The sequence below is a fragment of the Xenopus tropicalis genome, chromosome 5 (genome assembly GCF_000004195.4).
Source record: "Xenopus tropicalis strain Nigerian chromosome 5, UCB_Xtro_10.0, whole genome shotgun sequence".
NCBI classification, from domain to species: domain Eukaryota; kingdom Metazoa; phylum Chordata; class Amphibia; order Anura; family Pipidae; genus Xenopus; species Xenopus tropicalis.
The window spans coordinates 55171615-55243703 of record NC_030681.2 but is presented as its reverse complement, the minus strand read 5'-3'; the positions used below and the strand labels follow the sequence as shown (position 1 = coordinate 55243703).

Here is a 72089-nt window from a genome sequence, read left to right as displayed (position 1 = left end):
ATGCTGGTTTGTATATCCTGTACTCTCCCCCCATTCAAAGTTTTGCATAAGCCTTAGATCCTTATCTGTTGGAATGACCCCCACCCCCTGTCTTGCCATACATGTGCTGAATGTTGTACAGTATGGGCAAAATGTGCCAAACATATATATATATAAATATGAGCATGCATGGCTTTCCATGTAGAGCACACTTTGAATTGACCCTTCTCTACTGGCCACAAGGTTAAAGGACTTGAAGGAATAGCAGAAATGTTGCTGTATCTACATACTAAACTAAACTACAATTAAGTAATCCACAAAGGGGTACCTTTTTTCGCCATTTAAAGCACCCTAGTGCTGGGCAGCTCAAGGCTTGAGGTTTAGCGTGCTTCAAATACACATTTAAGAAGCTGGGGTCATTTTATTATAATTAAAGAAAGATTTGGGGTTTACTGTTATTGTAAATAGAACAATTATGCATCTGTCCTCCATAGCAAGTTTGCTTTTCAAAGCTAATGCTGGCGTAAGCCACCACTACTGACTGCATCATCAGCACATGACTAGGAAGGTAAGCATAAGGAATAATTGTAGCCAGCTGCGATTCCACATAGCTACTACCACATAGCATCACCAATATTGCTAAGGAACTGCTTCCAGCAGTAAATTAATGTCACTTGGTCTTATAAGGCAGGCAAGTTCAGTGTACAAAAAAAAATGGCGGCCTGTGCCTGATTTTTGCACATTGTCTGACTGTTTGCTCATAAATGGCTGCTTATATGTCTCTTTTAACATTAATGTTTGTCAGCTGTCTAAACTGTTTTAAATTATAATTTGGTTTTCCCTTACAGCTTTGTCTTATCTGTACATTGTGTGCTGTATTTTGGGTGAGTAAAACATTTTTTAATGATTCAAAATGTGTAGCTCTAATAACAGTCTCTGGCCCATTGGAACAAAATGATTCTTTGGAGTAATCTCTCCATGTAATTGTTATGCTTCATATTCACATTGATAATAAAATTTGTATGTGGCTTTCTCTCCCCTTAATAGCATTTTATCAATATACATGCATTACCGAAAATAAATAGCTTGGGAACTCACAAATTCCACAAAAACTTTATTTAGACAACTTTCAGATGCAGGGAATCACCTTCTCAGTCCTCCTAAGCATGTCATCACACATAGTTTGGGCGCTGCCTACTTCAAGTGCTGTCTCTATGCCTCTTCAGTCATATATATTTCTTTTCATTGGACCGCATCAGTGCTTGAAGCAGGCAGTGCCAAAACTGTGTGACAAGGGACGTGCCTAGGATAACTCAGAGAGGGTGTTAGCAATCCCCTGCATCGGAAAGATCATTGAAAAAGATTATTGCAATTCATTGGATATTTGTCAATATTTCCTAAGCCATTTATTTTTGGTAATGCATGTATATTGGAAAAACACTTGTTTAGTAGAGAGAAAGCCACATACAAATGTTATTATCTAGGTAAACCACCCCTTTAATATGAGACAGTGGGGAAGAAGTGTTTGCTTTTATACAGCACCCATTCTGCTCATTGGGTTACTATAAAGAGTGTCATTTTTAAACTTATTCTTTTATCCCCATAGTTAAGATTGTTTGATTACAAGCCAGATTTAGGGGCACATTTACTAACCCACGAACGGGCCGAATGCGTCCGATTGCGTTTTTTTCGTAATGATCGGTAATTTTGCGATTTTTTCGGCGTCTTTACGATTTTTGCGTAAAAACGCGAGTTTTTCGGCGTCTTTACGTTTTTTGCGTAAAAACGCGAGTTTTTCGGCGTCTTTACGATTTTTGCGTAAAAACGCGAGTTTTTCGGCGTCTTTACGATTTTTGCGTAAAAACGCGAGTTTTTCGGCGTCTTTACGTTTTTGCGTAAAAACGCGAGTTTTTCATAGCCATTACGAAAGTTGCGCAAAGTCGCGATGTTTTCGTAGCGTTAGAACTTGCGCGAAACGTCGCGCCTTTTAAGTTTTACCGCTACGAAAAAGGAGCGACTTTGCGCGCAAGTGTTAACGCTACGAAAAAATCGCGGCTTTGCGCAACTTTCGTAATGGCTACGAAAAACTTGCGTTTTTACGCAAAAATCATAAAGACGCCGAAAAAAACGCAAAAAATACGAAAAAGTCGCAAAATGTTCGTTTCCAATCGGAATTTTTCCAATTCGGATTCGAAATCGTGTCTTAGTAAATCAGCCCCTTAGTGAGGTCACATAGCTTTCTCCCTCCCCTTGAGCTGTTTCTTCTGTGGCAGACTACACGATATAAAAAATGCAAGTGAGTTAAGAAGTGCTACTGCATTTGCCCCTACCATTCTGTTCCATTTGCATATCATTAATACAGTTGGCTGCTGCGAGTCAGCCAATTGGAACAACGATATACAAAGGGAGCTGAAAAAGGATGCTAGAAGAGAACAACTTTCTGTATGCTTAATATACACAGATGAGGAGAGCACCAATAGCAGAATTCCTGCTTATAAAAGGCTTTATTTTTGACTACAAACAGGACATGTTTCGGGCTCCTTCGAACCCCTTTTTACACTTTAAAAAGGGGTTCGAAGGAGCCCGAAACATGTCCTGTTTGTAGTTGAAAATAAAGCCTTTTATAAGCAGGAATTCTGTGCTTGGCGCTCTCTTCATCTGTAATATTGTGCTATTTGGCTTGCTGTTAGCCTTTTGGAAGATTGATGCATCTGGTCTGGCTGAGCGCTCAAACCGATTCTGAACTTTCTGTGTGTGTGATGTCTGCTTTACCGGTATGTATCTTGTAACGGATTATTTTAAGGAATGCTTTTAGTGACCCAAGCTATTTTTATTCCAACACTTGTCCAAAGGTGAACTTCCCCTTTAAATCCAAAGTTAGGTAAACCTAAACTGATTATGCTTTTTTGTTTTTCTTTTAGTGGCAGAAGAATGGCCTGGCAATCATATTTTGTATTTTACAGTTCATTGCAATGACATGGTAAGTCCTTAAAGGGGAACTATGTGCTTTCAAAAAATATGTTTTTGCCTATTTGCTAAGACTCTTTGACTTGTCAATTTTTAGGATATAAATTATATTATTAAATATTTCCGCTTTACATCTTTTACCTTGAGCCAACACATTGTAATGTTCCACAAACATTGATAGCAATGAGCAAGACAAGAAAGGAGAGGTATCCTACAAAAAGACATGCTTCTGTCCATTCACTGGCTGATGTAACCAGCCCTTGGTTTGTGTGTAAGCAGATCTTACAAGTTGGGAGAAGGATTTACAAGTAAAATACTTAAATTTCTAGTGGCTCATTTGGATATAATTCATTGTCACATTTTAGAAAATATATTTTTCACAAGTCTTTATCTGAAAAAGTGATTTAAATGTGGGAAGTTATACAGCATACATGTTTATGAAGATCTGCAATGTTACAGGGTATAGATTTGCTATTAAGCAAAAAGTGGAGGTTTAGATTTCATGCTCATTGTCATTATTTAACCGTTCTTGCAACCAAAGGCTCTCTATGCAGTAATATTAGTAGTATATTATAATGATTGTTTCACGGAAAGGATAGTTAATCTTGTGGGGCTGGGTATATATTAAAGCTGGACATAACACTGGCTGATCCTGTACAACAGTGCTGTCCAACTTCTGCAGTGCCGAGGGCTGGAATTTCTCATACATGGTGGAGGGCTGCTAATGGAAGGCAGTTTTGACCACTCCCCTTTTTAAACCACACCTATTTTATCACAATGGTGGTGGTGCAGTAAAAACCCAAATGCTTGGTCCTCACCGAGGGGATATCAACCATAATTTATATGTGAAAGAATTATATTATGTCATATTAAGACATACCCTTAAATCCATATGCCTCCCCCTCCCCTGTGGATAGTGCAACAACCCCAGCACATAATTACACACCTTAGGGACTTAATGGCTATTTCCAACTGCTAACAAACTCCCAGAATAAACCCCTGCCAGGTTCACCTCCCACAGGAAGCATAGGGCAGGCAGAGTATGGCACACACAGGCAGCACTCTGCCTGCCCTATGCTGCCTGTGTGTGTATTTTTAAACAATACAGGGGGATTACAGCCTGAATCTGAGGTGAGAACCATGCAGGGGGCCAGTTAATCTCAGTACTGATACCATTTAAAGGAGAAGGAAAAGCTAAGTCACTTGGGGGTGCCAGGATGTTAGGCACCCCCAGGTGACTTAAATCTCTTACCTTTTACCCCGGGCTGGTGCCCCTGTTAGGAGAGAACAGCACCAGCCCGGGGTAGCTGCGAGCGCTTCCTTCTTCCTGTTAACAAGAAAGTCGGCTTTTCACTCTACTGCGTGTGCGCCGGCCCAGGGACTTTGCCTGCAGAAGAAAGAGGAAGGAGGAAGCACTCGCTCAAGGTACCCAGAGCTGGTGCAGTTTTCTTCGAACAGGGGCACCAGCCCGGGGTACAAGGTAAGCGATTAAAGTCACTTGGGGGTGCCAAACATTTTGGCACCCCCAAGTAACTTAGCCTTTCCTTCTCCTTTAAAGCTTACTCAAAAGTAAGCCATCAAAGCAGCCAGACAGGTGGGGGGTCGCGGGCCGCAGTTGGACAGCACTGCTGTTCAATGATCGGCTTGCAGCTGGACAGATTCCGTAAAAGTGACCATCAAATGTGACCATCAACATGATCAAATCTGGCTAGCTTCACAAACCTTGTGAGTTAAACTGGCCAAATATCCTTGCATTTGGCAATCACACCAAAAAATCTAATCTTTCTATGGCAGTCTCAACAAACATGGACTCTTGATGGAGAATAAAATTAGTAGTTGTTATGAATTATAGGATTAATTGTAGCAAGCTTAGTTAATCTGCAACATCAGATGTGGAATTGACTTTAGCCATACACAGACCAACAATGCACAGTATCTATTCAGTCTAACCTGTGGATCACATGAATACTTTATGAAGGGTCATATATAGCATTAATGCATTTTTGTTGATCCGCTAGTTTAGGCCAACAGTCTGAACTGATGGAAGATTTAAACTATGAGGTTAGACTGTCGAGGTTGAGGTTGTTTTCTCTGGAAAAGAGGCGCTTGCGAGGGGACATGATTACTCTGTACAAGTACATTAGAGCGGATTATAGGCAGATGGGGGATGTTCTTTTTTCCCATAAAAACAATCAACGCACCAGAGGTCACCCCTTTAGATTAGAGGAACGGAGCTTCCATTTGAAGCAGCGTAGGTAGTTTTTCACGGTGAGGGTAGTGAGGTTGTGGAATGCCCTTCCTAGAGATGTGGTAATGGCAGATTCTGTTTATGCCTTTAAGAGGGGCCTAGATGAGTTCTTGAACAATCAGAATATCCAAGGCTATTGTGATACTAATATCTACAGTTAGTACTAGTGGTTGTATTTATAGTTTATGTATGTGAGTGTATAGATTAGTAGGTGTGGGTTAGGTGTGCTGGGTTTACTTGGATGGGTTGAACTTGATGGACACTGGTCTTTTTTTAACCCTATGTAACTATGTAATACTAACTATGTAATGCTGAGCCAGGGACTTATCTAGTTGGCAAATTTGAGTTTTTCAAACTATGATCCGGACTAGACCGTTCCATATAACTTTTATCATTGTAATCTATAAACTAGTTAACATGTTTTTGAACTTGATTAACATATGGTTACCTCATCTTTTATATAAATGTATATAATGCCACTGGGACCTTTCCTTCCCTGTATGAGATGCATATTTTAAAAACACTACCGCTCCTTGTACAGGTATGGGACCTGTTATCCAGAATGCTCGGGACTTGGGGGTTTCCGGATAAGGGATCTTTCTGTAATTTGGATCTCCATAACTTCTGCTAAAAATCATTTTAATACTGAATAAACCCAGTAGGCTTGTTTTTCCTCCAATAAGGTTTAATTATACCTTAGTTGGGATCAGGTAAAATGTTCTGTTTTAATATTACAGAGAAAAAGGAAATCATTTTTAAAAATTAGAATTATTTGCTTATAATGGAATCTATGGGAGATGGCCTTTCCGTAATTCAGAACTTTCTGGATAAGGGGTTTCCGGATAAGGGATCCCATACCTTTATTTCTTTCACCTGTATTCAGTATCACTGATTTAATTAATTTGAAGGGGGTAATAAATGTACAGCCATAATTTTGGTCACTTTAATTTTTATTCTACAGCATTAGCTTGAAATGTATTCTTTTGTTCATTAAGACCAGCTTAACTTGCACAAAGCTACATTGCCAGACTCTTGAAGCGATTTTCCTTTGTATCACAATTTAATTTTTTTTTTCTCCCCCAGGTATAGCCTTTCATATATACCCTTTGCAAGGTAAGTTATATGTAAATGTAACAATTCAAAAACGTTATTAATCAAGTTTGTCCTAGTTATGTAATCTAGTGCTGCCAGTTATACATTTGTTGTCATTATTCATATTACCCAAGCTCCAGTGTCAGATTGGCCTGGTCCCAGAAAAGTAATTGTTAAATTAACCATTTCTTATTAAACGAAAAAGAAAAAAGTATAAATCCCAAGAACTTAAGTCGATATAGGCATGCACTACACTATTATAAACTCATATACCACTCTAGGTTTGTAAAAAAATATATAAATTTATATAAATTATTTTTTTGCTAATCTAGAGTGGTATGAGTTTATAATTGTGTTTAGTTTAACTATATTTTATTGCCAACGTAAACCTGTACAACCTATATTTATATGTAAGCGCTCCCTTTCACAGTGGGCCCTAGGAAGCACTGACTAGATCAGTTAAAACACTCTTGTTTACGTTCTGTAGGCTACTTTACTGGGTAATGCTGCCTAAGTCCCTTTAAACCAGTTTTTTTATTGTCTCTTTATTATTGTTTGTATTAATTTGTTTTTTCCCATTGTTCCTTACAGGGACGCTGTTATAAAATGTTTTACGGGCTGCCTGAATTAGGTAGAGACCAAGATCATTTCTGCAAAAATTCAGGGACTGATCATTCTGTTGTTGATATCTGGTGAATTTACTTTTTTTTTTTTTTTTGCGCATTAAATGACAAAAATGTTACTAAATATTTGTATTGTACATAAGCTTAACAGTTTTGTACCTGCACCATTGTATTTTCCTAATCAGAGCTTCTTAAAGGTCAACAAGAATGATTTTTATTATTTTTTATAAGAAATGAGTACATATTTAATATGTGCAGTAATTAAGGTATTTGCACTGTAACACAGGAATTTTTTTTTTTTTAACAAACGCCATCACTCCGCGAATATAAATCTTATATTTGTTCTTCTTTGCCATGTAAATATATATATAATCTAAAATATATATAGATGTGTGTGCTTTTTGTGGTATATTAAAATATACTATAAAGAATGAAAAGTCCCGATTATTCTAATAAAAGAAAAATGGAGAAAGAGCACAAAGATCAGAAAAGGGAGGCTAATAGTGCTTAGAGTCAAGAGAGCGGTTTGAGAAGGCATGAATATCAGGTGAGGAGCAAGTACAAGGAAGAAATTGTACAGAGCTGGGTGTAGGAGTAATATGATCTGACATCCGGGATGATGGTGGGGGAGTTGCAAGACAGGAGCAGGAGAGAGCAAATCCCTTTTAGAATGTAAGCTCTTGCGAGCAGGGCCCTTCCTCTAGTGTCTCCGATCCTCATCCAATGTAACTGCAAACCATTTTTGTGTATTGTTTATATGTACATGTTAACTGTTCTGTCTTTTGTACCCCTCTATTCTGTAAAGCGCTGCATAAATTGATGGTGCTATATAAATAATAATTTATCAGTCAGTAGGAGTGGGGAGAGGAATCACACCTTAGGAAAAAGTGTATAAAAGAAGACTAATCATGGATGTTTAAGGAAACTTGTGAGGACAAGGACACTGGAAGACGTGAGATAAGGGGAAGGGCACAGGGATTGGGAAATGAGTGAGTGGGGGGGGGGGGGTAGAGGCCATATTATGTAGAGCTGCCCGTTTTTCACAAAAGTTTTGCCTCTTACCAGGATTGTGTTGATTAAATAATACCATTTTTTCCACAAAAGTATTGTCTCCATCCAAGCTGTCAATCAAAAATTGTGCTTAACATAATGTAGGTGGCTTTACTTTAGTTATTGCTGTACAATAGATAATACTCCTTTAATTCAGATGTGGTAATTATGTACTAATCTATTTAAAAGTCTGGCACAACGATGAGATGGCACAACGATGAGACAGGTCAACAAAAGTGAACATTAATAAATATGTTCATACAAACATTTATTTAAACATGCTCAAGTAAATGATCATAAAATTCTCTATTTAGTAACTGTTATAAAATAGCTATAAATAAAACATACTCATACACTATTCACTAGATTAGTATCCCAATACATGCAGGGGCAGTAACAGCACAAAACAGAAACATATGAACTTATTGTTACAATGAAAATTCAATTAAGAAATTAAACAAACTTGCAAATTGATTTGGCCTAAATATTTATCTAAAGGGGATCTCCACCCAAATTTCAGAAAAGCAATCTTTAGCACCTGCAAATCATTTCAGCATGTGGGTTAGGACAAAGGTTTTCAGCTAGATACAAAGAACAGAAATTATTGTTGTTTAAAATAATATTAAACCATTACTGTTCAAAACGTATTTCCTTAGAAAACAAAAATAAGTGCATGAAGGACCACCCTATGTGACTTCACTGAGATGTAAAGAATTTAATAGGAATGAAAAGAAAAGCATTAAAAGGTCTTAAAGAAGTATCGCTCCCCTCAGACTTGTAATTTTAAGTGTTGCAAAACAGCAAACAGCACAAAATACTAAGTGAGGAAGATATGCATGGCTTATCTCAAACAAGTTGTCAGTGGCTGACACAGGATATGGTACTTGTAAAATAGTAAATGAGGAACTGTTTGCTTCTTGTGCAAATTATAATTCCTCAATTTTTTGAATGTAAATTTTTATATAGTGCTAACTATGTGTTCAGCAATGTATGCAGAATAAACAATAGAACAAACAGGGTGTCAATACAATATTAAAATAAAAAAATAGTAGCGTCTCATTAAAGATTAAGATCCAAGTGTCAAAGAGAAAAGAGGTCCCTACCCTATAGAGCTTGCAATCAAAGCGGGAGGGTAACTTACAGACACAAATAGGAGGATATTAAGTGCTGCAGGTTACAGTGGTTGGCACTAGTGCCAGTTCCCTATGTGAGTGTTCCAAGAAGTGGTCTTTAAAGAAACAATAATACCAAAATATGAAAATTATATAAATGACATTATTATGAACTCTCTACACTAAATTAAAAACATGGTGCCTGGTTTCCACTACGCAGCTTTACGTCCAAACTGGCTGCTGCACTAATTTTTTGTAGTCATCGGTGGGTTTCTTTAGCTTCTTGAAATAGTCATCCATTTTCTTCTGGAGTTTGCCCAGAATCTGCAGGGAAAATAGAAGAGAGAATATTTTAGTTGCTGCTGTCAAATTCATGTGTGGAATAAATAGCTAGAAGTTCTATATTAGAGGGAAACCAATGTTTACAGGGTACATCACCTTTTCCTGCATAGGGAAACCAATGGGATTCTGGGAGCAGTCACAGCCCATTCAGCATCTAGTCTATAGCATCTTATCTCCTACAGCTTATAAGGTAACCAGATAAAACACCCTGAATATGAATGACAGGGGTCCACTAAATAGTCTGATGCCCAATATGCATAGGTTTACCTACCGTAATTATGTGGCATGTAGGGGCCCCAAAATGAAAATAACCCTATATGCTCTGTCATTTCAGCCCCTACAAAATCAACTCATCTATACAATTTTTGGGGTAAAGCTACAAAAAATTAAGTTCACCCCAGCAAACCATATATTTTTGTAAAGTACACATTCCTCTTAATCCAGAATGGGAATCTACACACGTCTTTCTGCTCCAAAGTACCAACCTGCAATTAGCGGTTTCTATTACTTTTCTTTAAAAACCCTAAAAATCACCATAAATATGAACGCCAGAGGTCTACTGAATGGTTTGATGCCCAATATACATAGATATAAGTATGCAGCATGTATGGACCCCAAATGAAAAATAGTGCATATGAATTTTGTTGCCTGTCAACTTACCCTGACCACATATTGCGTGTCGTAAGAAACTGCAGATGCTGGGGTGACATGACAACCCTTTTAGCTCGTTGCCCAGAGGGCTGCCATCGCTCCTGACTATCTACTTCTATCTGCCCAAGAATGCACAGGGAACAGGGCAGTTAAAAAGGTTCATGAAACAAAACAGTTGACTGTAAATAAGCATTGACTGCTTGTAGCCTGAGCACAAGTGTCCAATATGAGAATAATATGAGATCAATATAAGATTAATACGAAACAGGGAGGGAAGCAGGGAACTCACGACCTGATTGTGTTGGTTATTTTCATTCTTGCCCAGAGCCAGCTGGAGAAGGTCAACAGCTGAATAAGGGAACCAGATCGACTGAGTCATTGCAGAGAGAGGAGCCTGGGAAAAATAGAAATGTTGCATGATATTTCCTAATATTATCCTTTGTACACTGCCAGCCTGCTCCAGTGGGACTTCCAGTCCAATCTGGATGAAACCCATGGAAACAAAGAAAGCATAATCTCCATACAGATAGTGCCCAGGGTGGAAATGTACTCAGCCCCCCAGAGTTACATGGCAGCCATGCTAACCCAGCAATGTCCCATAGCTTAGCTGAATGAGGAATGTCTCTGGGGCTCAAGCATGAATCCATATTTGGTGGCACAGAACACAAACGCACCATGCAAATATTCAGTGATGGCTTCTGTCTCAGGGTCTTCATGTAACAGGGAGGCACTTACCTGTATTCCAAAATACTGGTGGCCTTTGCCTAGAAGTGTGTCTACATATTCTAACACCAGCTCTGCAGCCTCTTCCAATAGGTCAAAGCCAGAGCAGTTCTGCTGCATCCATAGCCTGTAATGGGACACGCATTTGGAGAACATTACTGCCGGAGAAACAACCTCTAGAGTTATAGTATGGAGGAAGTGATTGACAGGGACTGGGAGGCCTGGGCCAGTGCCAGAGGCTGCTACCCCGCAGTATAAAGCAATAGGATACATACCTTGTAACGGTTTATTAACCAGTTTGGCAGTGGGACTCAGCAGTTTGAGACAGCAGTTTATTTATGATACAGTGATGATACAGTGTGTTCTTTGACTCGTATTTATGCATAATAGGAGATCATTAACCGCCATACTTCATCTGTAGCACTAATAAGTCATTAGTTTTGAGTAGCCAGACAGTTTTACCTATCCTAGATTCACCAGAATCTGTTCTTTCCAAGAATTTATAATTTTCTAAGGTAAACATATTGTAAGTGGAATATTTGGCCTTGGAATTTATAGTTAGTACTGCTGGGAGTATTTGACCTATACAAGTAAAAAATCTCCCTAAAACTATAAATGTAAGAACACAATATTATAAATAAATATGCATATGTTACAACAGCGCTATCTGCTGGTCACTTTCCGAACATGAAGTAGTCGAGGGAGTTGTCAGGAGAGAGAAAGAGGGCTGATCATCTGATGTTCTTCTGGTTAGGAAAACGTGAGAAAAGTTATCTGAGGTTTCTAATGTTTTTCCTAAACAGAAGAGCATCAGATCATCCCTCTTTCTTTCTCCTGACAACTTCCTCGACTAGTTAAGTGACCAGCAGGTGGTGCTGTTGTAACAAAATGCATTCCTATTAACAGTACTTTAACCCTTAATATCTTGGAATTAAAAATACAGAATGTAATAGCACTCTCATCAATTTTACATCAAATTATTTTCAAGGTTTACTTATCCTTTAAGCATTATGTCAGTAGCTGGAAGGCTCAGCCTGCAGGCAAGTTATGGGAAGGTTTGAGAGGAATGTCGGTGCAGTCCAAACCATGCATCAGTATTCAGGATGGACTTCCCCATGTCTCCTAAATGCACCAGTACCAAATATTTATAGTTTTAGGGAGATTTTTTACTTGTATAAGTCAAATACTCCCAACAATACTAACTTTCCAAAGCCCTTCTCCAGAAAATGGCATACTATAAATTCCAAGGCCAAATATTCCACTTACATTATGTTTATCCTAGAAAATTATAAATTCTTGTAAAGAACAGATTATTGTGAATCTAGAATAGGTAGAACTATCTGTCTACTCCAAACTACCAAGTTGCAATGCTTTCCTAAAGTTATTGGTTTTTATAAAAATGCGTGACATTTTTGAAAAATCACTTTAAAGAATCGAGTCTATAGCATCTTATGTCCCACAGTTTAAAAGGTAACCAGATAAAACTTCCTAAATATGAATGGCAGGGGTCCACTAAACAGTTTGATGTCAAATATGCATAGGTTTACCTAAGTATGTGTCATGTAGGGGCCCCAAAATGAAAATACCCCTAAATGTTCTACAGCAGTGCTGTCCAACTGGCGGCCCATGACCCCCCCCCCCCCCTCTGTGTGGCCCCCAACCTGTCTGGCTGCTTTGATGTCTTACCTTTGTGTAAGATTTAAATGGTATCAGTATTGAGATTAACTGGCCCCCTGCATGGTTCACACCTCAGATTCAGGCTGTAATTCCCCTGTATTGTTTAAACATATAATTCTCTGTACTGTTCACACCTTTTAATCCCTGTGTTGTTCCCCCATTGTATTGTTCACACCTCAGGCTGTAATCACCCACATTGTTCACTTCTTCACACCTCAGACTGTAGGAGCAGTGCCAGCATTGTGTCACTGTATGTACTGTGTATGGCACACACAGGCATCTTAGGGCAGACAAAGTATGGCACACACAGGCAGCTAAGGGCAGGTAGAGTATGCCACATACAGGCAGCATAGGGCAGGCAGAGTATGGCACACACAGGCAGCATACTTTGCCTGCCCTTAGCTGCCCGTGTGTGCCATGCTCTGTCTGTTGTATGCAGCCTGTAGGAGGTGAACCTGGCAGAGGTTTGTTCTGGGAGTTTGTTAGTAGTTGGAAATAGCCATTAAATGGTCCCTAAGGTGTGCTGTGCTATCCACAGAGGAGGAGGCGGCGTATGCATTCAAGGGTGTGTCTTAATATGACATAATATAATTCTTTCACATAAGAATGATGGTTGATATCCCAGCAGTGTGCATTAACCATTTGGGTTTTTGCTGCGCTACCACCATTAATGTGGGGATGGTCTTTTGATAACATGGGTGTGGTTTGAAGTGGAATGGTCAAAACTGGCTTTCATTAGCGACCCTCCACTATATATGCTAGAGAATTTCCGGCCCTCTGCACCACAGAAGTTGGACAGCACTGCTCTACAGTATTGGGAGGGGCTGGGCATGACCCAGCTGTCTTGGTACATATTGGTACTAATGACAAAATGAATGGTAGGACCATAACCCTTTCACTGCCAGCCGTTTTGGACAAAGCAGAACTTCTACTGCCAGACAGTTTTTGAACATTTTGCATTGTTTCACTTTAGGGGCCTTTCCTTGGGGGGACTTTTAGTTTACCCAGGAAAACAATATATTGTTTTTTTCAGGACAACCTAAGCTTTTAAAATATGGTGGAATGTTTGTGTAATTCCAATTCTGTAACAAGATATAGGCTTCTAAATGTCTAAAAAATGAAAAAAAAAAAAAATATTTTCCATAATATAAACACATACACCAGAAACAAAAATTATTTTATGCACGAAAATAAAACTGATTTGGAAAGTCCCGTGTCTCCTGAATGTCCAATACCAAATATATATAGTTTTATGGAGATTTCTCACTTGTATAGGTTAAAAACTCCCTGCAGTACATTACCAAATTTCCAAAGCACTGCTCCAGAAAGCTGAATACTTTAGATTTCAAGACCAAAAATTCCACTGACAGAAGGTTTATCCCAGAAAATTATAAATTTTTAGAAAGAACAGGTTATGGGGAATCCAGAATAGGTAGAACTGCCTGTCTACTCCAAACTACCAAGTTGCAATGCTTTCCTAAAGTTATTGGTTTTTATCAAAATTTGTGAAATGTTTTAAAAATCGCTTCAAAGCTTCCAGTTTATAGTATCTTATCTCCTACAGGTCATAAAGTAACCAGATAAATATGAATGCCAGGGGTCCACTGAACAGTTTGATGCCCAATATGTGTAGGTTTACCTAAGTATGTGGCATGTAAGGGCACCAATGTGAACAAACCCCATATGATCTATCATTTCTGTAATTTCAGCTTCTGCAAAATCAACACATTTACATCATTATATGTGGGATAACGCTAGTAAAAAGTACCTTTTCCCCAGAAAGTCATATATTTTTGGAAAGTACACATCCCCCCGAATCTAAAATGGGTACCCATGTCTTTCTACTCCGCAAGCCGCAAAGCTTTCCTAAAGTTGGCAATTTTGATGACATTTCCAAAAATCCCCTCTAAGCTTCCACTTTGCAGCATCCTATCTCCCATATAGCATTAGGTACCAAGATAAAACACCCTAAATATGAACCCCAGAGGTCTACTAAACAGTTTTATGCCCACTGTACACAGGTTTATCAAAGCACGTGGCACTTAGAGACCCCCCAAATATACCTTGTGCACTAATTTTATGGCTTACCTTTACCTAATTCATAAATACATGGCAGTTTTATGAGGGGTAGCAGCTGCAGAAATGTAGCATGACCCCTAAAAACCATATATTTTTGGAAAAGTACACATTCTGACAAATCCAACATGGGTAAAGAAGACTTTCTACACCAAAGTACCAATCTGGAAAGCTTTCCACTCAAGCCAAATTCCATAGCCAGGGCCAATGGCTACTCAAGCCAAAGGCAATAACCGTGCCCAGTGGCCATGCGAGCCAGAGGCCATAAGCGGGGTCAATGGCCACTCAAGCCAAAGGCCATAAGAGGGGTCAATGGTCACTCAAGCCAAAGGCCATAAGAGGGGTCAATGGGCACTCAAGCCAAAGGCCAAAACCGAGGCTATTGGCCACACAAGCCAAAGGCCATAATCGAAGCCAACAGCCACACAAGCAAAAGGCCATAACCGAGGCCAACGGCCATGCAAGCAAAAGGCTATAACCGAGGCCCACGGCCATACAAACCAAAGGCCATAACCAGGGCCAATGGTCACACAAGCTAAAGGCCAAAACCAAGACCCGTGGCCAAGAAAGCCAAAGGCGGCAACAACAAGGACCAGTGGACAAGAAAGCAAAATGCCATATCAAGGACAAAGGCCATAACAAGGACCAGCAGCCATACAAGCCAAGGACCATAGCAAAAAAGTTAGCTGCCAAGCGAGCCAAAGGGTTAGCTTGTACTATAATACACACTATGAGTGTCCGTTAACCATTGGGTAGTTAGTAGAGGAAATGAATACCCCTAGTATGCCCCGATGGCATAAACATTAGAAAGTGGATAGGCTTAGGGGCACATTTACTAACCCACGAACGGGCCGAATGCGTCCGATTGCGTTTTTTTCGTAATGATCGGTATTTTGCGATTTTTTCAGAAAATTGTCGCGACTTTTTCGTTACTAATACGATTTGTGCGAAAAAACGCGAGTTTTTCGTAGCCATTCCGAAAGTTGCGCAAAATCTGGCGATTTTTTCGTAGCGTTAAAACTTGCGCGAAAAGTTGCGCCTTAAAAGGTGCGATGTTTCGCGCAAGTTTTAACGCTACGAAAAAATCTCAACTTTTTGCGCAAGTTTTAACACTACGAAAAATCGCCAGATTTTGCGCAACTTTCGGAATGGCTACGAAAAACTCGCGTTTTTCGCGCAAATCGTATTGGTAACGAAAAAGTCTCGACAATTTCCGAAAAGTCGTAAAGACGCCGAAAAAAATCGCAAAAAATACGAAAAAGTCGCAAAATGTTCGTTTTCAAATCGGAATTTTTCCAATTCGGTTCAGATTCGTGTCTTAGTAAATGTGCCCCTTAGTGTAGAGAGAATTCCTTTCTGAGAAATGTTTACTTGAGACTGATTGTATCTACTACCTTGCCATTGTCTGTAATCTGAGAAACTATTTATTGTATACATATGTGGCCTGTTATCAGATGAAGTTTCAGCAATTAAGCAGTTAACTGTTGTTTTTAAGAACCACCATTGTTATTGGGAACTGTGAAAATGAGAGTGTGAAACTTTTAGAACCCTCTTTTCCTGGCCATCTCCTATCAACATGAAAAATTGATGGGTTATTCTCCTGCTGCTTACCAGCTTAGACAGAAGAAATGGTTAATTGTCAAACCTATATATACAATAATCCCACCCCTTCTTTGCTTGCATCAGTCTTTTTTTTCTATCCCAGCCCAGATAGCAGGAGGAGATTGTGCCCTCAAAAGTATTCTTAATTTTTGTGCACGAGGAATTCTTTTTGGGCTCACATAATATAACTGGGCTCACATAATATACACAGTTCTTCTTGGGATTCTCTCTGCCTGTAGCCCCTGTCTGTTGTGGCAATGGTGTTGCCTATAAGGGGACCCTGTGCAGCCAGGCTTTTCTTTACCACACATGCAGATCCTGTAGCGCTATGTGCTTTCTGGTTCAGCACGGTGACATCATTCTCCACCGATTTCCACTGATTCTTTTAAAAGCTTTACCTCAATCCATTTTCTGCCACTGATACTGCTTGAGCAAACTATGAATCTGGCTGCCTCTAAAAGAGTCACTCCCAAGACTGGTATGTAAGTATCTTTTGCCTTTTGTGCACTATGAAGGAATCTCCAGTAGTTAGGTAGCTTATACATACCCTTGCCCTTTCAGTGCTTCTGTTCTACTAAAGAGCCCAGCTGAAAGAGGGATAAGCAAAATATAGAGAGATGCTGCAAAGCATGTCACAAGGCTGCTATGAAGGATAAAATAATTTGTTTTACTGAATATCGTTCTAAAGAAGTTGATCCTTCATCTTTAAGGGAAGTTTCTCATGACGCAGCTGTTCCCTCTACTTTTGCAGATTTTCCTGATCAGCAGTCCTTACTGTCTTGGATTAAGAGCGCAGTCCCAAATTCTTAATTAAACAGTACTCTCAGATCTTTCTATGCTGAATAAAGATTCTTATGAACAGGAAGTTTCTGAGGAGGAGGTGGCTAATGATGAGATCTCAGTATTTTACCAGAAGCATTTAAATCCACTTATTAAAGCTATTAGACACACTCCCAGTCTGTAGGGGTTCCTCCTTTTTCTTTGTTAAAAAGAAGGCTTTCTATCCACTTCATTAGGAACAAGATTTAATCCATGCAGAGTGGCCTTAGGTTTCTAAGAGAAATTCAGTTGAAAGAAGGATTGAAAAATTATATCCATATTCGGATGAGATGCGTGACATTTGGGATACACCCTATTCAGTAGATGATCTGGTGGCAAGGTTGTCAAGAAAGACAGTATTACCGATGACATCTCTGCCTTAAAGCACTCGATGGACCACAGCATGGAGACTGAAGTTGAAGAAAAGTTATATGTCTGCTGGTGCAGCTTATAAACCTGCTGTGGCACTTATGTCAGTCATCTCTCTAGAGCAAGCTGTGGGGTATAAAGTTCTCAGAGTCAACATTTTGGAGGGCCAGGAAGATTTTAGATTACTATCTGACTTCTGTCTTCAGGCCTCTGGATCTGGGTCATTTATCAACTCATTTACAGTTTTTGAGTTGCAGCTCAGAGAGCCCTTTGGGTGAGATTGTGGTTTGCTGACACTGCCTCTAAGAATTCTCTTTGTAAGATGCCTTCTAAAGGAAAGACATTGTTTGGGAAGTCTTTGGACGATATTATTTACAAATCTTTGGGGGGAAAGAGCACCCTTCTGCCTCGGAATAGGCAGTTTTGTGACTGAGTCTAGAAACATCCGATCTGGAAGAGATTTCAGATACTCAACTTTGTGTTCAGGACAGAGCTCTTTCAAGTCCAGACCCCAAGATCGCCCCAACCCCTCTCCTATGGCTCAATCCTCCCATAGGGGCAAGATTGTTGAATTTTCGGGAGGTTTGGGACAAACGAAAATTCAACAATCTTGCCCCTATGGGAGGATTGAGCCATAGGAGAGGGGTTGGGGCAATCTCGGAGCTTTTTGGCGCCGTGCGTGCCGAGTACCTTTACAGGACCCTGCTCAGAGAGACTACTCCAATTATGGAATGGGCTCAAGTCCACCTTCAGGATCTCACTACTCAGCAGATTCCAGGATACCAGAATGTGGGGGCCAATTATCTAAGTTGCCATCAAATGGCCAAGGGAGAATGGGAGCTAGATCAGAGAAAATTTGCATGGATAACATCTATCTGGGGCTACCCAGAGGTGGATCTGATGGCCACAGACCAGAATTTGAAGCTTCCAATATTTTTCTCCAGAGCTCCATGTCCAAAAGCTGCAGCAGTGGATGCCTTCTCCCACAACTGGGAGGCACTGTTTTCCTCTGCTAAAACACACATAAAGACAATTATCAGTAAATGATCAGCATTGTCTATTTTAGTAACCGTGACAAATAGCTGCTACTAGTAGCTCTGTGAGTCTTCAGAACAATGGGAAGGTATCATACTAGCATTCAATAGTAAGAAATCCAAGTCCGGCTTGGGACTCCAGTTACACTGGAGTAGGAGAAACAATAGGTCACCTGAAAGCTGTTCTAATGTGTATCAGGCACAATTCACTGAGATGGCTGCCTACACACCAATACTACAGTGAAAGAAAAATACATTTGTTAGTTCAAGAATAAAATTTTGAATGGTAGAGTGAATTATTTGCTATGTAAACAGTGTAATTTAGAAATAAAAAGTACACCATAAAAATCATGATAGTTTCTCTGTATCTTGCCTAAAATTGTCACTAATTTTTACATTATTGAACTTATTGTGTTACCATCTTTTGAGTTTCCCAAACCTTCTCAGAAGAAAGATTTGATGCCAGATATCAAGAGATGTTTGTAGATTTATGTCAAAGGGACAGAGAGTTTTATGAAGTCTAGCATGCTATTTGTAATTCCAACTGGAAAGAAAAAAGGAGAGCAAGCTTCCAAATCTACTCTTCTAGAATCTAGTTCTTGGATAGTCAATACTATATCAAAAGCTTATCAGAAGCAGGGCAATTTTCGACTTAGAGAGTTAAGGCATATTCTGCTTGTGGCATAATGGCCTCTTAAGCAGCAGAGACAGGAGTGCTGTCTGGGGCAGTCTGAAAAGCAGCAAATTGGGTTATCCCTAATACATTTATTAAACATTATAGATTACATATTATGTTGATTCACTAAAGTGCGATAAGCGTTATTGCATGCTTTTTTGTGTTAAAATTGACACAAAAAAACACGCGATTCGCTAAAAAATAATAACAGCATGCATTAAGTCACATATCACGTGCGTTAAATAGCGCGCAACCGAATGCGAAATAATACTAACGCATGATTCACAAACACTTAGACGCGCTAAATATTGCATTAGCCTATGCGAAAATTAAAACCTACTTAGGGCAGGCGGTAATTATAGAAAAGTACAGTTTATGAGCTTTTGGCAACACAGTATGGACTTTGCAGTGTGATTTATTCAAGTATGTGTTGGCCCTAGAGTGATGTAGCCTCCAGTTTGCAGGAAAATGGTCATTTTCAGAAATATGATGAAAATTATAAACATAATGGTGTGTATGGCGTGCGCGCGATAAGTACCGCACGTGCGTTAATTATCGCGCGCGACAAGTAGCGCGCTGCGTTAATTAGCGTGCGGTGCGTCTAATACCGCACAAATAGTCTTTGCGACTTAACGCAAACAGCAACGCGTCTAAATTAACGCAAGTATCCTTTTAGTGAATTCGTGCATTAAGATGCGAAAAACAAGACGTGCTAAAAATTTTAACGCATGCTATGCGCGCGTTTAAAGCACCTTGGTAAATCAACCCTTATGTCTTTATCTCAGGTCCAGTTTGGGCAGTCGGTTCTTTTTTCTGCTTGTTCTGTAAATAAACATTAGGCATGACTTTTTTTCCCTCCCCTTCTTTTGTTTGCTTGGGTATGACCCATCAATTTTTCATATTGACAGGGGATGGCCAGGAAAAGAGAAAATTAATATCATACTTGCTGGAATATTCTTTTCCTGGCCATCTTTCCCATCAATATGCCAGTTAAAAAATGAACCATTTTTTTCTGTCCATGCTGGGAAGCAGCATGGACAGTAACTCATCAGTTTTACATGAATATGGCAGGAAAAAAAAAATTCTGTTAAGTATAGTATATTTTCTTTTTCCACCACTACAGCAAGCCCCTTACAAGAGAGAATAATATATTTTCCTAAAAGTAAGTGCCATTGAATATACCCACATTAAAACGCTGAAATATTTAAAGGAAATCTAAACCTAAATGAATTGATTTAAACCCAAATGAAATGATTTAAACTTACTTTAGAATAAGTGCTTCTCAGAGTACGGTACTTTAGATTAATTTTACATTTACATTAATTTTCAATTTGTAGCAGTTTGTGAGATATAAGTAGTTTTAGAGCTAATAGCAAGGCTCTTGATTCAACATTGAGCAACATTAAAGTCCCAGCAAAATCATGATTGGAGTGATGAGGTAAGAAGTAGGCACAGTAGCCGAAGGTGGGATCTAGGTCCACGTGGTGCTTTTTAGCGATGCTGGGTAATGTGGTGCATATATGGGGGCAATGAGGACAATATAAAACACTTTGTGGGGCATTTTGGGCTGTGCAATGCAGTTTCAGAACCGGAAGCACAATGTTGTGAAACACATTTTGAGGATATTTTGGATCATGTGTTGCAATTTGGAGGCATTGTGGAATCTGGTTAAAAGTGCATTGTGGGCCATAATATTCCCTTTGGGGATGCTATTTAGAAAGTAATGCATACTTCAGGCTCTGGGCTATATCTTGCACACTGTGGGCTATTCAGACACACAAATAGGGCACATTAGAATAAAAAAGGAAATGACTTGGTAATTTATTACACCTTAACTGCTTATGATTAAAACTGAGTTTTTGAATTGTAGGTGGCAGGTCTTTATCTTGGCACGTTGAACCTGATCTACAGGTTAGATGACACCAAATAACCCTCTAAACTCCACCTAACAAATAATTATAAATAGTCCTCCTAATTATGACTTGCTTTATCGCTACATTCAGCAGATGGGTAATCATATGCTACAACTTGTAATTAGAATGAATATTCCAATTCCAAAACAATCTTATGCAAATGTATATATGAGTAAATCTGGTAGAAAATGCTAAAGCTTGTCTTCATAAAAAAGAGCAAATTGTTTTCTAATTAATAGCTGTTTAAGGATATTGTTTCCTAAACACAAATTGGATTTACTGGAAATATTGTTCTAAGAACAGCATTTGACTGGTGACTGGTTTTTAAAAGTACAGCTCTGGTGTAAATTATTTAAACCTGTATGTGTTAACATGCTAATTGTAGGTCAAGTAGTAACATAAATACTGAATTAGACTGCCCTTTAATTGCTGAGGGGCCAACAAAGGCTGAGTTTTGTGCTTTGTATTCAATATATGTTTGAAAAGGGCTGTGCTTGGTTATTCCTTAGATCTTCTGCATATTTTGCCAATATGAGAAAAAAATCATATTGTACCCCACCGCCCCACTGAGAGAAATGTGCAGATATCTACATCCATTTTTCGGCTGTCATAGGCAGTCATTTCCTCATCCACTTTTACTGGTATTGATATACACTGATGTACCCTATGTGAGTGATGTGGCTTATAGCAACTCCTCTTTTGGGAGGTTTATCTGTTCTTGTAAATCTCCCGTCTTGCTTAGAATAGGGTGCTCCAACAACACCACTCTCAGCTGACATCACTGTGGTAAGTTTCCTGTTGTTCTTCAAAAATTATGTTTCTGGGATGGCTATACCTAATTATATGATCTGCATATCACAACATATATTTTAATAGTTTCTCCACTTTCTAGTTACATGAAATACATGGAACGGAAGGTTCAAATTCAAAACAAATACTTCATAAACCACACCATATGAAGGCAATTTCTGGGTGTATACATATGCAGTATAGTATTGCTGTGACTTTGCAAGCTGACGAGGCATAATTATTGCTGTGATATTTATTTCCTGGCACGCAACTACAGTATAAATTCCTATGCATCACAGCATATGTTTGCATGCGTCTGATCGAACATAGAGCGCCATTATCTCTAAGCCCCGCCTTCCCGCGATTAGCTTCCAGCACAGTTACGGTACGGGGCGGAGTTTTCCTAATAGTCCAAGCTAAAAAGGTGGGAAGGGAAGCTGAGCACCATCTGTTGTTTCGCTGTTCGACAAGACTCGCAGTGAGACTTGCCTTGGTTTTATCGAAGGGATTTTATACCAGCGAACAGGAAGAGCCAGAAAAACCGGGAGTAAGGCATCAATCAGACAGGCAGCATTAGAGCAGCAGACTGAGAGCAATTAGTTTTTAGCTGGAAGCAGTTTTCTCACCATGGTTTTATGATCGGCTTGGACACACACAGTCGGGTAGAGAACCCAACATGCCTCTTCCCCCTATCCAGCACCAGCAGCACACGCTGCCAGCCCGGCTCCCAGTGAGGAACAGCAGCTGCAGAGGAGCGGCTCAGCCACAGTCTCCGGAGCCATGGAGGGCATCTGTGGGCACAGAGGAACTGTCCAACTCTTGGCCGTCGGCCACACTTAATCGGCTGCTGGAGAGAAGGTGCAGAGTACATCATTCAGAAGGCTCCTTACAGCCAGCGCGCCGGGTACTGGAGCAGGTCCCCTCGGCTATAACCCGCTCCTATGATAGCGTTATTCACCCGCGGAGCAGCATCGCGCAAAAGAAAGGACTTCCTTGCTCTGGGAAAGAAAAGCCAGTAACGAATCCAGCCAGGCACCCACAGCTGAACAGCGCCTCTCTGAATTGCTCCGATGTTCGCTTCACTCTGTGCCTCACACCCGAAGCCCTTCTGGTCCTGCAGAAAAAGAACCTAGAGAAACAGCAGCAGCGCAAACTGCGACTCGATCCCAGACCGATATTTGCCAGTCGCTCCAGGAGTCGAGGAGATTTGGTACCGCGATGCACCTCACAGAAACCTCTCCCAGATGTCAGGGAGATCCTCAAGATTTCCTTGCTGAACGAACATCACCGCTATGACGATGTAGAATATGAGGAGGACGATGGGTGGATTGGAGGGGGGGGTGGTGTTTCCGGGTACCCCCTAGATGAGGGTTTGGTGAGAAGGTGCACAGAGTGGCTTCAGGGGGTGGAGATGGCAACAGCCAGGGACAGAAACTTAAACGATAAACTACAGGCTTTGCCTCACCTCAATACATATTGACTGCTCCAGTGAGACTGTTGTGATTCATTTGCTATAATAGGTGCAAACATACAGAAACCCAGAGCAGCCAGTAAGCAATTAGATTAGATTGCTTAGCTTAAAGATATACTAACTAAACAGAATTCCTAATTGGTTGCCTATGGGTCTCTACCCATGGAAACATTTATGCCTGTATAAACTAAGCTAATAGTTACACAGTTTAGCTGCTGGCCCTTACCATGCTACTAGTATGCAAGGCCCAGCATCCACTGTTATTTCTATAGACCAAGATTCTTCTATCAACTTCACAAATTAATTTTACTTTAAAAAGTGGAGTGGAACCATGTGACAAATGAAACAAAACATAGTCACAGTCAGTTCTCATATGAAGATTTTTATACACATGTAAAATACAGAAGGCTAACATTATGGTACCAGACCTGACGAAGTGATTGTTCTGTCATTTACTAACAGCAAGTTAATATTGAGCAATCCCAGAATTGGGTCATGTTTGTTTATGTGTCCTCTGATATTTTCTCTACAACTTTGGAAACTACTTGACCCTTACAAAAACAAGTAGAGAAAATATTAGAGGGGTATATTTTACCTTAGATCCTAGAAAAATTGCCTACTCCATGCTGCAAACAAAACTTTACTACTTTGGAAACTACTTGACCCTTACAAAAACAATTAAAGTTTTGTTTGCAGCATGGGGTGGGCAATTTTTCTAGGATCTAAGGTAAATATACCCCTCTTTTTGACATGAGATCATTCAGTCAGACCTATGTAAAAAAAGTTTATGGACAGTATTTGGTTGCGCGTGACCTGTGTGCGTACTTGACCGCCGCATGGGAAGGGGGGGTGGTGGTGCCCTTACTCCTTCACAGTGTGACAGTGCCCTTACTCCTTCACTCGAGTACAAGCCGAGGATTCCTTTTTAGGACATTTTTTGTGCTGGAAAACTCTGCTTATACTCGAGTATATACGGTATGTTTGATGTCTGTGTTTAAAAAAGATATATATTATTTCTATATGCTATATTTTTATATGTTTTATACATAAGCCCAACTGAGCTCAGAAAGGGGGTATATTTTTCCTTTAATTTTGTAGTGACGATAATATTCTTCAAATGTTTACTGAAACATTGCCAAGTGAGTGTAAAAGCTTTTTGGAACTATTAAAAGGGCAAATTATCCATAATATGAAATGAAAACACAATGGTTGAGTGGTTATAACTCGTGCCTTGCAGCCCTTAATCTTGATTTCAGTTCAAACCTGGTGCGTTTGTATGTTTTACTTTACTTAAAGAGAAAATATTCTCCCTTTTTGACACGATTTTGTAGAAAAAGGAATAACAATCTCTTTACATAGCTGCAAAATATCACAGCATTATACATTTATCTATAACTGCCATGCCTACTAAGATGCAGTGTGCTTGTGTATTGTACATTGTCATTTCAAGTTCACTGCAAGTTGATATACAGCATCTAGCTGTATGATGATGGGGGTAAAAAGTTTTCATGATTATTTAGCAGGTTCACTTGATCTAGACTTATCACTACCAGATAGATTTGCTATTATTTTGTAACAAAAAACAACTGAAAAATGTGCATGAAGATACAGTTTAGACGCATTACAGGACATTACAGTAAAAAATCTTATAAAGTCCTTAAAGTAATTATGCTGATATGTTGTCATAACAAGTCCAGTCTTTACTTGACGATAACAAGACATTTAGTAATGACAGACAAGTGCTTTAGGTAGTAATGAGCACCCAGTCATGCACAATATTCATTTTGCTTTCATCACTACTCTGTGCTGTTGTTTCGGTTGCTTCTTTGGAATATCCAGCAGGTCATGGCACAGTTCACCTTTAACTTTTAGCATGATATAGACCAGGGCTGTCCAGCTGGAGGCCTGTGGGCTGGATGTGGCTCTCCAAAGGCTCCATAGACTTCACTTTATGGCATAATGTAATTCACCTCTCAAACATGATTTATTGTTAATTGTTGAGGGTTTTGAATTATTTAGCTTTTGTTCAGCAGCTCACCATTTTGAAATTTGAGCAACTATCTGGTTGATGGGGTTAAATTTATCATAGCAACAAGACTGGGATTTGAATGAGGGACAGGAATATGAATATGAGAGGGCCTGAGGGGGATGCTGGGGTCAGTGATCTCCATTTGAAAGCTTTAAAGAAGCAGAAGACAGTAAAAATATTAAAGTTTTTTTCAACCCAGATTAATTATATAACTACTGACAAATTAAAACGTTGCTAATAATAAACAATTCCATAACATATTAAAAGTTAACTTATTGGTGAACTACCCTTTAAGGCTGTTCCATTTAAGCTTTTAGGTCACCTTGCAAGTTACATGTTGGTCAACAAACGTGCACCTTGAACCTACCTTTGTGGAAAATAAGCCTTAAAGGGGTTGTTCACCATTTTTGTGGTTTTTTGTTATTCTGCTTTTTGCTTAGCAGCTCTCCAGGCTGGAATTTCAGCAGCTATCTGGTAGCTAGGGTCTTGTTTACCTTAGCAACCAGGCAGTGGTTTGCATGAGAGACAGGAATATGAATGGGAAATGAAATGAATATACAGATAAGGAATATATCTTTATATCGTGTGGCTGCTGGGGTCAGTGACTCCATTTGAAACCTGGAAAGATGTACAACAGGAAGGCAAATAATTAAAAAAATGTAAAAAAAAAAAAAACCATGACAATCTGAAAAAAAATCTAAAAGCTTTCAAGATTGTGTTTATGTCAATTACAGGTGTCTTTTTTACAACTGGAAAATCTGTCTTTGCTTCCTGATTTTAGAGGTTTTTTTTACTGCTGCTTTTGTGCAACGATATCAAAAAGTCATGGTTTTCGCATTTTTTCTGTGTCTTTTTTCATTTATGCTTTTTCAGATAAGATCTTTTAATAAATCACTAGATATTTGTCCCCCTAAATGTTGCACAAATTCAAGCCTTTTTGTTTAAAGCCACATCCACTTGTGTGTATGGTATTTGAATATTTAAGTAAATATTGTAACATTTCCTTTGCTGTATTGTGGGAAGACACAGCATATCATCTTTAAGAAATTCCTGTTGTGTCCTTGCCCTCCTGCTGTTGGTTAATTCTTTTCATTACAGGGAAATTGGCATCACAATTATTTAAACTTGCAGATGTGGATATGATTTTAAAAAGTAAAATAAACTTGCTTCTTACTGTGGAATAGGTGTGAGATATTCATTGACTAAGCAAATACCAAACTATTGTAAAATGTATAACTGTCTCATTGCAATTAAAAAACTGCTTGCTATAATCATTAAAGTTTTGACCATTCATTGCCAGGGGAGCTTTACTGTGTATGCTTTACATAAAATACAGCACTGTGATTGGTTCATCCAGTATAGTGGTATTCTGGTGATCATTACTGCATATCTGTAATATTTTGTTGTAGGGATACTAATTTTCTTTGACACTTTGATAATGAAAAAGTTAGGGGCTGATTTATCAACACTTTACAAATTTGTACCTGGGCAATAACCTTATGGTGATCAATCACATTTTTTCATTCATAGTTCTACCTTCAGTTATCTGAGCTTGGAACTTTTGGATTAATATATATATGTAACACCACACACACAGGTCTTTAGTGAAAAGCAAAAAATACATTTATAAAACCAACGTTTAAACTGAAACGTCGGTTCAATAAACGTATTTTTTGCTTTTCACTAAAGACCTGTGAGTGCGGTGTTACATGCTGTTCTATAATTTCCTGACCCAAAACTAAATGATGGTGCGGTCTCCCTTTTATTTGTGTTGTCAAGCTTTGTTTTATATGTTCTGTTTCTGCTTCCAGGTTACTAGCCTGAGAACTGCAGTACAGAAGATGTAACTAACTGAATAGCTTCAAGGAATTAAAAATAAAATCCATTTGCAAAAAGTCTTAAGAATTCTGCTGTCTGCATTGTGCTTAAGGGGAGAATGGTTGGATTTGTGTTTTGCAATAGAATATTGGCTATATGAAACAGGTTTAAAATGTAACTTTTTTTATATCAACATTTAATATCTGAAATGTATATAAAGTTGTTAATTTGTTACTTGTCCTATTTTACTTCCTTCAGCTAACTCTTTACTTGAAGATTAAAATTATTGCTAATTTAAATTATTGCAATTTTCATTTACATATATTTATGCAAAACCTTTTATTTCATCTAAAAGGTAAACAAGTAAAATTGGTGATGCTAATATTCTGAGACTAATTCTGGAGTAATTTATTCAAAAAGCTTAGATTTGACCGGTGATCTTTTATACAAACTGTTTTCATATTCCTTATACTTTTATATATGTATCTGTGATTTTACAGTATTTATAATCTTGCATGTTATTTACCTTAAAAATTGTTCTGTTGTGTTTTCATGAGTGTCTATGCATATCCATGTTTTTTTGGGGGGGAGGGGGAAATACATTTTGTTCTCAGAAAACGTGCATTTCTGTTGTATTTGCATTGTAGAATTCACTGTTTTAGACTTTTAGAGCCAAGAAGTGTTTGGGCTTAAATATGCCTATAAAAGTGCCAGTATGGAATCTTTTATCCGGAAACTTGATTTACAAAAAGCCCTAACTTACGGAAATTCCATTTTCTTTAAAGTCAATTTTAAGCGAATAATTCAAATTTTTAAGTGATTTCCTTTTTCTCTATTATAATAAAACAGTGCTGCCTTGTACAGTCACTAAACTGCATACATCCATATTGGTGGAAAATACCATACATGTACCACATGTCAAATGTTTGAGTAACATGTCAAATGTTTGATTATGTCCCAGTTGTATTGCTGTGCATTTGTTATCACTTCTACAGAGGGAAGCAATTTTTATATGTTCCTATGTAAAGCCAACCTGTTCAATAGTAATGGAGCCTTATTAACTGTCTCCAAAATACATGCCAATCAAAAATACAGGCATATTTAAATAAAAATATAATGCTTTTTACAAATCATACAGAAATGGTATGTTTCTTTTCCTGTTGTTACTAGGCATTTAAAACCAAACAACAGCAAATCTGACATTCTCACTATGCACTGATAAGGAACAATATTGCTATTATTGTGTTATAAATGTATCCACGGGAAAAAATATTTCTTAATTTTTGTTTCTCTTTTGTTTGGTTACAGTTGTCAGACTAGCTACAAAGTGTACATAAAGTCAGCACTTAAGAACTCATCTTCTTTAAATACCAGAGAATTCTTTTGTCATGTGCTCAGAAGCTTTCCTCACGTAAGCACATGTATAGCAGCCAGTCACTCTGACTAATTCCTTTAAGTACAGCAATGTAAAAACGAACGACAATACTTGCCAATTATTTACTGTTTCAACATACAGATATTTGATTTTCATTTCAGCAATATTGATAGAGAAAGGTAATATAATATTACAAATATGATGCACTGTTTACATTTTGCAGTCCATTGTCTAAATTAAATAAACATAATTGCAAACTTTGCATGTGGAAAAAGTGCACCCCTACATTTATTATTAGCTTAAATTAGCCCCTCCAAAGATATTTTGTAGGGGGGCCCGGCACATAGTAGTTACGCCACTGATTTGAGTCTATCATTAGAAAGAGGCTGCATTAATTAGGTTTACATTGAAAGTGCCACAGGAAGAATCCTTTGCTGTCCTGATGGAAATTTAGAAAAAGAAAAAGTGTGCCCATGAACACCTAGGCAAAGACCAGGACTTCAAAAGCAATGTGCTCTGGAGAGATGAGAGAAGCATAGAGTTATTTGGCCAAAGTACCAGGAGACATGTTTGGCAAATAACAGCATTTCATCAGAACCTGAGGGTGTTGGTCATGTTATGTATTGGGGCTACTTTGTTGCATCAGGGCCTGGACAGCTCACCATTGTAAAATATACTTTAAATTCTTAATTGTACTTGGGATAATGTGAGACCATCTGTCAAACAAATGGTCTCTGGGGAGGTTTCAAACAGGCAGTGAATGCAAGAAACCACTTAAACATCATACAGCTGAAAAAGTCTGCATGGATTAGTGGGATCATTTTTTTCCCAGTTAAGTCGGAGAGGGCTTTTGCCATGGAAGAAAATGGCATATGTCTTACATTTATTGTTGAATGAATGTTTGCAAAGTCAAATGTTCCTTGTTTTGTTCCATTACATCACCTTTCTCTTTATATACTGTTTGAATGAAGATCAAATATTAATATATCCACATATGTCTGTATAAATTAGTTTGCAATTTTAAGTGGTCAAGCCCTATTTAACTTACAAAATACCATATTGATTGAAAGTGAAATCTTCATGGAATATTGCAGATAAGCAATGAACACACATAGCAATAAATGGAAGCAATAAAGAGGTTATACATTTTAATTTCATGTTATTGTTTGAAGCCTTTGTAGTTTCTGAATATTGTATTGTTGTGTTATTATAAACTGAAGCAGTATTTACTGGTCACCTGTTAAAAAGCAAACACCTTATTGGTTGTTATGAGGTACTACACCTGGGCAAGCATGTGCCTTTTGTTATATGGGTGTTAGTCTCTAGGCCCATTACACATGTAGTGGTCTACTTTTTTAAGAAAGAAGGTTCGAATAGGAGGAGGTCAGGGTCAGACTCGGGTGTGCACCTTATACATACTTTTACTACTATTCCGGGAGGGCACTGAGGAAGCAACAGGTGAGCACAGGCATGGTTTGGGTCTGGGTCAGTGAGGCCGACAAGGGCTGGGGTCCACTGGGTCCAGTCCAACCCTGCAGGAGGTGGTTCTACACAGTGAAGGGGAATGGTGTGGTGTTATAAGTCTAACGCTGGTCACATATACCAAAAATTGCTCTGGCTATCTGGCTAATTTTGACAGTGCTGCCTGACCATCTGAGCATGTATGGTATGAAATGGGGCTGTTTCAACAAATGATCCTGGTGGATCAAGTATTATATGTCCTGATGGACAAAATTTCCCATCAGTTGACTGATCATTAGGACCTGAAAACATGGAACAACAAAAAAGTAACCATGCACATGTTTATCCGCTTGTCCAGGTGGGCCTGTGTATGCCTTTGTAAGTAGGAGAATGGCAAATACAGAAATGCATTGTGTTTATTTTAATGCAATGCTCATTAATCGATGTGGCTTAACAATTAAGTAGAGCGTTTAAGCTCAGTAGTGCTGCTCTAACACCCATTAGAATAAATAGGGTTCAACTAATCAAAGAGAACAACATGGGGAAATTGTATTGCCATATTTCAAAACATTCTTGATAACTTATATAACATTTTCTTGCACAAATATTCCATACCTTCATGCTAAATTACATTCAATATCATGCATTACTATAACTTTTATCAAATTGTGATGCTTGCAGTCTTATTGAGGAAAAACGGTGATTATACATATATCCTATATATGCTATCAAGTCTAAAACAAGAAGAGGAGCACAGTGTAAATGAAGTTGATGGCAGCTGAGAGACAATATGACTGACAATTTAGCCGGGTAAATTATAAATTCCTGCAGCTGGCATACTTAGGTAGAAATGTCAAATAATGAGTGAAATAAATATTTTGTAGTCTAACATTCAGAATTTGACAAATAGCAAATAATTCTTGGCTGGACATCAGCATTACCACCATTAAACAGACTATTGGTCTCCCTCCCAATTTTTAGCTGCATTATGTATATAATGTACAAACAAAAAGAATTAGGATTTGCAGTGGTTGGTTTAATTAAATTGTAACTGCCTTGTCAGCCTCCTGCTGCTGCATTTAGCAAGAATATATTTGCATTTAGGACAGTGTTTTGCAATCATACTGTTCTTATGTATTTTTATATACATTTTCTCTAATTATATTGGATGTATTACTTTGGAGAAATAAGGTGGGATTAAGAATTTTTATTTTAAATATGTGGACTATGTAGGACAACACAGTTTTAGACTTTTTACCTATTCACTTATTATTGCATTTTGCAAATCATAATATGTATTTAGAAAAAAAACATTAGCCACATATAATAATTAACTAGAATAAACAAATTCAAATTAACCTGCTCATCTTCCATGGCCACTGGAGAATTTGTCTTTCGGAAAAAGTTGCTTGTTACGAAAAAAAAAAATGAGATACTGTGCTGTTTCAATCAGGTACTATATGCAGTTAGCCACATTTGCCTAATAGACATGACCAAGTCTGCAGCCTGTATGGGGCCCACCGACTGCCCTGCCTGACCAATTTCTGACAAAATCGGGCAGATATTAATTAGGCCAGTTTAATCTTGCTATCTGACAAGGATCAGTGTGGTGATGCAGTCCACATCCAATGGGCCTATAAGCCCCTCTGTATGATCCAATCCTTAGTACCCAGGTCAAAAATCAGATTAGTCCGATTTGACCCAGCATGTGGGTGGACAAATTGGTCTCAGATCCACTTGTTTGATGACCTCGCCAAATGCACCTAAGCAATCTGTAACATTTGTCAAACACCTGTTTTAAACATTTAGTTGGTTGCTGTGGGTTACTGGGCTTATCATGACAAAATGGGGCAGGGTGGTGACATCAGTGGGTGAATGGGTGATGGCAGGGGCTGTTGATTTAAAGGGATTTAGAATTGGGTGTATTTTTTACCCCTGTTTCCTAAAACCCAGACATACCCTAATAAACCAGGCAACACTAGGAAAAAATTGTCTCTTCCATTTAAAGTTCACCTATTACCCCCATATTGTTTCCGCCACCAGATGTGTGGGCTAATAAATATCACACACTCCGGTTGGGTAAAAAAATAGTTTTTCTTGAAAAGAATAGCCCCTGCCAGTGTTAGGCTACTCACACTGGGAGGAAGCTCCCATTGAGGGCAGTCATGTTTTTTGGCACGCATGCGCATTATGAGCAGTTCACCCCCACTAGCTTATTATGTGCATAACTTAGTAGCGCTGGATACGGCCCACCCTCCTACGTCACACACATATGCATAATGAACGAGTTGTGGCACTCTCTCATTATGCACATGCGTTTGTCACAACATGGCTGCCTGCGCCAGGAAGCCCCTCCTGGTGCAGGTAGCCTAGCACCGGCTGGGGCTATTTTGTTCAAGAAAAACTATTGTTTCTCCCAGCTGGAGTGCAGGCTCCATTAGCCTGCACCTACGGTGAGGGAAACAGTATGGGGGTGATAGTTGCCCTTTAAAATCAGATCAGCCACAAGAGTTCTTGAGATATGAACATTAGGAGACAGCTTGGGCTGCATGGATCTTCACAGCCCCATACTTGAAATCTCTTTTTTAACAGAATGCTTGTGGAGTTATTCTCCTATTTTTATAATCTTAAATTGAGAAATACAAATAAATGACCCCTACAGTAAAATGTACAAATGGCACACTATCAAGACATATTATCGTGACTGATAATGTACATTGTATTAGCTGAAAAGCATATTGGGAAAATTCTGTATTTCTGCATTGTTTCCATGTAACAATTCCGTCTGACACGTGTAAGCTAATATAAAAAGTAAATATGCATATAATAGACATACAGGCAAAGTTCTGCTATATTAACCATTCAATAAATAAGAAATTTGGAGCACAGGTTACTAAGCCCTTGTGTCCATTCAGAGCATTATCAAATGCCTCTTAGGAATAATAGCAGTATTTGTTTTGGGTACATAGTAAGTCCATACTGCATACAGTTTTAGCACTTACAATAGGGCCTAACTGCCTACACAGGGACATTTGATTTTTACCATTTTCTTTGCCTTCTGAAGCCAACCCACTTTATGTTTGCTGACATATTATTATACAATGCAAACAAGTGAGGAAAAGTAATTGGCAGAATTTGCTGATTATTAAATATGCCTCATAGTCTAAGCCTTATAAATCTGCAATTACAATTTTTAATTTCAAATAATAATGTAACTGTTGTTTACCAAACATAGGTAGCAGCAACTATCTGTAGTAATACAAATACATTATTCAATCAGACCAATTTCATTCAGTTGGACTGGCCCAACAGGGTACTGGGAAAAAATGCGGGTGGGTGGGCCCGTGTGCCCTTGATTCACTTTTTCCCCACAAAGATGGTATTTAGACCCTTATATCTTGTTATAGAAGTGGAATTACACAAACTTTATAAAGCCCAGGTTGTCCTGAAAAAAAAATGATGCATGGTTTTTTTAAGCAAACTAAAATTACTCTTTCAGGAAATGTCCCTAACAAATGAATTGACTAGCAAATGAAATGCAAAATCCTTCTGGTAAAATCCTTATTTCAAGGCTCATGTAGATATTAGGCTTGGTTTAATGGCAGACAAACAGATTTAAGAGAGCTAAAGGCAAATTCATAAAAAAGTGGACAAAGTTACATCTAAAGGCAGAAAATCCGACAAATCATTCTCCAGTATTATTTTGTCTCAATATCACCACTTTTGTGAATTCCCCCTGTATAAATGCAATTTGAAGTATTTTGTAAGAGTAAACATGCACATATAAACACACCACATTAAAAGTCATTTACAGATGTCCTGAACACAAGTACAAGGTTACTAGGCTAGGCCATGCTGGTTGCACCTCGTTCCTGATTAAAGCTAGTTAAAAGTACTGGCTGGTGTAAGGAAGATCTGTCCATACCACCTTCACTCATTACCCACCAGTGCTCCCTAACTTGCACATCTGAGTGACGCTCATGTTATGGGATATGCCGATACATGTCTCCCTCAGCCCACTCATGAATACACCACTATGCAATGGGAAAAAAAATATGGTGGCTTGTGTCTGGTTTTTTTTTTTAACTTTGTGCCGTTCCTCAATTGATCCCTATTTACTCCCACACAAACCTCAGTCTTTTTTCTTTTATTTGTTGGGTGCTTTGCATTTCAGCTACAGTTTGTCCGTAGTAAATATTATTGATTAGAGTAAAATAAAAAAGTATAACAACAATCTGTTTCACTAAGACCCATGTACTCTATACCCTTAAGTGCTGGTTAAGAAGTGCAAACACTGAAAGGAGGTAACTATTGTTAGGTTTTTCCTTATTGTGAAAGCAAATTGCCTGTATGAAAATTACTTCCTCCTGTATCTATGAATACATGATGGAAAAACCGGCTTCTACCTGTCTATGGAACACCTGATATTTAGTATCGAAGTATAAAATACACAGTGGTTTAGCTAGAGCATTTTCTAACATATAGTTAAAGTCATTGACATTATATTACTACATGTTTGCATGTCATGTTCAGCACTAAGCAGCAAAATACAAAGGAAATATTTCCCCACAAAATATTAGTTCATATACTTCAACATATAAACATTTTGTAGAATATTTTCACTTTCAGGGAATACCACAAGCTGTGAAATGTTTGCATTCATTGTTCTGACATTGACTGGATAAAAAATGCCAGTCACTGATTGGTAGCTATGGGTTAGTGCCCAGGTGCAAATTTTCCCTGCATTGATAAATGAGCCCTTGGTTTATTCATTGTTATTTGATTTTTGGACACAACTCCTTGTGCAGCTGCCATTACTGTGGAACTATGGGACTAATGACTATTTGCATCCAAAATTGCACTTTGTGCACTGCATTTGCAGTCATAAATTACCCTGTAAGTTTGATTGGCCACCAGGCCATGCATTTTCCACCATGCTGCCCAATCTTTGTTCATCCAGTTGGAGTTACATAAATGATTTGAGGTACTGGGACCAATATTGAACATTTACTGGGAGTTAAGGTAAAAACCCTTAAAATTTGTATTATGGGTTATAGATTATTCTAAATACCTGCCAATAACTTTGTTGTAAACATAATGTTACATGATACCTGAACATTATGAGCAATTACATATTTCCAAACCACTGGAAAAATATAATCCTTATAAATATTTGTCTTATGATTTATTTCACGGTAATGTGTAATGCTTATACCTAGACAATATAGTTATGCATCACGGAAATGGCCAGTTAATCCCTTCTTGTTAATCATATACTTTAGGTCTGACACATTTCCCTTTCTTGTTAACTGAACATGGGTTACAAATTGCTAGGTGTGCCCAAGTTTTACCAAGTGTTTGTTTTTTTTTCTTAGAAAAATGATACATGAGGAATGACACAGCAGGTTTCCTTTTGTACAAATTATTTGTGTTACTGATCAATATAAATGTACTCATTTTGGTCATTTGGTTATTTTTGTTATTTTAAAAACACATTTTTTTATGTTTATTTTCATAGACGTAATTATAGGTTGCTTAGAGATTCTTTGTTGATGGTATTTTTTCCCTGTTCAAAAGAACAATATAACCACAAAGTAGCCTTATTACAGGAAGCTGTTGTAAACTCCTATAGTTGTATTGTCATCATACAATCCCTAAACACTGTGATGATTTATAACTTCAGCACATACATAATGTTGACCTTGAGCTTGGCATTGTACTATTTCAGCTTTTGCTGGTGACAATAAATAGTGCAAACCTATAGATTCTACACAGTATGTTTCCACTGTGCAGGGTAATGTGAATAAATTAGTGAAGTTGGCAGCAAACTGGCAAATTATATTCAACATTGATGAATGTAAGTTTAATGTACACCAGAGGCTGGCACTCTGGTCTCCAAACATACTCTCATTCTCTGCTGGAGTGTCTGTACCCATGTCGCCATGCCCATGCCCCTGGGCATGGGGTGCAGTTCCACAGGGGATACCTTGGCCTGCTCCTAGAAACCAGGAACCAAGAATGAAAATGAATCATGGTTAAGATAGTAATAATGCTAATGAAATGCAGTCAGTATTGTATTCATGGAAAAAAGCACAGGTCTTCAAGCTCTATTATTGATTCACTTTGAATGATATAGATTTCAAAACAGATTTGTTGTATGTATTGTGAACCAGTTTTGTTATGTTTCAGCAGAGGAATTTATTTACACTTATGCTCAGGCTTGAAATACCATGTTAGCGCATTAATGAAGACTGAGATGGGGAATGTGAGTGGAGGACTGCTGGTGCTCAAATTTATATTGTACATCAACAACAAACACTCAACAAAAGAATCTTCAAAGGCACAAAAACCACCTGAACCAGTTTGGGGACTTAATTTGTAGCTTTTACCTAAAGGTAGCCATAGAGGTCAAAATGTTGTTATTCTCTGGTGACTGATAGTACCAATCCTTTTAACCTTATGATTACAGCCATTGATAAAAAAAAAATCTCTGTGACATTTCAGTTTGAGTACTGTTTCTGTGCATTTACTAGACTAAAAATTAAACTGATGTTATAGTAACCATATACCAATATTTCTCTTTAATCAGTTGAAACAGTCAGTGTACACTGAAATGGTTAACTGGAATTATTTTGTTGGCCTGTTGCTACCTAACAGTGAGCTCACAGAGTGCTTGGGAGGGGAAAGAACAGTGTGTGTGTTGTGACTACAAAGAATCGGAAGCTATTTGTTGCTTTTAGCTGCATAACGTGGTTATCTGTGTTTTGTATATAGACAACATACAACTCTTTCACCTCAAGGTAAGAAAAACAAGGTATTTACCCTATAAATATGAATATAACTTGATCTGTTTTGCTTTAAAGTAAGTGACCTGCAGGTCTGTGATTATAGAAGGAAGTTTTTGCACAATTTACAATCTTAAGCAAATAACTATGCATGTTTTGTAATGATAATCATTTCAATGATTTATTTAATAGAAAAAGCTACCCAAATAATGTATAAATAAGTTAAGGGAAAAAAAATTTACACTACCTAAACAATAATATTTCAATCAAATTTTACTTTGCAGTGATGTTTTGTTTAAGGCTGGCAAACTTTGATGAAAAAAAAACAAGAATTATAAAAGCAGAATCTAAACATAGCTTAAAATAAGGGCAGCAATTTTTCCCCAATTGTAAATCTGCCACTTAGATTATCATTTTATTCTTTTATCAAGCGTTACCTAAATCATTGTGTTAGTGACCTGTATATGAGTAAACAAAAACCAGGCCACATGCAGAAGCTTAATAAGGGGCTATAGGGATGTAATAAGCTGCTTGGATAGCAGTGGGTTGCATTATTCTGCTGTGTTACAACAGGTGAAACAGGCAACACAGTAATTTCTAATTAATTTATTTTTAACATGGCAGATATTAGGACTGGCCTGCTCCATGCTTGCTTTCAGTAATATAAGAAGTAGAAAGCAGAAGCAGGAAAATTAATCTTATAAAGGCAAATGGCAAGTCTGTAGTAATTTTAGACCACATTTTTTACTTATGCTCAGGACCACTCACTCTTTTAAGTATGGGCTCAACAACACAGACATGTTTTTCCACTTTTACTTACAACAAAAAGGTATGACAAATTTGAGTTGTTTGTGTTAGACATGAAACACCATATTGGCTACGTGATCGCATAGTGTATAAAGATATGCCTTACAAATTGTATCCCTAGGGCAGTGCAGGTGACAAGAAGACAAGCAGTGAGATTAGAAGAAAGAAGGTTTTACTGTCAACATACAGGTGGGATAGATTTATACACTGTAATGAGAATAAGTGTAAAGGAGCAGTATATCCCCTTGTTCCTCCTGGTCTTCCACAGGGCTTGTGCTGAACATCCCCTTGTTCCACCTGGACTCTTTTTACAGGGCTGGAACTGAACATGTGTTTTGCCTGCCATATAACCATTGTTACTTCTTGAACTAAACAGGCAAAACAAATATTATACTGTATGTGGTTTCATTTACCAGATTAATGTAACTAGCATTTACAGACATCATTATGTTTAGGCAATTCTCCTCTGGCTAAAATACACCAATGTATAATGCAATTGTGCTCTATTGGCGGTAAGGTTCCAGCAAGAACTGAAGGAGGCTATAGCAAAAGAATATATGTAGAAGAGACCTTTTTTCTGTGTTTGCAGACAGATTTTTGGTCAGGACAGGAACCCTTCAACTCTCTCTCCACATGAATGGTCTGCAAAGTATCAAAGGATCTTCAGGTGGGCCCTGCCTTGGCCCCATTAGCCCTTTATTATTTCCTCCATAAGCCTTTATTACCTCTAAACCATTTGCCACTGTCTTCATCTAATTGTTGTGAAAGTGGGCCTTGGATGTCTGGTTCTCTGGTGAGCCCTAGGATGCTTAGTCTGACACTGGTTCTTTAATACAATTTTATATCCCTTCTGGGGCAACACTCTTCACAACGGCGGAAGAGTGTAACAATGTAGGATTGTTATTATTTAAATGGCATTTTCTACCTCACCATGTAACTGCTGTAATCAAGAAATGTTGTTTCTTTTTTAAAATTCACTATATTGAAGGCTGGTAATTTCAAGTATTTCTATTTATGATTGTGTTTTTATAGTTTTTTTTACTCTTCCTTTAAAAAAGGCTTGGCTAGATACACAGCTTATTGGGCGTGTGGTCTAGTGTTTCCCTGAACATTAGGAAATTCTCATTAAAGTTGGGGCCTTGAAATGCCTTTCTTAAGGGACCATAAATAAAATAGCTGCAGGCAAGCAATAAAACCAATGAAACAATGTCATGCTTTCCAGTCTTTTAATGCAGCATTGTTCACTAACTGCTTTAACTGCACGGTGTCATGCTCACCACTGAGGTTCACTGTACCTAAACAGAAAAATAACATTGTATAGAGTTACATTTAGGTAAGCAATTATCTGTTGCCCAATAATATATATGAAGCATGCTATGTTGCTACGTAGTTAAAAGATATTTGTTGTACCAGTATGCATCACTCATTGCATACCAGCATTCATGGTGCAATAAATATATTTACTGCCTGGGCACTTGTCTTCTTTTATGTATAAAGCAATTTACTGTTGGCCACACACACAGATTGAAAAACAAATATGTAGAGGTAGGTAAATAAAGAACACAATCAAACCTATTTTCTATGTACACATGCAGAAGAATAATTTTACTTCATCTACTTAAGCATCAGTTTACAGTGCGGATTATAACAATATATGGAAAATATTCTGAATGCATTCAGTGCAGTTTGTGTTACTTAAGACCTCTGGGCTTCTTTATCAGTTTTCGAGTTTGTGAATGTTAGTGAATGAGTTTTTTTCTACTTTGAATAAATTTGCATTTTAAAAAAACTTCAATGTTTGCTTATTTATTAAAAAACTCAAATACAAAATACAAAAAACTCGAATGCCTCAAATTTGTGAGTTTACAAACTCGAAAAAATTAAAAAAAATCTTGAATTGAAAAAAAAAAGGCTTGATTTTGCCTATGACAACTTCCATTGACTGCTATATAAACTCCCAAGCTTTTAGATGTCAGTCAGATATCTCTCCTACCCAAAAACTGCATAATTTGTACTGCATATATCTCCTCCCTTCATCAATGCGACTATATTCATAAAACAAATAACAGCTTTCACCCGGAGGCCATTTTCGCTCTGACATTTACTGTACATTTCCCTCAGTGACATTGACATCTGAAAATTGCACATGTACTGTAAAGTTCATACAATCAATAATGCAGGCTTACACAGGCAGAACATAATTTGATAACAAGTTCTGCTTGGATTGAGCACTGTGATGATTAAAGGAGAAGGAAAGTTACATCCACTAGGGGGGGCAAAATATTAGGCACCCCTCAGTGCTTGTAATCGCTTACCAAAACTCCTGGAGCTCCTGTTAGCAGAAAACTGCACTGGCTGGGGTGTATGTGAGTGAGTGTTTCTCTTTTCTCCTTCTGTCTTTGTGCATGCGCAGTAGAGTGAAAAGCTGAACATCAACAAAAAAAAGCTGCCTTTTTTTTTTTTTGCTCAACTGTGCATGCACGGGCCCCAGGATCACTGCGAAAGGAGAAAGAAGGAAAAGGATTGCTCACCTACATTTACAATGGGCCAGTGCAGTTTTCTCCTAACACGAGCACCGGCCAGGGGTTTCAGGTAAGCGATTGTAAACACTGTGGTGTGTCTAACATTTTGCCACCCCCCCAGTGATTGTAACTTTCCCTCTCCTTTAACCAGATAGACTGGGGCATGGGATGCATTCCTTTTAGCTTTTACAAATATTTTAATTAACAGGAAGTACTAATATGCTGTCATATTTTTATTGCAGGGTGCAGCATATACATTGGAATGTGTTATGGCAACAAATCTCTTATATAAAACCAGCAGTTTACCTTCAGTTTTGGACCATTATAAACTGCCACATATGAAGAACAAGGTATTTTAGTTTATTAAAATCCTCAATACATTATAAAGACTACATTATAAGGATTTGCTGTACACGCCTATTAAAGGGCCACCAGCTGTCCACACCAGTCATCCATTCCTGTGGAATAAAATCAGTCAAATGCTGAGTTTGTGCCCCCAGTAAAATCTACCATAAAAATAGACAAAAGCTTTTGATATATTTTGTGTATTTTCTTTTCTCTAACTAGGGGATTTCATATTTAGTAACAATTTTTTATAATAATAATTACGCATAATTTTGCAGTGTGTGCAGCAGGGTTAATAAGCCATCAACACCAATAAAAAGATTAAGCTGCACAAAGTGGTTTTTAAAAAACAGCAACAGAAATGTATATTAAAAGTGCTGGTAAATTTTTGAACCTTCCAAAAAGGGTTGCCAATGTTATCCATTGTTTCTCATGTTTGCACAACATTGGTCATCATAGGATCACACTCTTGGAAAGCTTTATTTAAAGGGGTCTTCACCCAAAAATCTGTTTTTGTATAATTGTGTACCCTTTTCATAAAAAGAAAATCGAATTCTAAGCAACTGTTCCAATATACATTCGTTAGGGATTTTAATTGTTTTAAAGTTACTTAAAAATGTAAATGCAAAGTTGCTTAGAATTAGATTTTCTTTTATTATGCATACACCACTTTTTGGGTTTAATTTCAGTTTAACGATATAGATGCAAAAATATTTTCAAAGGAACAGGATATGTTTAATCAGTGCCAAATAAATATTGCACTGTGCCTCAAATCCTATGCAGATCCACTGCAACCTCGTAGGGTGAAGACACATAGAGCTGCTAGTAGCTGCTACTTTTTCATGGCTACTCAACTCCAGAAAATACCTTTCCATAGACTATAATGTGAATTGCCTCTGCAAAAACACACGTAGAGACAATTATCAGTAAATGATCAGCATTGTCTATTTTACTAGCCATGAAAAGTAGCTGCTATTAGTAGCTCCATGTTTCTTCACCCTTAGGGGCTGATTTACTAATCCATGAATTCGAATGGAAAAAATTCGGATTGGAAAACGAACATTTTGCGACTTTTTCGTATTTTTTTGCGACTTTTTCGTAGCCGTTACGACTTGCGTGAATTGTCGCGACTTTTTCGTAGCCGTTACAAATTTCGTGAATTGTTGCGACTTTTTCATAGCCATTATGACTTTCGTGAATTGTTGCGACTTTTTCATAGCCATTACGACTTTCGCGAATTGTCGCGACTTTTTTGTATTGAGTGATCGAAAAAGTCGCAAAATACCGATCATTACGAAAAAAACGCATTCGGACGCTTTTCGGACGTTCGTGGATTAGTAAATGTGCCCCTTAGAGTTACTGTGTGGCCTTTGACTTCTTCTTGAAACCACTCATTAAATAATTTGGTAATCTGTAATCTAGTTGTGGAAAAGTTTAAAAACAATGTTATCAAAGTTTACTATATTACTTTTAGCTCTGCGCAGGGGTTAAGGGTATACCAGGATCTGTATCTATTATGCGCTTTAGATACAATTTAGTTTCCACAAATCAGTCCTACCAGGAATATACATTGGACACTGTACAACTTTTTTTTGAGGATGCTAAAATTTTATTTTCTGATTGTTTCTGAGTACTTACTTTTGTGGAGTTAAGCAACTATGCTGTGTTCTGTTAATAAATCCACTGTTTTTTTGTGACCGGTGCTCCTGTAATTCAGGTACAGGTATAGCATCCCTTATCGAAAAACCTGCTATCCAGAAAGTTTTGAACTACCGAAGGCCATCTCCCACAGACTCCATGTTACATAGTTACATAGTTACATAGTTACATAGGGTTGAAAAAAGACCATTGTCCATCAAGTTCAACCCATCCGAGTAAACCCAGCACACAACCTATACTAACCAATCTATACACTCACATACATAAACTATATATATACAACCAGTAATACTAACTGTAGATATTAGTATCACAATAGCCTTGGATATTCTGCTTGTTCAAAAACTCATCCAGGCCCCTCTTAAAGGCATTAACAGAGTCTGCCATTACCACATCACTAGGAAGGGCATTCCACAGCCTCACTGCCCTCACCGTGAAAAACCACCTACGCTGCTTCAAATGGAAGCTCTGTTCCTCTAATCTATAGGGGTGACCTCTGGTGCGCTGATTGTTTTTATGGGAAAAAAGAACATCCCCCAACTGCCTATAATCCCCTCTAATGTACTTGTACAGAGTAATCATGTCCCCTCGCAAGCGCCTCTTTTCCAGAGAAAACAACCCCAACCTCGACAGTCTAACCTCATAGCTTAAATCTTCCATCCCCTTTACCAGTTTAGTTGCACGTCTCTGCACTCTCTCCAGCTCATTAATATCCTTCTTAAGGACTGGAGCCCAAAACTGCACTGCATACTCAAGGTGAGGCCTTACCAGGGACCTATAAAGCGGCAAAAATATGTTCTCATCCCTTGAGTCAATGCCCTTTTTTATACAAGACAGCACTTTATTTGCTGTAGTAGCCACAGAATGACACTGCCTGGAATTAGACAACTTGTGATCTACAAAAACCCCTAGATCCTTCTCCATTAAGGATGCCCCCAACACACTACCATTCAGTAGATAGTTTGCGTTTATATTATTCCTACCAAAGTGCATAACTTTGCACTTGTCAACATTGAACCTCATTTTCCAGTTTGCTGCCCAGTTTTCCAATTTTGTCAAATCGCTCTGCAAAGCGGCAGCATCCTGCATGGAACTTATAGTTTTGCACAATTTAGTGTCATCAGCAAAAATAGAAACAGTACTCTCTATGCCCACCTCCAGGTCATTAATAAACAAGTTAAAAAGCAAAGGACCAAGGACTGACCCCTGCGGTACTCCACTAACCACACTGGCCCAATTAGAAAATGTTCCATTTACCACCACTCTTTGTACTCTATCCTTCAGCCAGTTTTCTATCCAATTACAAATATTATGTTCTAGGCCAATATTCCTCAATTTGATCATTAACCTTCTGTGCGGTACTGTATCAAACGCTTTAGCAAAATCTAAGTAGATGACATCAACTGCCATTCCAGCATCAAGGTTCCTGCTCACCTCCTCATAAAAGGCAACTAAATTAGTCTGGCAAGATCTGTTACGCATAAAACCATGCTGGCACAAACTAATAGTATTGTGAACTGCAATGTATTCAACTATCCTATCCCTTATTACCCCTTCCAGAAGCTTTCCTACTACTGATGTCAGACTAACAGGCCTATAGTTTTCAGGCTGAGAACGAGATCCCTTTTTAAATAACGGCACCACATTAGCAATCCGCCAGTCTCTCGGCACCATGCCAAACCTCAACGAATCCTGAAAAATTATGTGAAGAGGCTTGGCAATCACAGCGCTCAGCTCATTTAATACCCTGGGATGAATCCCATCCGGTCCTGGACCTTTGTTTACCTTTACATGTTCAAGTCTCTTTTGAATTTCCTCCTGAGTGACCCATGCGCCAGTAGCTAAATTACTAGCACTGGGTATATTAAAAGGGAAGCCTTCATTATCTGGCTCCTCAGATGTATAGACAGATGAAAAATAAGAGTTCAAAATTTCAGCTTTTTCCCCGTTCTCATCAACCAACGTACCTCCCCGTGATAATAAAGTTCCCACCCCTTCTTGCTTCATTTTTTTACTATTCACATAATTAAAAAATAATTTTGGATTCTTTTTACTCCTAGCTGCAATATCCCTTTCCATCTCTATTTTAGCTTGCCTGATAGCTTTTTTGCATGCTTTATTTGCTTCCTTGTACCTGATGAAAGTTTCCGCTGTCCCAGCTAACTTGAATGCTTTAAAAGCACGTTTTTTATTACCAACCTCGACCTTAACTCTTTTATTCAGCCATAAGGGTTTTGCTTTGCGATGCCTCTCCTTGCTTACAAGGGGAATATACTGTTGTGTATACCTGCAAAGCAATGTTTTAAAGATGTTCCATTTTCCTTCTGTGTCTAACCCCATGAAAAGCCTTTCCCAGTTGACACATTGCAGAGATGCCCTTAAACTGGCAAAGTCTGCACGTCTAAAATTGAGCGTTTTAGTTACTCCCTTATAGAGCTGTCTCTGTAGCATTATCTCAAAGGAGACCATGTTGTGATCACTGTTCCCCAAATGCTCACCCACACAAATGTTAGAGATAAGTTCAGTATTATTAGATATTACCAGGTCCAAAATAGACTCATTCCGAGTAGGTTCTTGAACCACCTGAAATAAAAAGTTGTCATTTAGCATATTTACAAACCTACTAGCTTTTTCTGACTTAGCCACCCCATTACTCCAGTCAATGTCCGGATAATTAAAGTCCCCCATAATAACAACTTGACCCAATTTTGAAGCCTCCTCCATTTGCAAAAGTAGCTGGGCCTCATCCCCCTCATCTATACGGGGTGGTTTATAGCATACACCAATGATCATTTTCTTTGTGACCTTCAGCCCTACTGAAATTTCTACCCAAAGAGATTCAACGTTTTCATTGGTAATGTCTTTATTACATGGCTTTAAATCTGACTTTACATAAAGACAAACCCCTCCACCCTTTTTAATCCCTCTGTCCCTCCTAAAAAGCGTATACCCATTTAAATTCACTGCCCAGTCGCATTTTTCATCCCACCAGGTCTCAGTGATACCAATTAAGTCATAATTTTCAATACATGCAATAGCCTGCAGCTCCCCTATTTTTCCCGACAAGCTACGCGCATTAGCCAGCATGCAGCGGAGATTACTACTTCTTCCTCTACAGTTTACATTAGCTAAAGGACAGTTAGAGCTAAGGTGAAAATTAGTCTGTTTCCCTTGTAACAATGGAAGCTCCTTATCTGATAAACTATATGCCCCCCTCACTCCTCCCCCACAACCCTTTACTGGTCCCACTGCCCCATCTACACTAGCTCTCCCATAAGAATCTAGCTTACCAACCCCCCCCTTGTCTAGTTTAAACACTCCTCCAGCCTCTTAACCATTCTCTCCCCTAGCACAGTAGACCCCCTTCCATTGAGGTGCAATCCGTCAGGGCTGTATAGATTGTACCCCAAAGAAAAGTCAGCCCAGTGCTCTAGGAACCCAAACCCTTCCTTCCTACACCAAGACTTTAGCCACGCATTTAGCTCCCTAAGCTCCCGCTGTCTCCCTAAACTAGCACGCGGCACCGGCAAAATTTCCGAAAAAATTACATTGGAGGACCTTTGCTTAATTTTAGAGCCTAGATCCCTGAACTCACTCTTTAAGGTCCCCCACCTACCGTTCATTTTGTCGTTAGTACCGATATGTACCAAGACAGCCGGGTCATGCCCAGCCCCTCCCAATAATGTGTCGACCCGATCAACCACATGCCGAACCCTGGCACCAGGAAGACAGCAAACTGTCCGGTTGAAGCGATCCGCTCGACAGATTACCCTGTCCACTTTCCTAATGATCGAATCCCCTATAACCACCATCTGTTTAGGCCTAGCTCTGCTCTCCTCCCCACCACTACTAGAGAAACTGGTCTCCCGGCTGTTAGAGAGATCAGCCTCATCTAGAACCGCCAGTCCAGAGTTCACACTCCCATCTTCTTCACACAATCTGGCAAATCTGTTGGGATGCGCAAACCCTGGAGCAGCCTCCCTTTTTCTTTTCCCCACACTCGATTTTCTAACTGTCACCCAGCTTACTGCCCTATCATCCTTTCCTTGCTCCCCTCCCCCCATACTATCTGACCCCGCTAGTTCTTGTTCAGTTAGCAAGAGACTTCTTTCAAGATTGTCAATAGAACGCAGTGTTGCAACTTGTTCCTCTAGTGCTCTAACGCGAGCCTCTAAAGTGGCAACTCGCTCACATCCACAACAGAGGTATGCACTTTGGAACTGTTGTTCCACAACTGCATACATGCGGCAGGCTGTGCACTGTGTCATACCTTCAATGTTGCTGCCACTCATTCTCCCAGTTACAGAAACAGTTAAACAAAAATTGGTGAAAAAAGGCTATTAAATAAACAAAAAATTTTTTTTTTTTTTTTACCTTGTTTTAACTCCCTTAGTTTGTAACTCCTGTGATTATAACTCCACTTATAGAGCCCCCACTTAAAGAGCAATCACTTATAGAACACCTACCACCAGAGCAAGCTCCACTGGAGTGCCAGTGGTTCTATTTCAACAGTCTGTTAAGGTCAACTAATCAAACCCCACCCCCTCAAACTGAGGGTAATTACAAAGGAATGTAACTCTGGCAAACCTGCTGTAAGCCTTATAGTTAACCAAACTTTGTAAATTGGCACCAAAAAGAGCAAATACTTTTGAAAAAATTTAAACCCAACAGTTAGAAAACACAGTGATTCTGAATAAAGTTAATAAAAAATACTTATCCCTTTTTTTTGTTGAATTGAAAAAGCAGTTGATTCAGTCAGCCACCAGCCTGTTAGTAATCAAATTACTTACATTTTAAAAAACAATTTTCAATTTTTTTTTTCACTATAATAATATAATGAATCCTTATTGGAGGCAAAACAATCCTATTGGGTTTAATGTTTAAATTATTTTTTGCATACTTATGGTATGTAGATCCCATACCTGTACTGACTGTCAGGCTTCATTTGTTACTTATTAGTTGCCTTGTCTTTCTTTGAAAACTCCCAAAGTGTGATTAGTCATATTTCTTTTATAGATGACCTAAAGTATTATTAATAGTTAACCGGAGCGCATCTTAATCTGACTCACCGGTGTGACTTCATTTGTATCTGTGATTTCATTTCCACACAATGTATAAAACACAGACACAAACACACACAAATATCTCTAAGGGCTCTGGCACACGGGGAGATTAGTCGCCCGCGGCAAAACTCCCTATTCGCGGGCGACTAATCTCCCCGAGTTGCCTTCCCCTGCCATCCCAACGGCGAACATGTAAGTCGCCGGTGGGATGGCAGACGCGGCGGGGCGATTTGGGGAAATCACAGAAAAAGACTTGCGAGGCTTTTTCGGCGATTTGCGCGAAATTGCGCTGCCGCGTCTGCCATCCCGCCGGCGACTTACATGTTCGCCGGTGGGATGGCAGGGGAAGGCAACTCGGGGAGATTAGTCGCCCGCGAACAGGGAGTTTTGCCGCGGGCGACTAATCTCCCCGTGTGCCAGAGCCCTAAATGGTGCTGCACAATAAACAAAAGTTTATTACAGTCCCAATTATTGTCTCTAAAGCAAGCGTGGCCTTTAGTTTTTTTTTTTTTACTGTTGGTATATGAGGCTAGCCAATCCCAAACACATATTGGGGCATATTTATTATGCTGTGAAAATTTGCCATGTAAAAAAGAAACAGGGTAATTTTTTTACACCGTTTTTTCAGCGAATTAGTTTTACACAGCATAGTAAATACGCCCCATTGTGTCAGACTGTGTAATGCATAGTCTATTGGGTATTGGAGTTAAAGCTGTCTCTCTCCACGCTTTCCTTCCACCCTCAGTTCTTTTGTGGGAACTCTTTTTTTCCACATTCAGCAATAGCTGTTGTTGATGATTTTTTATTACAGGTGGCACAATATTTATTCTCTGACAGGGCGATGTACATCTTTTCTGTTTAATGTTTGAAACACACTGGTTTATTTGGCACATTTGAGGTAATGTAATAATAGGTGCAATATTGTACACAGGTGCAGTAGTGGCCAATCAACTTTTGCGTGGATTTGTGATATATAAATATTGCAACTTCAAGAATATAGAGGTATCGGACCCCTTATCCGGAAACCCATTATCCACAAAGTTCCAAATTGCGGAAAGCTTATTTTCCCATAGACTTCATTTTAATCAAATAATTCATTTTTAAAAATGGTTTCCTTTTTCTCTGTAATAATAAAACAGTAACTTGTACTTGATCCCAAATAAGATATAATTAATCCATATTAGAGCCAAAACAATACTATTGGGTTTAAATACTATTTAAATAATTTTCTTAGTAAACTTAAGGTAGGAGGTCCAAATTACGGAAAGACCCCCTTATCCAGAAAACCCCAGGTCCCAAGCATTCTGGATAATGGGTCCCATACCTGTATATTGCCTTCAAGTATGTGACTATAGGTACCTAGACCTAGAGCAAACATTGCACCTTTTATTACGTTTTTGGGGGTATCTAAGGCTAATGCCACACGAGGCGTAGGGCGGATACTTTCGGCAAGTGGAAAAACGCTTGCTGAAAATTCCGCCCTACGCCTCCTACATGTGCCTGCAATGGAATGAATTAGATACGCTCGGGTGCAGGCACATGTAGCCGATATATGCATAAAAACACAAGACTTTGCATTCTCTCGCGTTTTTATGCGTATATCGGCTACATGTGCCTGCACCCAAGCGTATCTCATTCATTTACCATTTTATCTGAACGGCTGTGAAACTTGGCAAAAATGTTGCTGAAATAATGCATTTGAATATATGAAAATATCAATAAATATACTTAAATTAATATAGTAAATTCTCTGGATTTACATATATTAGTATATATTAGTTTGCAGGAAGATTTTTATATGCTGATTTGAATCACAGACTTTTGAGTGGCAAACATCCATTTTAGCTTGTATTTCATTAGCATTCAGATGCCTTGACTGGATCTCATTTGGCCATCCATCAAAAGCACACACTAAGAATAAGTAGTTGATATGTTGCTATGGTAAAGGGAAAACAGACTTTCCCTCCATCAGTGAATTGCATACTAATCTTTTAGCAACAAGGAAATCATCACCCTCTTTACCTTGTAAACACAGATTTTCTGTTCAAAAGTGTAATGGTAACCATAGTTTAAAAAATCGTTAAAATAAAAAGAAAAACTTTCCAAGTCTGTCATTTTCATTTCAAAAAGGCAGCATGACAAGCTGTAATCCAGTAAAGTACATGGCTTCTTGCCTGCCTGCTATCTCTGTGGCAACCGAGGAGTAAGCACAACTATTCACTAAATAAAGAATTACCCAAGAAAAGGGCTTTACATTAGGTGCATAGATACAAAATTAATCTGTGGATAGGATGAGCAGCTGGAGGAAAACACACATCCTTGTCACATGAAGTTGTTTAATAGGATGAAATATATCTTCTGACCAATTCACATTGACAAAATGCAGCCTGTTTATTCACTTTTTACGAAGCACTAGAGTCACTATAAAATGTAGCCATTTGTCTTGACCTTTGTGCAAGGTTTATATCATGTTTCCAGACTGAAAAGGAAGATCTTAATCACTGTAATACAACAAAAGTTCCTTTAAACTTTACTCTATGGTGGGTAAACTTGCCACCAGGTATTTATGTATACTTTATAAGAAATGAGTTCATTTATCTAATTAAAAAAACTGCCTTTACACTAAAAAACTAAATAGGTCAGTGGTCCCTAGATAAAATCCAGGAGCTCCCAGGCCCTATTCAGACACACAAATGTTGCCATTGTACATGGGCATGTCTAAAGCAGAGTGCTAAAGCTCAATGGGGCAAGCACAGGTGGCATAGAATTGTTGGCATGAAAACTGGTTTTAAAAAACTGACTGTTCAAAACTGGCTTTAAGCAAATTTGTTTATAAAGACCTATTTTTGCTCCCAAATGTGTCACTTGGCTATGCTAAATATTCATTACAGAGTTTTATAACTATGAGGAAATGTACATATCGTTAAGGGGACAACAAATGTATAAAAACATTGGGGATGTCATGTTTTTGGGCCATTTCAGTGCCAACCTTTTACCCCTGGCCAGCACACCTTTTCTTTAAATCATGGTACCTGGGAAAGTACTGCACTTTTGTTTTTCCTGCTCCCATGTGTCCTTTTCATCTTCCTGTGCTAGCCACATGCACAGTATAGACATTCTTGGGAACTTTAAGGGATTGTTCACCTTTGAGTTAACTTTTAGTATAGTTTAGAGAGTAATATTTTCAGATAATTACCCTACTAACCAGGGATTGGTTTGTGTGAGAGACTGGATTAAGTACAGGAGAGGGACAGAATAGGAAGATTAAAAAGTAACAGGTCAATAACAATAAAATGCTAGCCTCACAGAGTCAGTGACCCCCATTTGAAAGATGGGAAGAGTAAGAAGAAGATGGCAAATAATTAAAATAAACTATAAAAAAAATAATGAGGACCATATAATTGCCCGTTCTAGAACATAATAAAAGTTAACTTAAAGGAGAAGGAAAGGTAAAAACTAAGTACGCTCTATCAGAAAGGTCTTTGTAAATACAGCCATAAGCATTCACAGAGAAACTGCACTGAGCCCTCTATCAAAAGAAACACAGGATTTCTTGTCGTCTTTTGTGTATACATGTACTTTGGTATCTGACTTTCTCTCTCAGAAAAATCCTGAGAGAGGAAGTCTGCACAGCTCTCTCCTCTCTCCCTTCTCCTGCTCCCCTCCCATCAGAATGTGTGACCTATGCTACCATCAGCTAAAGCTGCAGCAGGATCTACAGTGACCAAGCTAAAATGGAAGCTGCTATCTTAAACAAACGGAGGGAGCTTCTAGGGCTGTTTACTCAGGTATAGTAAACCTTTCTGCTTAATAAATATAGTGTCCTAGGTGGCACTGATGACAAGTTGTGTTGCACTTTTTTTGGAAATGCATTTTTAAATAATTAACAGAATTAGCATCCAGTTCACTTGATGCTAGACAATAACAGCCATGGATGTAAATTGCTAAAGGAACCATCAGGGCTGTGTTTAGGCTGGGTCCACCCATGCACCGGACCTAAATGTGCCCCCCACATCACTTTGGGTGATGTCACTTCCAATAGATATCATACCAGCCCCACTCCCGGCCCCAGCTCCACTCCGAGATTTGCCCAGGTATCATCTGGTGGCAGCAGGGGGTGTGTTTGATTCTTTATCTTTTTTAAATGTATTGATTATATAGGCACTCGTGGGCCACCCCCTAAAACTGCCACCCTAGGCACAGGCCTTCGGGTGCCTATAAATAAATACAGCCCTGAGAACCACAGAATATTTGGCAAGTCCAGGCTGCCGGTAATTCTATGTGCACAATTTTGCATAAGTTATCAGAAATGGCTGAACAGGTGTGCCGCAAGTTCCAAAGGTCTTCCAAAGCAGAGGAACTTCTCTGAACAGTATCAATGCATGCTTAGTTTTGAAGAAGAATTTGTAAGTAAGCTCATTAGAGTACTGTTGGAACAGATTAACAGCAATTATTTTTGCTTTATTATTGCATCCTATCTATTTATAATAGTAAAACACTCGAGTGTGGTATGCCTATAAGCAAAAAAGTCTTCAAAAAATGGCTAAGACTACTACTTCCAATGAATGTTTTTTTTTTTTTATAGAAAAGTTTCTGAGCACATTGAGAAATGATGTGCCCATGTACAACCCCATTAGCCTTGGAGGCTAAAAGGCTTTTTTAAAAAAAAAATTAGATTTAGGTACAGGTATAGGACCTGTTATCCAGAATGCTCAGGACCTGGGGTTTTCCAGGTAATACCTTTCTGCCACCCTAGGCCCAAGCCTTTGTGGCCTCTCCACAAATTCGGGCCTGTCAGTCAAGAGGCAAAGATCTGTTTGGTTCCTATGGACAAAAGCAATTTAGCAACTATCTTGCTTAACTCAACTTCTAAGGGTTAAAAGGATTTTAAATGGAGGTAATATTGAAAGCTGCTGTAGAAATGAGGAGCCTCTGCAGTTAGACTCATGCAATATGTTGCATGTAACAAAATGAACATTGTTTCACAGAAATAATATAAATGAAGATGAAATGAAATTTATAAATGTTACTAAGATATAGTTTTGTTCTTTAGAATAAAGAGCTACAGAAGAAGGAAACCAAAGAAAGAAAACCAAGACGTGCTAGAAAAACATTTGTTTATGATGAAGATGACGAAGAAAAGACTAAAAAGGAAGTTTTAGAAAAGGTAACACCATATAGGCAATAGTGACATGAGAGAAAAGACATCCATTCCTGCTTATTCAGTCTTTATAGTAGTAGGTATAAATGATTATAGATCTCATTTACAACACAAGCACAAAGTACCATATGCAAGCACTTAAACACTCGCACAGATACATGCAACTGATACTTGAGCACCAGGGCACTGGATTAGCCTTCTTTGATGCAAGGTGCAAAGTACAGGGCCCACAAACACATGGGTCCTCTGCAATATACACCTGCCTTTACATTCATGGTTCCCTTAGAATATTGTGCCTCAACACAAAACTGACCTGGGGCATATGAATCACATGCATCATTTGCACTGGTTCACCAAAAGCAATGCTATATTTCTGCACAAAATGACTACTAAAACTTGCTGCATGACATGTGTGTAATGTACCAACACAAGTGCAACTTAGAATGGACACTGGTAAATTTTATTCAGGTTGCACTGCATGATAAGTGCTGTATTTTCCAAATTAACTGATTATTCCTACTTTTCGATGAATTTAGAGATTTTCTCCTTAAATTAGCTCCTTCAAGGAATAGCTTTCTATCTGCACATATAGTCACTATTTATTCACAAAGCAGGCCACCCCTATAAAGTGAACCTCCCCTAATATAAGCATATACCTGCATCAAATTTCAGAGGACACGTCTGAAGGACTCTAGAATACACTTAAATGAATAATAATAGTAATAATACTGCAACCCTTAATGCTCTTACTGTTCATTACCCTTACCTACACAGTGCATCTCATAGCAGTACAGGCTTTTTTAAGTGTTGCATTTCATAATATTTTTTTCTATAACTGTTGCCATTACTGCAGGCAGGGCTGCTATCACAAATGTGTACAAGTTATTTATATAGGTCCCCCACCCATAAACACCAATGCATATTACCAACATTTTGTCCCCTTTTGTGTGCTACACAAACAATCAGCTAGCAGGTAGATTGGTTTTGCTAGGACAAAGGCTGAAATTGATGGATGTGTGTGTATTTTTTTTCAAAAACAGTTACTATGATACAAACTTACAAATCATTTTACTAAAAATCACGGGTGTATCTATGGAGGAAACATATCCTTTATTTGCTTGAAGGGCCTGGAAACTATAAGGAGCCAAGTTGGACTTCAGTTGGACTGAATGATAAGCAGCTGCATTATATGTTTATGAATATTTTCCTGTTCTCAAAGTTTAGGAGCTCAGTTATGTTGCTGTCAATCCACTGCTGGAATATTCATGTAGGTAACAGGTCATGTAATTCTGAAAATAGATGCCAATATAGTACAGATAAATAGTTATGTTGTGCTCCTGGCATTATGGTAGACGTTAATCCATAAAATATGGTATCAAAACTCTGTTTACAGCGTGAAATTAGATAAACACTTGTATTATACTTAACATTAGGCTAAGCCGTACCATGCACTGTTACTTCATCTCTCTTTTATTCCTCTGGGCTGGTTAGCCTAAATTTTATCTATAGATTACACTGGGCATTATATTACTTGTCTTTTATAAATACCAGTAAATGATCTTTGCTAAAATTAAACAAAATACTGCCGCAGATAAAGGAACAAATATGCACAGATAATTGGCATGCAGTGCTTAGCAGCTACGTGGGAGGCATTTAATTCAGACAGAACTAGTTTGAACAAGCTTTCAAATACTAATACTTTTCATTAGCTAAGGAGGGCTTTGTAATAAGCCAGACAATAATCAGCAGGCCTTTCAACTTCATAGGTTTAATATAGCAATACATTTGGGTTTTGAAAGAAATGGTTGTTTAATAATTTGTCCTTTTAAAATAACAAATCTTTAAGAATCAAATTGTTTCATTGTAAACTCAAAAGTTCACGTGAGGATAAATCACTGTGCTGACTGAAAGGAACAGTAACACCAAAAAATGAAAGAGCTTTCAAGTAATAAAAATATAATGCACTGTTGCCCTGCACTGGTAAAACTGGTGTGTTTGCTACAGTAACACTACTATAATTTATATAATAAGCTGCTGTGTAGCCACGGGGCAGCCATTCAAGCTGCAAAAAAGGAGAAAAGGCACAGGTTACATAGCAGATAACAGACAAGTTCTGTAGAATACAATAGTGTTTTATCTGTTAATGTGCCTGTGTCTTTTCTCCTTTGAATGGCTGCCTCCATGGCTACATAGCAGCTTATTTATATAAATTATAGTAGACTTTCTGAAGTAAACACACAACTTTTACCAGTGCAGGGCAGCAGCACATTATATTTTAGTTACTTTTATACACTTTCATTTTTTGGTGTTACTGTTCCTTTAAGGTGGCTGCCAAACAAGTGGATCTTTCCACCGATATGCCCACACAAGGTGGTCGATATCAGAGTAATCCAACTGTTTGGCCCTTGGGACAAATGATCGCATTACAAGGATGGGGAATAGGGGGAGTGAGAGAGCTGGGAGAGAGTGGACACAGCAGGGAGCGGGGAAGCTGGGAGAAAGGGGACGGAGCAGAGAGTAGGAGGACACAGCAGGGAGCGGGAGGAAGCAGTGGGGAGCGGAGGAGCAGGGAGCAGGACGTAGTTTGACCCCGCAGCGAGGAGCAGGCCGCAAGAGTGGGTCATAGTTTGAGGACACGGGGGGGGGGGGATGGGTGTGGGGGACTTGGGTTTGAGGTCTATACTCCGACAGCCCAACAGTCTGAGGGATGATGAACTGGCCCCCTGTTTAAAAAGTTTGCCACTTTTCTGAATCAAAATCTGGACAAAGGGGATAGGTCTGGGTTGTTTTTCTGCTACATACTAGTTATAAATCCTAAGAATTATGGTCAGCCATAAACTGAACTGCTTCCACAATTGCCACGTATACTTCATTTTGATTGTAAATGCTTCCTTGTTGACATTTTTCTTTCTAGACTTTATAAATATATTAAGCAGTGCAGTGTTTTGGTAGGCATTCTCAAAGGCCTGTACTTATTACACTGAGAGGTGTAGCCTTAAGGCAAAGGTAAATTCTCTGCAGTCACATTTTGTTGTATACAGGAGTATAATGACAGAACATCAAGCACAAACATTTTATATTTTACGATTTAGTCCTCATTTATTACAAGAAACACACTTGTTATAAAATAATATCCTTATGAGACATCACTATTGAATTTACAGTATATCTCTAGGACAAACAATTAGAATCTTTGGAATCTTCTTGTCCACCTGCTGAAATGAAGTCAACTGAGGTTTCAAACTTTTTTTTTTACATTTTAGCGCCATCTAGAGACCTACGAAGGATTGTACAGGTTAAGAAACAGTTTGTCCTTGAAGTACTTCAACCTGCTGAGAAAAAAAGTTCAGAAACAGCACAGTGAAATGCAGAAATGTAATCAAGTACCTATAAAACAGCAGAATATGGGTTACTTAAAAAAAGTAAGTAGTGTATGTGCTTCTCCCTCCCCAATGCATATTGTGTCTCTCAGCACAAAAAGACTGTCAGCTACATTTGTAATCTAAATTAATTTCCCTTTCTTTTGATTTGTTTTTCACTTTCCTTTTGGGGAATTAAACATTTGCTTAATGCTGCAGACTAATACATGCAAGATGCACACATTTATAAAGAAATATGTTTTATACAGGTCATACAACTCCAAGGTGACTTCTAATGTCCTCATACATTACAACAGGGGGTACATTATTTATTATAATATGCTAGTTAACGTGATTCATGTGACATAAATTACTAATCACTAAGCTTTGTTTATGAGGATATAATTTACAGGATATTCATTGCTCCTGTGTATTAAATATAATACATAAATATTTATGATATTTTTTTATTATGTTTGTTTATATATATATATAAACACAGACATGGAGAAATAGCATATTTCAAAATGTTTATGTATTGTTATTTGAATTAGTGGTTAATATATTTAGAAGAATAAAATACAAAAAGTGCAGCAAGAGGATACTGGAAAACAAAGGCTTTCCAGTGAATTTGGATGTGCAAAGACATGTTTGCATTGCATTCTTGTGTTGCTTCTTTTATACAAGGAACCATTGAGTGTCAGCAATAGGCACTGACCAATGGCAGAGACACTTATAAGTACTTTCTAGTATTATTTTATGGTTAATATTGAGGGAGCGTTGTTGCAATAACCTTATAAATTACATGAAATGGTGGTACAAGCGCTAGCTATCATTGCTATATACGTAAGGGCAGTGGCACACGGGGAGATTAGTTGCTCGTGATAAATCTTCACTATTGCGGGTGATATGCCGTCCCACTGGCAAGTTTTAAATCCCATGTGGGATGACATATGCATCGCTTTGGCCGCCCGGCGACAGAATCGGTGCATATAACTTCCCACGGTGATTTACATTCTTGCCAGTGGGATGGCATTTAAAGGAGATTAGTCGCCCGCGGTAGTGAAAATTTATCACGAGCAACTAATCTTCACATGTGCCACTGCCGTAAAGGGAAAGCATCACTATTTCAAAACAAATCTATTACACTTTATATGATATCTTCCACAGATAGTCTTTATTGTTTTTCTTACATCTGTTTTTCAGCGTAACATTTTTTCCAGCTGTAGCCAGCACACAGATTTCGCTGTGTGACAGATTTCACATTCACTAACTGGATGATTCCAGAGATATTTAGCACCCATCAGACTTGTGATAACTTGTGCATTTGAATGGCGTGTATGTTCTGGGTGCAGCAGAAGGGATACATGCTTCGCACTGCCATGATACAGGCAATGCAGCACAATAGAGTATATATGTAATAATAATCATAATAATAGTCGCGTTGGAAGGCACACATAAATCAGTAACTGAAATGATGAGGAACTAATGCAGTCCGTTAGCCAATTGTGCTATTTCGTTTCTAATGCCTGCGTACATAAGCCAATGTCTTACATGATCAGCCAGTCATGTTTTTTCATTGCTGCTCCTATGATCTCCATCAGCAACTGGCAAGTTGTAGTATTATTCTTAAAACATACTGCAATTTAACATACTTTTAGGATGATATTTTAATGGAAAACTATACCCCAAAATGAATACTTAACCAGCAGATAGGTTACTTGACATAATATAAACTATTAAAGAATCTCTCCAAACTGGAATATATATATCATTAAATATTGTCATTTTACATCCTTTCCCTTGATCCACCATTTAGTGATGGGCTGTGTGCTCCCTCAGAGATCACATAACCAGTAATAATGCAGCTCTAACTGTAACAGGAAGAAGTGTGAAAGCAAAAGACAGAACTCTGTCCATTAATTGGCTGATGTGGCCTAGCATGTATGTGTGCCTTGGCTTGTGTGTGTGCACTGTGAATCCTATGATCCCAGGAGGCGGCCCTTAATTCTTAAAATGGCAATTTTCTATTTAGAATTACCCAACAGCACATACTACTAAAAAGTATATTTTTATGAAAATGGATTAGATGAAGCAAGGTTTTACATATGAGCTTGTGTATGGGTATATTTTTATAGTAGAGTATAGTAGAGTATTTTAGAGTATAGTTTACCTTTAAATGTAGGAACTAGTGATGAGTGAATTTTTTCGCCAGGCATAGATTTGTAGCGAATTTCCACATTTCAAAATTGGCAAATTGTTTTGCGAAACTTCCATGAAAATTTGCTGTGGAAAAATTTGTCGCGCATCAAAAAAAGTTGCGATTGAGTCCAAAAATGGGCATGGTCGCATCAACATTGCCTGTGGTCACGTCAAAAAAGATGCGAGCGACAAAAAAACATGGGCGTTTTGTGACCTTTTTCGCCATTTTGCGATTTTCTTGACATTTCGAGAATTTTACGGGGAAGCGAAATGTGACAGATTCACTCATCACTAGTAGGAACCATTACAAGTATTTTACAGTGTGTGTTACCTTTAGTATGCTTGATGTATATTTACTATCTATAGATATATTATTATATAGATATCAGTTCAGCATTGCAATAGTAACCTGGTTACATGACTAACATAACATAGCAAGGGCTGCATTATGTGGAGCCAAAGGTTCTCCCAAACAACAGCTGTTAATTGAGTACATAGAGATTAACTAGCATTCTATTAACATTTGCATAAAGTTCAGTCTGTGTCTGAGTTCAAATACACAAGTCCTGCCTAGATTAAAGACAGATTCACACCTTTCACTAACTGCATCCTGAAACTTCTTTTGGTTAAAACCAACTTCCTTTCAAGAATTTCCTCTTGCAAAGAATTCCATCTGTGTGTGTGTATATAGTGTGTATATATAGTGTGCTTGAAGTGGAAATGCACATGTCCTACTAAAGAGAGCCCTATTAGCTCCCCAAGCCAACCAGAATAAATCTACTGTATTAAAGCTCCTGAAATGTTCAAATACTCATTATTGCAATATATCTGCAATAATCTACATGTACCTTTAGTTACAAATGACAATACTGACTGAATAAAAGTGGATTTGCATGTTAATGTGGAAATTATTTGCTCTGGAAACACAGATACAGTAGTAACAAAAGGATACAAACAATTTGTATATTATTTGCCTTGTTTACTGGCAGGTTTAGCCAACACTTTTGTTATGGCAATAGAGTTTTCAACAAAAAGGATATGGATGATATTTAAATCCTACTTATTTTTATACAATGCAGTTTTATGCTCCAATATGTGACAACAATCAGTCTTGGTTCTTATATCCACATTTTCATTTTTTCCCTTTTTCCCCCCTATTCTGTAATGTTTGTTTTCTCTGAAGCTCTAAGGATTTCATGCTGTTGCTAATAAATATATAATAATACCCTTCTTGTAAATTGTTCAAACTGCCAAATTATATGTTTAATCCTATCTATTTCAATTATCCATTACGCAACAAAGTGGAATAACTGTATTCAGAAAAGCCAGGAAATTCAGCTACATATGAACAATTTGACCACTAAATGTATTATCTTTCAGTACATCTGATAATTGACCTCTGTCCTATAGTACATTTGCAAAACTTTCAAAATTAATTTCTATTTCTTTATCCTGTGCATCATTTAAATAAAATTATGACATTACATACAAAGATAAATACCTAGATTCAGGGATCTGCTTCTAAGAATGCAAGATTTGACTGCTCTCTTACTATTTACTATTTAGGAAGGGAAATTATTATGGATCAGACACGAAGTACGGATAACTCCATTCTGTAAATAATTATATCTTTAAACAAATCATATTTCTTTCCTGCTAACAACCATAAGTCAGAAACCCTGTTGTCTACAGTTCTACAATCTATGGCACAATGGGCACATTAGGCTATCACATGAGATATCCTCTATTGCAAGGCCACCAAACTTGCTGCTTTTAAGAATTTGGGTTCCTTAGTTCGCAGCTTCAGGAACCAGTGTGTCTAAAGTCACTGATACATGTAGTAGTATGTTGTTGGTTGGCCACAGGGGCAATCCAAGGCATGATGTGCTGTTCTGGGCCAATAGCCATGGGAGTGGATAAAGCATAATCAGAAAATAAAAAGGAGCCCTTATTAAGAGATGTTACAACTGAAAATTAAACTAAAGAATGGTTATTTTGTAGAGCTCTTCTAGTTGATTAAAATGAGGGATCTGGCTTTTGGTGAATGGAGGGACAAGGGAAAATGCCCCTTTTGCCCATTTATTAAAATAGTCGTGCCTGTTGGAAGCAAACATGTTTAATTCCTTTAAGGACTAAAAAGTGCAAAGTTGACTGGAAGTCCATTGCCAATTTTACCAAAAATCAGTAGAGACTTTAGCAATTTTTAACCAGACATATTTGAACTGGTGTGGGTTATGTTATATTACTGTATAAATTATTTATTTTATTTGGCAGGCTCCTCCTTACTTATGAAACATTTGTCTTTTTACCACTAGGTGTCACTATTTCTCAGTATAAGCAAAAACGAACAAAATCCCTAAAAACATTTTAGCAATTATTAAGCAAAAAACATATGAGTAATTTTTTTTAAAAAAAAGAGGGGTTGCAAAAGGGGCTGCTGAGATACTTTTGTTGTGGATTGTTTTTGATTGCCAGTATGCACATAAGGTGTAATTTAAAAACAGGCCAAACTTTCTTTTGTATGTGATAGTAGCCCAAGCTCTTCTTGTATAACCTAATCTTGTGTTCATGCTGGTATTTATGAATGCATTTTTAAAATTATTTGTAAAGCCACCAAGGCACACACTATAATTAAATAAATATATATATCAAGTATAACCGCACACCCCCAGTCCAACACTGACAGTAAATAAAAAGAGATTACAATCTAAAGGGGTTAATTGCTATAAATAAATTAATGACTGTGCTTACATATTTTCACTCTTTTTGTTTGGTTTGTTGTAATAATGCTCATCATCTTCCACCAAATCCCTCCCCATAATTCTGTTATGTAAAAATATCCTATAGGTACTAAATAAGTTCATAGTTTGACTCGCAGTTGAAATTAAAGGGTGAAAAAGCAGAGTTGCAGGGAACAGGTTAATGCTGAATGTAGTGTCCCATATCTTTGTTCTACAGACACAGACAATATTATAAAAACAAAACTAATTCTGCAAAACCCATCTTACTTTTCTGTTCTATTTAATTACAAAATCACTTTCTCTTTAGTGTATTTAAAACATTATATTTAAAAATTATGAGACTTAAACTTCATGAAGATTTAGGACAAATTGTCATATGCTTTCTCCTGTTCTTCCTTGCCACATCACTATTGGCTATTTCCTTTGTCTATAGTAAGTTCTGTTGCTACAGAACACATATAGTTCAGTGTTGGGACAAACATGTTGTTTTGCCCCCCTATGGCTGTTCTCCTAGCTGTCCTTCTCTAGCCCTGAGGCAAAGTTAACGCTAGTTAAATGGCAGTGCAACTACCTCTGTTCCCAACAAGCAAACAATGTAAAAGATCAGTGGGAAAAGACAGCATGATACTAGGTTTTATTGAAAGATATATTAACAGCAGGAAGAGAGGGGTTGTGATTCGACTTTATAGATTACCGGTAAAAAGACAAAAAAAATAACAAAAACAACTCAGTTGCTTTACAATAAAACCACCAAATGAGTGTATTTGTGCTTAAGGCAATAACATTAATAGGTAGTATATTTCGTTTGACAATTATTTTTCTACTGTGTATCTCTTGAAGAAATAGACAAACTATCCAAATACATGTTTAATTACTCCAGCAATTATGCATTCTTGTGACAGATACTCTCTACATGTTTGGTTGACTGTAGGGTGTCAGAAATCACCATAATCTGTACATAAATACAGGTATACTATTTTTTTTAGAATGACCAGAACCTTGAATTTTCTGCATTAGGAAACTTTCTTTAGTTTGGAGAACATGTAGAACGCCAGTGTGATGGCATATGCGGGCCAATCGCGGAAGTTTCCTCTCAAGGCATCTTCTGCGATTTCAGGGAAATCACGGCGCTGCGTATGCCATCCCACCGGCGATTTACATTTTCATCGGTGGGATGGCATTTCGAGGAGATTAGTCGCCCGCGAACAGGGAGATTTGTCGCGGGCGACTAATCTCCCCGTGTGCCAGAGCCCTAAAAAGTGTCTAGATAGCATATCCCATAGTTGTATATCCTGCCTAAAACACTAATATTAACAGACATTGAAAAGCGCGCTTTTCAGCTACATGATTCTCCTGTATGTATGATCAGTAAGAAGAGGCAAGAATCCCATATAATTGCACTTGAATCTGCTCCAGCTGGTTGCAAACGTTTTTCAAACATCCCAAAAATTGAAGATACATTTATGGGCTTATTTATCAATTTTCGAGTTTGTTTCTCTAAATTGATTAAACTCACATATCGAATGGTCTCTTACTTATTGTGGTACAAATAAAAAAACTAGAATACAACTTTGCCTAGAACAACTCCCGTTGCCTTCTATAGAAACTTGTAAGCTTTTAGATATTACTTTTTATATATCATGTTTTTGGTTTTTTTGTACTTAATAAATACCAGACATTTGAGTTACTGAACCAAAACTTGAATCCAACTGTTTTAGCTTAGCAAAAGTCAAATCTACAAAACCGTTAATAAATCTCCCCCTTACTGTATATTTAAGTCACATAAGTGACGGCTAAGGCCCACTCTCTGTAGGTATACATCTATTTCACAGTGCATGTGTATATGCAGAAACAGCTCTGTTCTGTTGTTCATACTAAATAGTGGCACCAAAATTAGCATCACCACTCTCCTTTAGCAACTTCTACTCTTGTGTTCATTTGAGTTCTCTGTCCTCCTGCTACACGTAGCTTGTGCTTTTTTACGTATACTCTTGCTATGCTTTATGTATATGGCCATAGATACTAGATATGCAATACACAATAAAGCAGTGTAATATATACCTGTATTTTTCACTCTCTGACTCTACAAAAAGAGTGACATATATACGATCCTACTCCCTAATATATCTTTCTTGTACACTACACATGTTGTACAAAGCATTTATTGTTTTTAGCTAAAGCTTCTTTTTTAAATCACTCAGACTAAAATATAAATCATCTTAGACTAAAATAGTGAAGTCCTACGTACACTTTTACAGGGTTCCAAGCAGGAAGGGGGGCACCAGATTTCTAAACAAATGACAGTACCTGTTGTTTCCTTAACTTAAGCTGAATGTACTATCAAAGCGCTGAGGAGGAGAAAACAGCAGGCGGCCCGAAGAATGCCTGCTGAGTCCTAATTAGTATCCACTGTTTTTAATGGCTTCCTGTGGTTGAATGTTTACCTCTCATTTGTTACAGAACTCTTTTCTCAGTTACTGACAAATATACTGTTTTCTCATTGCATTCAGGGTATCCCAGTACTCCGGATCCCTTACTGCAAACTCTCTAGTGATGATCAGTATCTGGAAAACATCTCCAAATCCAAGAATTATTTGGTATGTGAATCATTTTGTTGTTGTGGTAATTGTTAGAGTTTAACAGTGTTCACAGCATGTGCCTTGGACACCCACTTTAAATACACTCCTTTCCTTGGGTGTAACATTTATAAACAAAAATATGGTTTTATGTATGAAAGCATATCCTAAATACAGTCACACATGAACTGTGTTATAAATGTTTTCATACAGATTGGTGACTAATATAACACTGAACCAATTGCATGACAAACTAAGATTAGTGAACTAATGATCATACATAACCCCTTATGAACCATATTAAAAATGAATAGCAATACTACTAAATGCCAGTAGGATGGCTAGTCTATCTTGATATAAGCTAGCTGTATCAATTCCAGGTTTTATTTCTTATGTATTGCCAATTCTTGTGTGTCAAACAATGCTGGCTCCCACTCACCCACTGGGCCCCTGAAAAGCAGAATTCAAATCCAATGCACCCAGCTCTTATACATTGCTAGCTTCATGAGATAAGGTCACAATGGCCAATTTATTCAACTGTGGTCATAACTTCATTGAACAGTGTGCAAATTCCATCTCTACGTCTGTTACAGTATAATATCTCGCTGTGGTTTGGCCAGTTTTTACCAGTTTTCCATCATTTCAGTGTTAATTCATTTTAAATTATTTAGATCATAAACCTGGAAAATGAATTGGCAAAAGCTGGAATCCTCAAAAGCAAAAGGGATCACGAACATTTCCATCAACTGATACATCCTAGCATGGACAATTTGAAAGAGGCACTCCAGGATATCAAATCAAAAGGTTTGCTATTTGGAACTATAAAAAGTTTGTGACTGACAACCTAACAAGCTTAAGGGTGCCTTTTAGTTTTTCTCTACACAGTTGCTGTCACATTGTAACTGCAGAATGGTATGCAAAGTGTCTTTTGCCATAGAGAGAGGGTCGTTAGCTACATATAAGAATAAATCATTAATTGCAGATAGTCCAAATAGTATATACTAGAATTTTAAATTTCAGCTTGGCGAAGGGAGAGGCAGGATAGAATACAAATAACCAATGATGACCAGTTGGAGACCTGTTTAAAGGCATTTTTATGGTGTACTTTTTATTTTTAATTTACACTGTTTACATAGCAAATAATTCACTCTAACATTTAAAATGTTATTCTTGAACCAACAAAATGTATTTGTGTGCAGGCAGCCATATCAGTGCATTGTGAGCTTTCTAAAAGAGCCACCACTACATGTTACAACCTATTGGTTTTCCTCCTCCATGTAACTGGAGGAGTTATGAGCCAGACTTGTCATTCTGATATCTACCATTTTTAGCAATACAGGTGTCAGGGAGCTGCTATCTTGCTACCTTCCCATTGCTCTGCTGATCGGTTTCTGGGAGGGGGGTGATATAACTAACTTGCAGTGCAGCAGTAAAGTGTGACTAAAGTTTATCAGAGCACAGGACACATGGCTGTGGCACCTTGGGAAATGAAGAATATGGCTAGCCCCATGTAAAATTTCCAAATTAAATATTAAAAAATCTGTTACTTTCAAGCTGAACTTTTCCTTTACGCCTATTGCACACATAGTGTTTCCCCTAGAAATGCTTTTGTTTTGGCCCTAATCTACCCAATGTGCACAGCGACAGGCACATCCAGGGCCGCCATCAGGGGGGCACAGGGGGACAGTCCTGGGCCTGGACGATTCTCGCTTTAAAGGGGGCCTAGCCATGATACAGTGTTTTAGCTCGGGGCCCCTTTAAAGAATTACGGCCCTGTCATTGGTGGTCAGCAGGTAAATTGTTTGGCACAACCATATAAAAGTGAGGATGCAGCGGGGAGCCAGAGGATGCAGCAGGGAGCCAGAGGGTGCAGCTGGGAGTTGGAGGAAGCAGGGGGAGCCGGAGGAATCAGGAAGATGCTGGGGGGGAGCCAGAGGAAGCAGGAGGATGCTGGGGGGGGAAACATTTTGTTGTGAGGGGCCCCGTGATTTCTCATGGCAGCCCTGGGCACATCTCATTCATTCCAGTCACTATGTCTGTGGGATGGATATGGGATGGATGGACTATTTCTCTGCTGGCAAAGAAAACGCTGTGTGTCATGAGCCTAAAGCAAAATTTAACAGCTTTCACACTGGGATAATTGCAGTTCTCACTGTTACAGCTTCCTCTGGGCCCTGTGGCTTTTAGATTTAAACAACTGAACAACAAAAAAGGAGACTAAGCAGGAAGATGCACTTTACCTCCAAGCACCAAATATGACAGGGTTTTAAAAATCAAAATCAAAAACATGTGTATCAATTTGACCAATAATCACTGTTCATAACTTTCCCACCTCTTTCCCTGCTCTCTATTTCTGCTTTTGGCATTTCAAATTTGCATCTGAATGGCATCTAGTTCATATAACAGTTTACATTTCCAAAAACATTGTTTTTGGATAAAAACCCTTGTTTTAGTGAGGTGAATAGAGTGTAAAACCAATTGGCATGCACAGGATTTGATAATTCTGATGAATGATACCTTATGGTGAAAGGCAGGCACTCAATGTGCAGCTTCATTATGAAAGCACAAAACAAGTAATAATACATTATATTTTTACAAGTCCCAAGTTGTTGTAGGGAAAGGTGTGCTCACCACTAAACTATTTTAACCACTAAAATGAGATTGTGGGTAAGGCTGCTTTAGCTCTGCAATAACAATTACATTACCCTAATTTGTTAGAGAAACTTTTTCCACTATGCTCTTCTTTTTTCAATGCTCATTGACTGCTGTGGCTATGTTGCCAGTGTCTTCCAAACACGGTGCCTGGGAAGCTCATTAGATAGAAAGGTAAAGGGCCCCAATCCCATTGGTTGATGTGGAAGGCAAGGGTTGGGTAATAATAATGCCTGCATTATTTCTTTCTTTTTTTTTTTCAAAACAGACCAAGTTTTTTTTTAGTAAAACAGAACTCATGGCAAAATTGTAGTGCAGATAAGCAAAAGAACAATTCAGTGCTGACAAACACAAATTTTGCTGCAAAACTGTACTAGGCAAGAAAATTAATTCATCCATTAACACATTTTGCCCATAAAGCAAATTGTTTAATATTGTTTAGTGGTGACAATTTTTCCTCTGTCATTTTGCTCCCTTATACAGGAGCAAAGGCCACTCCATCAACTTCCGTTAGGTGATCCCTGTGGAGTCCAATACAAGCGACAGCCATTTGGGAGTTTTAACTCTGGAAAGCAAGTTAATTATGTTGTGAGTTTATGAAAACAAACAATCCCTGTTTTGTTTAAAGGGGAGTTTTTTAGTTTAGTAGCAGCTTTCAAAAGATACTGACACCAAAAATGTAACTTTTTTTACATATATCATAATATTGTCTTTGCATGCTATTTATAATTTTACCATAAAAGTATTTTCCCAACCCTTTTACATAACCTATCTGATCTCCCATGTTCCTCTATAAGGGGGCTGCCATATTTGTGCAACAGTAGTCGGTTAGTATTAGAAACAGGTTGAGAATGGACAGTCTGGTTGGCAAAACAGTCAAGTTTAGGAACTTCAAGTAACAATTACTTAAAGAGGGGCACCTGGGCCCTCCATTTACTGCTATGAGTTTCTTTCAGATAACTTGGACAATATCCTATACCTTGTTCATAATGCCTTTTTATCATCCATCTTCCATTTTCTTTATTTCTTTTCTTGATAATAAAATTTCTCATCTATTTTCTTCATTGTAGTGACCTCAACAAAGTCGTTTGCTTCATTTCATATAAGAAAGCCAAGCATTGCGCTGGAAACAAGAACCAAAGGACAAACAATAAAAGTAAGTATTTTATGGAGCTATTTCCAGGAAAGGAACATAACTGGCAGTGCCAGGTGAGTTCCTGTCTTTTAAAACTCAGGATATTTCATTTAAAAATGAATGACATTATCCTTATGTCAAAATATGCTGATTTAATTGAGACTATTCAACACATTTCAGACTATCAAATATTTTTAGAAGTGTTGTTTTTGATTATTAAAGCTTCATTTCAGATTTGCCATAATGGCTGCATTTCTTTCTGCGCTCCTCTACAGTGGAACACAGGAGAATGCTACAACAGGCAGAAAAAAAATGCTCATTGGTACCAACCATTAAGGGCACATTTAACAAAACTTGCTAAATCTTGATTCTTTTTGGAACATCTCACAAATAAAAAATGTCACAGAATGATTCTTACCTGTCTTTTTCATTTTTGAGTATTTATCATTTGTTGCTTTTTACACACGTTCATTCTCATGAATGAGTCCTGGCCACTTTGTGAAATAATTTGCTGTTGCTATACTTGCACAGGCAATATGGTACATCCATGGAAAAATTACAAATATGCTATGGATTGTGGATTCATGCATATTTATTTGCAAACAGGGTCACTTATACACCCTGTAGGACACTTTATCCCTTTTAAACCAAGCACACAGAAATAAATAACTTGCCCTTTTAAAAAGCTAGGGATGCCAACAAGGACTTTTTATAAGGAACACCACCATGATAATTTATTGCTGCGCAGGTTTGAAAGCAGCCATTTACACAGCAATGGCTTGTTCATACCACACACTTGTTTTGGGACTGTTTAAAGGGATATGTTGGAACCCCTATGGGCACATTTACTAATCCACGAACGTACGAAAAGTGTCCGAATGCGTTTTTTTCGTAATAATCGGTATTTTGCGACTTTTTCGCAAATTGTCGCGAATTTTTCGAGCGATCAATACGAAAAAGTCGCAACAATTCGCGAAAGTCGTAATGGCTATGAAAAAGTCGCGACAATTCACGAAAGTCATAATGCCTATGAAAAAGTCACGACAATTCACGAAAGTCATAATGGCAATGAAAAAGTCGCGACAATTCCCGAAATTTGTAATGGCTATGAAAAAGTCGCGAAAATTCGCGCAAGTCGTAACGGTTACGAAAAAGTCGCGACAATTTACGAAAAAGTCGTAACGGCGACGAAAAAAATCGCAAAAAATACGAAAAAGTCGCAAAATGTTTGTTTTTCAATACGAATTTTTCTCATTCGGATTCGTGGATTAGTAAATCAGCCCCCTAGTGTGGATAACTTAGAATTACCATCAGAATTGGATGAGACTTCCTTGGGTTAATGCTGGCTACATGTTTCATTGTTTATAATGGGGCAAACAAGGAGGCAAAACGTACATGATGTGGCATGTGCATGCACTTGCTTGCCTATGTCCAGAACGCCGGGTACATTGACACTAGAGATTGGGAGGGGGTCCTTTTTTTGCTTTGAAACTTTAGAGATTTCAGATTTTTTACACTTTTTTTTTTGTGCTACAATTCGAAAAAGTAGCAGTTCATGTAACAAGTCAAAAATTTCGAATTTACATCACTTTTCTGCAACTTTTCCTGTGCGTACTTTTTCATTTCAGGTTTTTAAGTAAATGCCACACCATTGTGGAAATGAGTTAATTGAAATTTTAAAATAAAAAAAAAATTAGAAATGTTAGAATTTTTGTAAATCTGCCCCTCCTCATGTCAAATTCACCATTTCACCATTATAGCTCTATCTTTTTGAAATTCATTTTGTTAGAGTTAGTAACTCCAAAAAACATACTAGGTTCATATTGGTATACATTGTACTCAAGATTTGTATGGATACATTTGAGGCTTCTTTTTTACTAAAGTGGCAATTTGGAATGACAATGTAACTTCACTGTGTACAAAACCACTGTATTCATGAAATAGATTAAGACTTTTGTGAATTTGACATTATTATGGCTCATACACACAGGGATTTTTCATGCATTCCCCTGTGGTGAATCTTTCATGCGTTCCAATGCAGATGAAATGCAGCCCTATATTTCCTATCTGATCATATTTTCAGTGCTGCAGAAAAGCACTAAAGCAGGTAAGAAAGCAACTTAAAGCATCGACCAGTGTTCTGCAATTCTGCCACTTTCAGTTTAGTTCGCTTTTGTGATATCACCTCAGCTCTTGCATTATTTAGCCCATCTCTGCAAATCATTCATTAATGGTAAAGGGTTGCTTGCCCTGACTGCTTTTGTTGTAAAAGCAAGCGTTGCTATTTTGACTGCACTGAGGGGCCCAGGAAGCAGGGATAATTACTGATGGTACTTGGGGTACCCCAATTACAATGGTTATAAGGGGGTGCAGACCTTATTACTTGCAAGAGATTCTCTTTTAGAAAAATGAGTTTAGAAGGTCCATGAAAAGATCTTATGGAAAATGGGACTTCCAAACGGCCAGTGCAGCATGCAAGCAGGGAGATATGATGTGGTGAGGAGAGGGAGCAGCAGAACTAGGTTTGCGTCTAGTTCTTGCAAGAGTTGAGGCATACCGGCGTTATTTTCTTATAACTGCAGTTAAGTCCTCCTGCCCACCCTTAAGTAAGTACAGAGTTGCGGTAGTTTTGTGTTTCCAGTTCAGACATTACTGATCCGTCACAACTGGCGGGGAATGTTTGCCAGTGGTGGGGTTTAGGCCTGGGTGTATTTATGGTGAGCCAGGCGACAGGCAGAGAAGATGCTTCTGGTGGGCATAGGTCCCACAAGGAGATGATAACCAGTTGCCTGTTTACACTTGGTTGGCATGACAGGTAGCCTGCACAGAATACGGTATAATTAATTATAATTATAATAAATTATAATAAGGTATAATAATTGTGGTAAGTACTCATGGTGTGGTTAGTAGAGTTATGTGTTAAATTGCATTTTCTTGGTATTTGTACTATAAATTTCTTATTAAAGCTGTGGCCTTTCAATCCCAAACCTGGTGTCCTTGTTTAATTGTATATGATCTTAATTTACAATAACATAGCAGGAAAAGGTAAGAGAGGTATTATGGCTTGAGGTAGAAGGTGATACCCATTTTAAGCCGTCCCCCTTGATGATTCCAATTAATAAAATATAAGATGCCGAAAGGATACATAAAATACAGCAAAATAGATTACTTGACATGCAGTCATCAGTAAGTCATAAAAAGATACTGGGAAGCTGTTCCCGTCAGAGAAATATTTTATGCTTGGTTAGTGTTTTCTGTTGAATTCCTGGAATTGTATAATTCTTTAGGACTTCAGCTTCATAAAAATTGTCCAACTTTTCCCAGACATATAACCTAGGAGTCTGAATCTTTCACACCTCTATGAAATGTGCACATCTATCTTTCAACCTGACAGTCTTAATGGTATTTCTTAAGCAAGTTGGTGCAACTTTGTAGGTGGTGTTTTCAAGAGCACAGTTTCCATCCAAACCTTTAATTAGCTAGTTTGTTTGTTGTCATATTTTTCACTATATCTAATAATGGAGATAGAGCTCTGATTTAAATAGTGCACCTGTATATGTTGCCTTAGTGCAGTGTACTCTCCTCACACATTTCAATATCTGACAAACACTAGATTATCTGACATGATAAATGTAAGGAGAAAGGTTAGTATTAAATCTTCCTAATCTACTATTTTTGCTTTATTATCATATTTATTGTAGGGTATAAGTTATTAAACAAGTTTAAAATTTCCATCTAAACAAGTTTCATATTTTTTACTTTTAAAGTGTGTACCTGTTTATTCATAACTTACAAATAATCAGTTTCTTAGCAACAAATGTCCTGTTTAATAATACCCTACGCACCCCCCCGTGTGTGCAAGCTCATGTGCGCATGCACGTCTTCTCACTGCATATCTATAGCGAGTGCAAACATTTTCAGTGAATTTCAGTAACTCTATAGTTACACCACTGTGTCCCTGAATAGGGGGATCCGGTCAACCTATTTAAAGACATCCTCTCTGGTGTGATTGTTCAATTAAGCTTATTCAAAGCCCTACACATGGACACCATGTCAGCAATTGGGTAAAAATAAAATACCAAATTGGTTGTCCACCTGTATCTTAAGCCTTAGCTGCTGCTTGGTCATATAGTACTCCTAAAATAAGACATAGTCCCTCATCCTCATGTCTGACTGTCACATACATTGTATTCAGCCAAATTCAAATAATGTACTTGCATAAGCCAGAAGCAAATGTTCTTTAGCATATCCCCCAATATAATTGAGACACAACTGAATCACATCCCCCAATAGGAAAGGGGTATGGGCTAACTGGGACCAGACTGGATGGATCCTGCCCTGACTGTTATTTTTTAAATTTTTTAGGTGGTATGGCTAAGCAAAAAATAATTTTATAAATATTAGTTCTCCCTTTTCTACATCAATGATATTTTTCCATTAGTTTTTTACGTGCCTTAATTTAGAAAAATTACTACACCACAAAGCCATTATGCTTTTGGCTTTCTTTTGGGGTTTCATAATTGCCAATGCTGACATGGTTCTTAATTTTGTAAAAAAAAAGTTTCAAATCAATTATCCGGAAACCCATTATCCAGAAAGCTCTAATATACAGCAGTGCCATTGCCCATAGTCATATTGTATTAAAACATCTGATTCTCCATCTTTGACATGCTGTTTTTCTGTAATAATAAGCAGTGTCCTATACTTACATAAATCCATACTGATGATAAAACAATCCCCCTCATTTTTTAAGGTTTAAATGTATTACAAGTCATGGTTCTCCATATTATGTAAAGACCCCTTATCTGTAAAATCAAGGTCCTAAGCATTTTGGATAAAATATCCCATACCTATACAGAAAGAGACTGATGTGTTATATGATTTTGGTTTGTGAGTGCCTTCCTATATATTTTGATGACTTTAATAATTGGTTTCAAAGCTGGCAGGTTTAGTGGACATATCACCAAACTGTGAGAAGACCTTTGCTGGCCTTTCATCTAACCCACATGTGCTTGTATTCCACATGAGCTCATATTTACTTTGCCTGGTCAATGACAAATACTGTATTCCTTAACTTTACCCTTGTTAATATTGGGCTGACTAAGTCAAGATATATGGTTCACATATATGTGACAAAACAATCAAATGGATAAGTGCTCCTTTCAACATCTAAAAGGAATCAAATA

At 38.0% G+C, this 72089-nt stretch overlaps 3 protein-coding genes across 4 annotated transcripts in view; all 3 read left to right on the top strand.

Moving 5' to 3' along the window:
- The window catches only part of sft2d1 (SFT2 domain containing 1), a 15900-nt gene extending 8608 nt beyond the window's left edge, over positions 1 to 7292 (top strand). Inside the window, 5 exon segments of the mRNA NM_001005146.2 lie at positions 1 to 6; positions 828 to 863; positions 2901 to 2959; positions 6278 to 6307; positions 6878 to 7292. The exon segment at positions 1 to 6 is cut by the window's left edge and continues 76 nt beyond it. Coding sequence (NP_001005146.2) covers positions 1 to 6; positions 828 to 863; positions 2901 to 2959; positions 6278 to 6307; positions 6878 to 6917 — 171 coding nt within the window. The 3' untranslated portion in view covers positions 6918 to 7292.
- Positions 7293 to 21809: 14517 nt separating this feature from the next.
- On the top strand, positions 21810 to 26513 carry prr18 (proline rich 18). The gene has a single exon (XM_004914622.4). The coding sequence runs from the start codon at positions 22419 to 22421 to the stop codon at positions 23220 to 23222; it is 804 nt and encodes a 267-aa protein (XP_004914679.1). The 5' UTR covers positions 21810 to 22418; the 3' UTR covers positions 23223 to 26513.
- A 10023-nt stretch (positions 26514 to 36536) lies between these two features.
- LOC101732592 lies at positions 36537 to 67343 on the top strand. 2 transcript variants are annotated; one of them, XM_031902893.1, is made up of 8 exons: positions 36537 to 36696; positions 37610 to 37677; positions 40253 to 40360; positions 52131 to 52244; positions 55502 to 55660; positions 63051 to 63137; positions 63788 to 63920; positions 66839 to 67343. In XM_031902893.1, the coding sequence occupies exons 3-8, from the start codon at positions 40280 to 40282 to the stop codon at positions 66979 to 66981; spliced, it is 717 nt and encodes a 238-aa protein (XP_031758753.1). In that variant the 5' UTR covers positions 36537 to 36696; positions 37610 to 37677; positions 40253 to 40279; the 3' UTR covers positions 66982 to 67343. The 2 variants fall into 2 exon arrangements, with proteins under 2 accessions (XP_031758753.1, XP_031758754.1); XM_031902894.1 differs by lacking the exon at positions 37610 to 37677.
- The last annotated feature ends 4746 nt before the right edge of the window (positions 67344 to 72089 follow it).

What these genes read in the sequence shown, in the direction of transcription:
- LOC101732592 (XM_031902894.1), top strand. Translation starts at nt 40,280, where the DNA reads ATGGCAACAAATCTCTTATATAAAACCAGCAGTTTACCTTCAGTTTTG. An exon ending in TGCCACATATGAAGAACAAG is followed by an intron (nt 40,361 to 52,130) that starts GTATTTTAGTTT and finishes TTTGTTCTTTAG; the next exon opens with AATAAAGAGCTACAGAAGAA. An exon ending in ATATGGGTTACTTAAAAAAA is followed by an intron (nt 55,661 to 63,050) that starts GTAAGTAGTGTA and finishes CATTGCATTCAG; the next exon opens with GGTATCCCAGTACTCCGGAT.
- prr18 (XM_004914622.4), top strand. Translation starts at nt 22,419, where the DNA reads ATGCCTCTTCCCCCTATCCAGCACCAGCAGCACACGCTGCCAGCCCGG.